This window comes from Stegostoma tigrinum, chromosome 26, assembly GCF_030684315.1.
Source record: "Stegostoma tigrinum isolate sSteTig4 chromosome 26, sSteTig4.hap1, whole genome shotgun sequence".
In the NCBI taxonomy this organism is placed as follows: domain Eukaryota; kingdom Metazoa; phylum Chordata; class Chondrichthyes; order Orectolobiformes; family Stegostomatidae; genus Stegostoma; species Stegostoma tigrinum.
The window spans coordinates 6,479,584-6,551,672 of record NC_081379.1 but is presented as its reverse complement, the minus strand read 5'-3'; the positions used below and the strand labels follow the sequence as shown (position 1 = coordinate 6,551,672).

The window sequence follows — 72,089 nt, the reverse complement described above, 5'->3', positions numbered from 1 at the left end:
GATATATACAGAGGAGCAGATACCTCCGATGTCTACGATTGTTTACAACCAGGGTGTATAATTGGCAACCATTGTGTTATCCAATGAGTTAGATGTGGGTCAGGATTTTTGGCAGGACTGTGGGAGGAAACCCACGCAGACACAGGAAGAATGTGCAAACTCCACACAGATAGCCACCCAAGGCTAGAATCTAACCCGAGTCCCTGTTGCTGTGAAGCAGAATGCCAACCACTGTGACACCCCGGATGAATTCCATTCCAAAACATAATTAATTAATTTTATCATGAGAAGATTTGTTGTTGGTATCGAGGGCTATTGCAGGCGCCAGCGAGACATTGACAGAATGCAGAGCTGGGCTGAGAAATGGCAGATGGAGTTCAACCTGGATAAATGCAAAGTGCTGGATTTTGGAAGGTCGAACTTAAATGCTGAATATAGGATTAAAGGCAGGATTCTCGGCAGTGTGGAGGAACAGCGAGATCTTGGTGTTCAAGTGCATAGTTCCCTCAAAGTTGCGACCCAAGTGGATAAGGTTGTTAAGAAAGCATATGGTGTTTTGGCTTTCATTAACAGGGGGATCGAGTTTAAGAGCCGCGAGGTTATGCTGTAGCTGTACAAAACTCTGGTGAGACCACACTTTGAATATTGTGTCAGTTCTGGTCACTCTATTATAGGAAAGATGTGGAGGCTTTGGAGAGGGTGCAAAGGAGGTTTACCAGGATGCTGCCTGGACTGGAGGGCTTGTCTTACGATGAGAGGTTGACTGAGCTCAGACTTTTCTCTATGGAGAGAAGGAGGAAGAGAGGTGACCTGATCGAGGTGTACAAGGTAATGAGAGGCATGGATAAAGTCGATAGCCAGAGACTTTTCCCCAGGGCAGGATTGGCTGCCACGAGGGGTCGTAGTTTTAAGGTGTTAGGAGGAAGGTATAGAGGAGACGTCAGAGGGAGGTTCTTCACCCAGAGAGTTGTGAGTGCATGGAATAGTTTACCAGTGGTAGTCGTGGAAGCGGAGTCATTAGTGACATTTAAGTGACTGCTGGACATGCACTTGGACAGCAGTGAATTGAGCGGAATGTAGGTTAGGTCATTTTATTTTTGGATTAGGATTAATCCACGGCACAACATCGTGGGCCGAAGGGCCTGTACTGTGCTGTACTTTTCTATGTTCTGTGTTCTATGATTTGAGAGGAGCAAAATCACTGGCGCACAGCTGTTGAGTCAAATCGTAAACATTTTGTGCTTTGTAATCTGTGCAATCTTATATATATTCACACCTTCAGAGTTAGTGCAAACTGAGTGAACTGGGACAGAAGGGTCAAAGGTACCTCTGACAGGGAGTGGTACTGGTGATTGACCCTGGGACCTGGTCAAGTGCTTCAGGTTGCATTTACACATAAGGGCAGCAGTGGTTCCCAAACGTAAACAGTTTCTCACCAAGAAGGGCAAACACAGCTCAAAATGCTCAGTCCATCACTATCATCATTGAACTCCAATAATAAATCATTGTTGACATGCACCTGGGCCTCGACTCGATAGCTCAAGTTTTTATCAAAGAATTACCATTTCTACCCTCGCTTCCCTTTATTGACTTCCCAATTTACCTCAAATGATTCTCAGCACTTCCTCGCTCATTATGTTTTCGTAAATCTCTGCCCACATCTGTTGGTAATATTAAAAGCATTCGATTTATCACAGAATAGGCGGAAACCCCATTAAACGCCTGTTCTATAGCACTGGGCCGGACTCAGGGATGGGAAGCTGTCAGGGACTCTCAAGGTCGAAGCAGCAGAGCGGGGTAACTTTTATGATTTTTTCCACGACTGGCCCGCTCCTAATTTCCAACAAAAAAATAGTACTTTGTAGCCCATCAGTCGCGCCTTTGATTTCCTTTCCTTTCCTGTGTGTTGCCAATTACTGTACAACAGATGCAACTGGGAAAGAGGAGACGGACAGACATATGGCTGAAGGCACGCAAATCAACAGGACAACAAAGGATACCAGTAATATTCATCTGGGAAACAAGGTTGGTGCTGAAACAAGAATCAGTCCAGTAATACTGTTAGCCTACCCCATAGGAACACGACAGTCGCTGCTCTTCAAAGTGATTCTCTGCGTGCCAAGTTCCAGGGGGATCTGAGGCAGCAGCGTCTCCCTACTATCAGTAAATCCAACAGCAACACGGTCCCGGTTACTGTCAAACCAGAACGGTTGTTAGTTACTGGCTGTCTGTCACATTTTTATGCACAGACTGTTGATATTCTCCTTTATTTACACCAAGTGTTTCGTGCAAATAGATTTTTTTAAAAACAATGTATTCACCAGATAGACAAATATTTTGAATAAGCCAGATGGCTATTTTTCCATCTGATTTATCCACAGCTTTCTGGTCACGGGTAATTACTAGACTGAAGACTTTAATGCAAAACTTCAGCATCCTTCTTCCCAGCCGGAGGCTGAGCTGGATTCCCTTCAGGAGTAAAATCGTGCGATACAGAATGAGGCCATTCTGCCCTTTGTGCCTGTTCTGGATTTTTGAAACAGCTACTATCCCCGGCTCTGCAAACCTCTACTGATTTATAGCTCACACTACCACGTCCAATTTTAAGCAAGAAGAGGTAGGCGGGTGGCATTGAGAACATAGAGGATCATGCAATCAGAGAGGGAATTATAACATCTCCATTCACGGCCCTGGGTGTGCGGTGGTAGCGTCCCTCTCTCTGGACCAAGATTCCCGGTTCAAGCTCGAGAGAGCTGTGATAATATCCCTGAACAGGGCGATGAGAATATATGTAAGTCTCCATTCAGAGACATTTGTAGATACGTACAGAACAATGTATCAGATAACAGGGTAGCAGGAACAGCGAAACAGGTTGGTGAGTGTAGGAATATAATTATCAGGAGTGTGTGTTGAAATGGAATGAATGACCATAACCATTGAACAATCTGTTGCTGCTCAGACAGTTCAAATAGAACTTCACCAGTTTGCATTCCACAGAACAGATTCACAGAATGTTTAAAATACAGAATGAGAGGATTTCCCTGCCCCCACCCCGCCCAATGGGAGAGTCTAGGATCAGAGAGAGTAAACGAGTGTAAATTTAAGACTGAAATGAGGAAGAATTTCTTCATTCAGAGTGTTGAGGTTTTGGAATTCCTTGCCACAGAGAGTTGTGGGGACAGAATCATTGAGTATATTAAAACTGAGACAGTTAGGAGGCTTACTGGAAATGGACAGGAAAGTGGGCATGAGGAGCACTGGATCAACCATGATCCTTTTGAATTGCTGAGCAAGATCAAGCGGCTGAATGGCCTGTTCTGCTCCTATTTCTTACGGCTGTTACTGGGCCTTTCATCCACTTCAGCCAGTGCCAGGTGTCTGCAAGAGTAAGTTAGCTCAACACATTGCCCTGCCCTTTCCCCTTAGCCATTCATTAGTATTCCCTTCGGGTGCCTAAAGGTCATTGAGCTGCGATATTAACTTTGTTTCTGTCTACAGATGCTCTCAGACCTGCTGAGCATTTCGACATCTTCAAGTTTTCATTCCTACTTAATTTCCCTTGTGTGCTGTCTGAAAGAATCCATTTCTGCTTTCACATCTACCTCATCAATATTCAACTTAAAGCAATGTTTAAATACTAATTTGAAATATTGCGCAGCCATCTCTGAAATTTCAAGAGTAAATGTTCCACAATTAGGTACAACCCACACTGCGAAATAAACACCTTCATTTATAAAGTATTTTCCACATTATTTGTGAAATGTAGCAGTCAATTTATGCACAGCAAGTTCCATAAAGAGCAATGTGAAAATGATCAGGTTTTGATGATAGTGCTTGAGAAATAAATGTCAGCCATCTCATCTGGGAGAACTCAAAGCTTTATTTGGAAGATTTCCTTGGGACCTTTTACAGTGCAAGAGGACAAAGAAATCCTTGGTTAAACACATCATCTGAGGGATCGCATGCCAACACACTTGCTCTGTTGACATTTGCCAAAATGTGTCCTTGTGTTGAGAACAGTACTTGAATGCACAATCTTCAGATTCTGAGGCAACAAGTGCTATGCAGTGAGCCAAAATAACACTACGTATATACTCATGATTTAATACACAACTACAAATTGGATTCAAGTGAATTTCTTGACAATTTCATGATTGATTGTGATTAAAAATCTTGCTGAATATATATGTTTATTTGGGATCTAAGACTGCAGAAAATTGCAGAATTCTGGATATAAACTATCTTAGTGCAACTTATCCATGCTGTTTCTTGGGAATAGGGTAGCAGTCCCTCTGGAATAAAGAAACTAGCTCAGATGGACACAAACTACAAAAAGCAAACACTTCAGTTGCTGGAAACCTGCATAAAAATAGTCTGTATTCAACATTGATATTACTGAATAAGCCTTTCCTGACTGTGCAAACAGAATTATGAAATTCAAGGTGCAAAATACAATCCCACTAAAGCAGGTCTAATGAAACATGCCTACACTTGGAGAACTTACATAACTTGATATAAATCACTGAAAGACAACATTTCTATTTTAAATAGTGAGAATACATTCTAAACACACTTCAAAAGCTTTTATTTTGCCCTAAAATGCTTTAGAACAACTTGAGGTCCTGAAAAAGTGACAAATCAGAGTCTGTGTTTTGCATTTGCTGTGGGTGAATGTAAACTGTTTCCAGTGGAATACATTGTGTATGCATTGCCAAGACTGCAGAGATCGCTCCATGCATGCACAGTGGTTCAGGCATGCATGCAGTGAATTTTAACGTCATCCCAAAGCATACCGGGTAGAAAACTGGCAGTGATAGTTTTCACATCATTATGCACAGAATGAAGTCAGCTGGAGAGTCTCAGTGTCTGTCCAGGGATTATTAAAAAGTGTCACCTTTTGGCTTGGTTTATGGTCTTGAGCGTTGGTACAGTATCTCACTGTTTGGTCTCAAGGAGGTATGTTATCCTGGGGCCTGTAGGGATCACTGGAAAATTGAACTGGAGAAGGTCTAATGGAGAACAAAGAAATGTTGGATGAACTGAACAGGTACTTTGCATCAGTTTTCACAGTGGAAGATAACAGTAACATACTAGGGCTTCAAGAGAGTCGGGGGCAGAGGTGAGTGTAGTGGCCATCACTAAGGTGCTGGGAAAGCTGAAAGGTCCAAAAGATGAATAAACCGCCCAGACCAGATAGACTACGCCCTAAATTTCTGAAGCAGATAGCTGTGGAGTTGTAGAGGTATGAATGGTGATTTTTCAGGTATCACTGGACTCAGAGAGGATCCCAGAAGACCAGAAAATGACTGATGTAATACCCTTGTTTAGCAAGGTAAGGAGGCCAAAGACAGGAAACTGTAAGCAGGTTAGCTGACCTGTCATTAGCAAAATTTGAGAGCCCATTATTAAGAAGGAAATTGCAGAATACTAGGAAGAATGTGGTAAAACAGGGCTGAGTCAGCATGACATCATCAAGGGAAGCCATGCCTGACAAATGCTTTAGAATTCTTTGAGGAGGTAATGAACAACTTAGACAAAGGAAAGCCAGTGGATGTGACCCACTGGATTTCCAAAAGGCTTTGCCGCACAGGAAGCTGCTAAATAAGATAACTACCCATGGTGTTAGAGGCAAGGTACAGGTATGGACAGAGGATTGGCTGACTGGCAGAAGGAATAAAGGGGCCTTTTTCAGGAATGGCAGCTGGTGACTAATAGAGTTCCACAGGGGCCTGTGCTAGGACCACGACTGTTCACAACATTGACGATCTGGACAAAGGAACCGAGAGCACTGTTGCTAAGTTTGCAGATGACACAATGATAGGTGGAGGGCCAAGTAATATTAAGGAAGCAGGGTGGCTGCAGAAGAACTTGAACAGGCTAGCAAAGTGGGCAAGTAAGTGGCAGATGCAATACAATGTGGAGAAGAGTCAGGTTGTGCACTTAGGTAAGATGAATGTAGGCACAGACCATTTCCTAAGTCAGGAAAAGCTTCAGAAATCTGAAACTCAAACAGACTTGGAGTCCGAATTCACATCCGGATTCTCTTCATATTAAAACATAGGTTCATGTGGCAGTTAGGAAGTCAAATGCAATGTCAGCATTCATTTCAAAAGGGCTAGAATACAACAGCACAGATGTATTGCTGAGGGTGTATAAGGCTTTGGTTAGAGTACATTTGGAATATTGTGAGCAGTTGTGGGCCCTTTATCTGAGGAATGAATTGCTGGTGTAGAAGGGGGTCCAGAAGAGGTTTATGTGAATGATCCTGGGATGAAGGGTTTGTTGTATGAGAAGCAGTTAAGGACTCTGGGTGTTTACTCAATGGAGTGTAGAAAGATGAAGGGATATCTGATTAAAAGTTAGAGAATACTAAGAGCCTGGATACAGTGGATGTGGAAAAAATGCTTCCACTAGTAGGACAGTCTGGAACCCAAGTATGCACAGTCTACTCAGAGTGAAGTGATGGCCATTTAGAACTGAGATGAGGAGGAATTTCTTCAGCCAGAGGGTGGTTGATCTGTGGAACTCATTGCTTCAAAGGGCTGTGAAGGCCAAGTCATTGAGTGTATTTAAGACAGGTTCTTGATTGGCAATGATTACAAGGCGAAGGCGGGAGAATGGGATTGAGAAACATGTCAGCCATGATCAAATGATGGCACAGACTCAAATCGGCCAAATGGTCTTATGGTGTACAAATTTTGTTCCTTTGTCACAATTCCATCCCTCTCCTGGGCAAATGAACATTCACAATCCTTAATCTTTTATTTAATCCCAGGTTATGCTTCTTACCCAACATTCATAGCTATTGCTATATCTGCCTAATAGTACCCAAAACCACTTTCCAGTTGAAAAGCTCATCCATTCCTTTGTTATCTCTAGTTTTGACTACTGCACTGCAGTTCTGTCAGACTCCCACATTCTAGTCCCTATGAATCTGAGGTTAACCAAAGCTCTGCTGCCTGTGTCCTACTTACACCACTGCTCTTTAACTTAGTAGCCCTGTGGTCACTAACCTACACTGGCTCCTCTTTAGATTGAGAGATAATAGGAACTGGTGATGCTGAGGAATCTGAGATAACAAGGTGTAGAGCTGTATGAACACAGCAGCCAAGCAGCATTAGAGGAGCAGGAAAGCTGATGTTTCAGGCCTGGAATCCCATTTCTGAAGAAGGGTCCAGACCCGAAACGTCAGCTTTCCTGCTCCTCGGATGCTGCTTGGCCTGCTGTGTTCAGCCAGCTCTACACCTTGTTATCTCCTCTTCAGATTGCTTTGATTTTAAAATTGACCTCTTTGGCCAATCTTTTGGTCATTTGATCAAACATTTCCTTAGATAGTTCAGTGTCGTAATTTGTTTAAATAGACAAGTCTGACTCAAAGTATCTTTGGACATTTTATTATTCTAAAAAGCATCAAATCAACACAAGTAGTTGTTGTACATAAATGCAAGACTTTAATTTAGAAACAGAAATTCAAGTTGCCTAGCTATTTCAAGAAATACGTGTTGTCAGATATAGCTTTTTGCCCTGGTTCTTTTTATAAATCCCCTGATGCTGGGGAGAGGATTGGGAAGGGGGAGAGTTGGTGAGATTGGAGAGAGGTTTGCAAGAGTGGGGAGGGGATTGGGGAGAGAGTTTGATGAAAGCGGGGATTGGGTTTGGTGAGAATGGGAATGGGATTGGGGAGGGCAAGCAGTTGGTGAGAGTGGGAAGGGGATTGATGGGCGGGGTGGAGGTTTGGTGAGAATGGGGAGGAGGATTGGGTGGATTGGAAGGGGGTTTGGGAGCGTGAGATAGGTTGAAGTGAGTGGGGTAGTGGTTTGGTGAGTGGGGGCAGGATTTGGTGAGAGTGGGAGGATTTGGGGAGATTACGGGGGGGATGAGGCTTACTGAGTGGAGTGAGTTAGGATGGAGATCTCAAGTCAGTAATGACTTTTCTAAAAAAAAGCACTGACTCACCTAAAAGCATCCGTTCAAATATTCTGGAGAATGATTCCATTTGTCCATTTTGCAACCCAAGAATCTAGGCCCAAAACGTTAGCTTTCCTGCTCCTCTGATGCTGCTTGGCCTGCTGTGTTCATCCCAGCTGTACACCTTGTTATCTCAGAAACTAGTGACAGTTCAGTTTGCTGAACTGAATATACAGATTTGAACAGTGCCAGTCTTTACTGAGACAAACTTACCATGAAAATAGATGGTTCAGGTGAGAGGAGGCGGTGAACTTTTAAGAATATTCACTTGGAGGGTCTCGAAGGCGAATTTTAAGACCAGCTTGAGCTATTATACCAGCACTGACCTAAAAAAGGAAGATTGCTAACGCAGGCATCAGAATTTAACACAGGAGATGTCTTTCGCAAAAAAAATATTCGGAAAGAATTAGAGGAACCGTCTGTACCAGTGACTCATTCCCTGCTGAGCCCTTTTAATAAACAGGATGATCGCAATTTTCACCGTCCAGCCTGTGGCTTGGATGATAAGGGGGAATGTCAATTAGACCAAGCCCTGCTCCAGATTCTGTCCGGACAAATGCTCAAATGACTTGGACATGAAATGGTTAATCAACTGGCTGATGGCTCCTATTTTCATTTTGCAGACTGGATTCCTCTCTTGACTTGTTGTGCTACGGTTGCTAGGTAACCGCTTCATACAAATACAGGTGTGTAAAACAAGCCATGTTACTGACGATCAATCACTCAGTCAGGGGCACAATCTGTCAGACAGGTATTCCAAACGGCGGCTCATACAGCAAGCGCCCAATCCCTTAGAAATGTATCATACTGTAAGTGTGCCTCGTTCAATTGTTCTGTCCTTCACTGGGAAACCTTCATTTCCAACCCTTTCTGAGTAATGTCATCTTTTAGGAAAAACCTAGCTGCGTTTTCACACCAATATCAGGTGAGTACTTAGGATCTGGAATGTACTGAATGAAAGTGTGTTGGAAGGCTGGTTCAATCGAGGCTTTTAGAAGAGGACGATAAGGGGGAATGTCAATTAGACCAAGCCCTGCTCCACATTCCGTCCGGACAAATGCTCAAATGACTTGGACATGAAATGGTTAATCAACTGCCTCCTATCTTCAGTTTGCAGACTGGATTCCACTCTTGACTGTTCCTTTTCTAAATAACAATGTGCAGGCTTACCGGGAGAATGGCAGCAGCACATCTTGGAAATGCAGCGCACTACTCTCACAGTGCCAGGAGTAAAGGGTGTGAATGTTGAGGTGGTGGATGGGGTGCCAGCCAGACAGGCTGCTTTGACTTGTCTGCTGTTGAGTTTGTCGGAGCTGCACCCCATCAGGCAATCGGGAAATATTCCAACATACTCTTGCCTTGGGACTTATCCAGAGGTGAATTACTCTAGAACTGATGGCTGCCTATCTGCTTATTTCAAGGGCCTGTGCAGCGAGGATAGGTGAATGGTCTCTTTCTTCTGTCACAATTCTTTGGATATGTCATAATCAAATGTTGTGGAACCGAACATAAATCATGAAATCCTCTATAAAAGTCCAGGTACTGATGATGGAACCACAGAAAATTAAGAAACAGAGTAAATTTCCTTACAATAGATCAATTCTTTTTCTTCTGGGCCCAATCAATGTCATTATTCTACATTCAAGTCTCATGATGGTGATTCTGTATTATATAGAAATGCAGCCTAGGCAGGTCCAAAACAAAGGAGATGAATAGCTCATCTCTTTTAGTGATTTTAATGCAATACCGTTCTCTCAATAGAAATTGTACTGTTTAGTTAAAACATAGAAGATAGAACATAGAAAAGTATAGCACAGTACAGGCCCTTCGGCCCACGATGTTGTGCCGTGGAATAATCCTAATCCAAAAGTAAAATAACCTAACCTACATTCCACTCGATTTACTGCTGTCCATGTGCATGTCCAGCAGTTGCTTAAATGTCACTAATGACTCCACTTCCACGACTTCGACTGGTAAACTATTCCATGCACTCACAACTCTCTGGGTGAAGAACCTCACTCTGACGTCTCCTCTATACCTTCCTCCTAACACTTTAAAACTATGACCCCTCGTGGCAGTCAATCCTGCCCTGGGGAAAGGTCTCTGGCTATCGACTCCATCTATGCCTCTCATTACCTTGTACACCTCGATCAGGTCACCTCTCTTCCTCCTTCTCTCCAGAGAGAAAAGTCTGAGCTCAGTCAACCTCTCCTTGTAAGACAAGCCCTCCAATCCAGGCAGCATCCTGGTAAACCTCCTTTGTACCCTCTCCAAAGCCTCCACATCTTTCCTATAATAGGGCGACCAGAACTGGACATAATATTCCAAGTGTGGTCTCACCAGGGTTTTATAGAGCTGCAGCGTAACCTCGCGGTTCTTAAACTCAATCCCCCTGTTAATGAAAGCCAAAACACCATAAGCTTTCTTAACAATCTTATCCACCTGGATGGCAACTTTGAGGGAGCTATGCACCTGAACACCAAGATCCCGCTGTTCCTCCACACTGCCGAGAATCCTGCCTGTAACCCTATATTCAGCATTTAAGTTCAACCTTCCAAAATGTATCACTTCACATTTATCCAGGTTGAACTCCATTTGCCATTTCTCAGCCCAGCTCTGCATTCTGTCAATGTCTCGCTGAAGCCTGCAATAGCCCTCGATACTATCAACGGCACCTCCAACCTTTGTGTCATCAGCAAACATACTAACCCACCCTGCAACCTCCGCATCCAAGTCATTTATAAAAACTACAAACAGCAGAGGCCCAAGGGACACCACTCAGCACTGACCTCCAGGCAGAATACTTACCATCTACAACCACTCTCTGCCTCCTGTCAGCCAACCAATTCTGAATCTAGACAGCCAAATCACCTTGTATCCCATACCTCCTGACTTTATGAATGAGCCTGCCATGGGGAACCTTATCAAATGCCTTACTGCCCATTTGAAATCACTGAGATTATCACCCTGAATAACAGTAATAGCTTTTTAAAACAAAATGGATTTGAAAGCTAGGCTCAGTAAAGGTGACCATGAAACTATAATTGTTCATTATGAAAACATATCCAGTTCATTACAAACTTCAGGAGAAGGAAATATGTCATCATTACTTGGTCTGCTCTATGTGTGTCTCCAAAACAAGAGCAATACCGCTGAAATGTCCTAGCAAGTAAATAAGACACAAATAAGGAGGGAAGAATGTAAGAAAAATGGAGACCAGATGAATTTCAGAATTGAGATCTTGAGGCTGTAAAGTGCCTAAGCTGAAAAATGAAGTGTTGTTCCTTGAGCTTGTATTCTGCTTTTCTCTCTCCACAGATGCTGCCAGACCTGCTGAGTTTCTCCCACATTCTTTGTTTCAGATTTCCAGATCCACAGTATTATGCTTTCATATAAGAAAGTTTCAAGTGTGTGTGCAAAAGTCATATTAATATCATAGATCTACATACAAATACAAAAACAAATTCAAATCATGCACGTGTGTGTCACTAAGATACAAAACAAAAGCAACAATGAACTAATAGACAAATAGTCAAACAAGTGGATGTGAGTTTGCTCGCTGAGCTGGAAGGTTAGTTTTCAGATGTTTCATCACCATTCTAGGTAACATCATCAGTGAGCCTCCGACAAAGCGCTGGTGTTCTGTCCCGCTTTCTATTTATCTGTTTAGGTTTCCTTGGGTGGGTGATGTCATTTCCTGCGTTGGTGATATCATTTCCTGTTCTTTTTCTCAGAGGTTGGTAGATTGGCTCCAAATCAATGTGTTTGTTGATGGAGTTCCGGTTGGAACGCCATGCTTCTAGGAATTCTCGTGCGTGTCTCTGTTTGGCTTGTCCTAGGATGGATGCGTTGTCCCAATCAAAGTGGTCTTCTTCCTCATCTGTATGTAAGGATACGAGTGATAGTGGGTCATGTCTTTTTGTGGCTGGTTGATGTTCATGTATCCTGGTGGCTAGCTTTCTGCCAGTTTGTCCAATGTCGTGTTTGTCACAGTTCTTGCAAGGTACTTTTAACGAACGTCATCTACAAAATACCTTGCAAGAACTGTGACAAACACTACATTGGACAAACAGGCAGAAAGCTGGCCACCAGGATACATGAACTTCAACTAGCCACAAAAAGGCATGACCCACTATCACTAGTATTCTTACATACAGCTGAGGAAGAAGACCACTTTGATTGGGACAACACATCCATCTTAGGACAAGCCAAACAGAGACACGCACGAGAATTCCTAGAAGCATGGCATTCCAACTGGAACTCCATCAACAAACACATTGGCTCCAAATCAATCTACCATCCTCTGAAAAAAAAGAACAGGAAATGATATCACCAACGCAGGAAATGACATCACCAACCCAAGGAAACCTAAACAGATAAATAGAAAGCAGGACATCACACCAGCGCTTCACTAGAGCTTCATTGATGATGTTACCTAGAATGGTGATGAAACGTCTGAAAACTAACCTTCCAGCTCAGCGAGCAAACTCACATCCAGAAACTCAACCTGAGCTACAAATCTTCTCAAAACTCGCTAGTCAAACAAGTACTACAAGGCTCATTCTAAGCTTTAGGAAAAATAGTAAAGCACGAAATGCCAGCCTGTGATAAAGGAGTTGGGCAAGTTGGCACAACATCAGAAACTCAAAGCTCAGAAGGGAGCCTCTCAGTCCATTTTGCTAATTCCAGGTCTTTGAAAAGTTTTGGCTGCAGAAGATAATGATGGTGACATTTTTGGCTAATCAATTTCTTTTAAAAATAAATTAAAATTTAGAGCAAGAAGACAAAAATGTAACTGGAACACACTATAAACAGAATTACAAAAGGACTAGGATGAATTTGTTTCTTTTATTTGTGAAATAGCACTTTGAGATATTGTAAGATGTACGAGAGCTTTTACACAGAATTTACAACACAGGAACAGGCCAATATTCTAATAATAAAACCAAAAGAGCTGGAGAAACTCAGCAGGTCTGTCAGCATCCATGGTGAGAGAAACACAATAGAAGCAGATGTTGCCAAATCTGATGAATTTCTCCAGCACTTCCTATTTTTATTTCAGATTTTCAGCATCCGCACTACCTTGCTTTTATTTCATTTCAACTATACTTAACTGGTGTTTGTACTCCATACATTATTTGATTCCAAAGTTATTTGAAGCAAAGCTAGAAAATAAATTTCTTTCATTGATGAAAATTTATTATAGTGCTTTTTAAAAGAATTTGTTCATTTTGAATGAACGTAAAGTTTGAGTCAATCCGATTACATAGTGTCCACAACCCAGTCATATACTTTCCGCACAGTGGAGATTTGACTGACATAATCAAAATGATGACAGGAGGGGCAGTAAAGAGTAGAAATAGATTTGCTAGAAGTGGCAAAAATTACAGGGGAGTGGATGAGAATTTATAACAAGTGACTTATTGTGATCTGGAATGTCATACCTGAGGGGTCAGTTGAAGCAAATAAATAGTGACATTCAAAAGGGCAGTACGTAAAAAGGAAACACAAATAGCAGAGGACTAGTACCAACGAGATAGTTCTTTCAAAAGAGTCCCCACTAGTACGATGTCCACAACCTGCTTTCTTCTATGCTGTAAAATTCTGTGATAACATAAACTTCGGGTAAACTACTAGATGCTACATTGAGAGTTAGGATGGTAGAGGGTCAAGCTTTGGGTATCTTTCTAATTCTTTGACAATTCTCATGCTTCCAGTACAGCACTGGATCAAAATAAGATTTTATTATTTTTAAAATTTTGTAAGTGTGTTTTACCCTTCTGTGTACCTTTAGGGAAATGGATTGGAACACCAGCAAGAAATCAAAGAATTACCGGAAAAATGCAGGCAAAAACCAAATTTTGCATTGGACAGGAAAAGTCTGATCCGGAAACAACTTCTGCCAAATCAGTTAGAATAATAAAAGGGTGGGAACTAATTCAGATGCCAAACAATTAGAAAAATAAATGGTTTACAAACATTAATAAGCTACCTTAATGGTCAGGTCTGAGAAATAATTGGAAATGAGTAACGTTAAAAGCAAAATTTACACCTTTTTTTAAAGTAAATGTTGGTAAAAGACTAATTAAAATCATGGCCCATGTACAATTTCTGAAGACACCAATCACAGACAAATCAACGATAGTAACCACAGCCCAACATGATTGGCTTGGCTTACATGACTTCATTGTCTATTTCCTTGCTGCTGAAGAAAAAGGAGTAAGCAAAGAGTTACATGAAGAGGTGTTGCGAATATATGTTAAAAATTAAATTAAAACAGACATTTAGATTAGCATGGGTTTAATGTTGGAAAACAAAATCAAGTGTTTTTGCCTCCCATTCACGGAAAGTACTGTGTTAAACACAATGAAGTCTCATGAGGTCTTAAGGTTAAATTAATCCTTAAAATTTACCTCATACCAACAAGTTACCGTGGAATTTAGAGTTGTAGCAATGAGTTGCAAATAGCTAATATGTTGCAGAAATTTTATTTTTTAATTAAAACCAGAAATAATAACTCATGGCACCACTCAATGTATTGCCGGCAGTTCTTATGATGTTGTAACAAACATTTATCCCTCCTTTTCACTCCAAAGGATTACTCATCTCATTGCTATCTGTGGAAAATTGCTGCCCAGAAATTAGCTGCTGTACTTACCAACCAACAGCAATTTTAATTTAAAAGTAAACGTTTCCAGGATGTCATGAAAATATGAAAGCTGCTATATAAACATAGGCTCTTTGTTTTATTTTCTTTAAATATCAATTCAATAAGAGACAGCCCATGAAGAAAATAATAAGATTACAACCACAATAAAATTTCAGTACAAAATGCACACAAGCTGACTCACATCATCCATCATCAATCAAGCAATACTGCTCAATCTTCAGTTTAGTCAGAATATTACTGAAACTTCCATATAAAATTAACTCTTTCACGGCTCATTGTAGAAAGACCACAAACTTATGCGTTGGTCTTTAGATCCTGCAGCCATTAATCTTTCACTTGGAACAACATGGTCTGAGAATGTCACACAGTGTACACTGGCTGTGTGGTAGGGCAGAACTGCCAGGGGTTTTAGCTTCTTCCAGCCAAAGATACGGATCCGATGATCCCAACCTGCAGTGGCTAATATCTTCTTGTCTTGGCGAATGCATGTATCAGCTATTCCAGCATTCACCAATGTCACAGTGTTCTGCAACTAACAATAAGGTTGGAAATAATAATTACATGTTTTGTAAAATATTCAATATCTACTTTCTACAAAAGATTTCCATTTTGTTTCACCTTTAATTCTTTAAACTACTTTTATGCTAGATTTTAAAATAAAATTTTAATTTCAATAGCTGGAAATTTCAGTATCTTTGCAAATCTTGATGTGAGTGCAGTTTTAGTCTCCACATCTAAGAAAGGGTATATCTGCCTTAGAGATACAATGCAGCAAAGGAACAGTCTTCTCAGCCCAAAGAGCCTGCACCAATTCCTGGTCCTTATTTAGATCCACTACCTGCTGCCCATACGCAGTATCTATCCCTTTGTTCACCTCCTGTTCATGTGTCTATCAAGATACGCCTTAAATGTTGCTAATGTGCCTGCTTCCACCACCAGTAGCAGTGTGTTCCAGGCATCCACCTCCTGCTGTGTGAAAAACGTGCCCTGGATTTTTTCCCTAAACTTTCCCCCTTTCACCTTGAACCAGTGCCTGCTCTTAGTTGACCTTTCCATCCCGGGAAAAAGCCTCCAACTATTTACCCGATCTATGCCTCTCAATTTTGTAAACCTCCATTGGATCACCCCTCAGCCTGTCTTTCCAGTGAAAACAATCTGAGTTTATCCAACCTCTCCTCATTACTAAAATCCTCCAGACCACGCAACATTCTGGGAAACCTTCTCTGCAGCTTTTCCAAAGCATCCATGTCCTTCTGGTAGTGCAGCAACCACAACTGCATGCAACATTTCAAATGTGGCCTAACTAAAATTTTAATACAGTTGTAATGTATGTTGCCAACTTCTATATTTGATGCCCTGGTCAATGAAGGCAAGTGTGCTGTATGCCTTCTTGACCATCTTGTCCACCCATGTTGCCACCTTCACGGATCTGTGGACCTTTATGCCCAGATCCCTGTATGTATCAATGCTGCTAAGAGTTCTCCCATTTATCATATAAATTGCACCTGGATTTGATCTTCCAAAGTGCATCACCTTGCATTTGTCCAGATGAAACTCCATCTGCCATTACTCTGCCCAAATCTGCAATCCATCAATATCCTACTGCATCCTTTGACAATCCTCCTCAATATGTGCAACTCTGCCAATTTTGGTATCATCCACAAACTTACTAATTGGATCACCTACATTTTCCTCCAGATCATTTGTATATTACAAACAACAAAGGTCCCTGCACTGATCCCTGCAGAGCACCACTAGTTATGATCTTCATTCCGAAAAGCACCCTCCACTGCTACTCTTTGTCTTCTATGACCAAGCTACTTTTGTATCCATCTAGCCAGCTCACCCCGGATCCTGTGAGACTCAACCTTCCCTACCAGCCTGCTATGAGGTACCTTATCAAATGCATTAGTTAATTAAAGAGATCGTACAAACAAAATCTCACAACTGGTTCCTAGAATGAGAAGATTTATCCTATGACCAGAGGCTCAGTAAACTGGGCTTATACTTTCTACAGTTTGAAAGAATTTGAGGTGGTCTAATTCAAACAAGCATTCAGGGGATTCAACAGTCCAGATGTTGAGGTTATTTCCTCTCTATGGGAAATATAGAAAATGGGCACAATATCAGGATAGGGGATTGATCATTTAGGACCGAGAGGAGGAGAAATTTCTTTACCTAGTGTGTTGTGAATCTTTGGATTCTGTGCCCCCAAAGGATTGTAGATGTTTTGTTGTTGAAAAGAGACAAAATGTTTGATCTCTCAAAGAATCAAGGGATACAGTGTGCAGACATAAAAGTGCAGTTAAGGCCAGCCATAATCATATGGAGATGTACAGAAAATGTCTTCACCCAGAGAGTGGCAAGCCTGTGGAATCCTCTGCCTCAAAACACAGTTCAGGCCAAAACATTGAATGTTTTCAAGAGGAGTTAGATATAGCGCTTGGGGTTAAAAAGGGATCAACACATATGGGGCGAAAGCAGAAACAAGGTATTGAATTGGATGATCAGCCATGATCATACTGAATGGAGAAGCAGGCTTGAAGGGCCTACTCCTGCTCCTATTTCCTATGCTTCTACTGGACTAGGCTTCAGGGGACATATGATGCAGTTACGTTTCTATTTCTAATGTTCTTCTGATACACACAATACACTTGAATAATGACTAAAATTTAAAAAAATTAAGTTTCATATGAAATAATTAATTCAACTACAATAATAAATATGGCTGTGACTCTAATTTTTAAACTATTGTTCATTTAAGTACAACATGAACACACAGTACAGGTACAGCCAGAACACTTAAAATCTTGGAAATAAAATAATTCGCAGTATGAATGCACACACTCAAATCTTCAGAAATGAGACACTGAAAAATCAGAGTTGATAATATTTAACAATAAACATGAATATCATGACAATCAAATGGTTTTCAATTGCAAAGAATAGTGAAGCAGATTTTAAATACGTTATTTGTTTAATGATTGCCAGCTTGCTTTGTTTTCTAGGCAGACCTAATAACAGAGTGTGCAGATAAACTCAGGCCAAAATACAAAATGCTTGCAGGAGGTAATTCACAACTCTAGCGTTCTTTTGAACCTTTAGCAGATGGAGCCTACTATGCAAATTGTGTACATATATTTTGGCAATAGAGACAAAAAGTGAACAACAAAGATTTATAAACGATTAATTTTCCAAACCTAAAACAAACATTTAATATTGCAATAACTTAAAATAGTAACTTCAAAAAGGTGTACCATAAACAAAAATCATTAACTTCAATGCCTGATGAGATGACAATACAGATAACACACTCTGCACCCAAATATTGTAACTGTTAAGTGATTAATCAGCTTGGACTCTGCAACAACTCCCTTTCATGACTAAATGTTTTTCAAGCATATCAGAATGTTGGTGTAACACTGAATAAATGACGCACAGGTCATTGTTACTAACCTTAAGATTCTGTTGGTTGTCAATTCCCCAGGAGCTGAGAAGTTTCTCGGAGGAGCCAGAGATACCCTTGGCCTTCTCAGGGTCAAAGTCAAGACACATGACTGGTTCACTGTGGCAGGCAAGACGGCTCAAAATTTTCTTTTCTGATAGGTCCCAGAGGATCAAAGACCCATCCTCATATCCAACCAGTAACAAAGGCCGAGAACCAGAAGGAGGCTAGTCAGAAAGACAGAGAAAGGAATAGTAATGTAGCATGTAATAGGCTGTGAGAAACTCAGATTGCTACTGCAGACCAAAAATCAGATTTAATGCAAGTCTTTTTGATGGCAACTAAACAACTTTTTAAAAAAACTTACAGTTCTCCCAGTGTTGCTAAAGAAAATGTCTCAATAAAGAATAAAATCTTATCCAGAGATGTGTTCCAGAATTTTCAGTGTTGGAACAGGCTTAAGGTGCTGGGTGGCCTATTCCTTTTGCTATGTCCTAGTTAATTCAAGTTTTCGTTGTGGGTAAGCATTAGTCCTCCATTCTTGATAGGGCTGTATTACGAGGATTGATTTTCTCATATGTATATTTATAGATCCAGATTCTTAACAGTTCTGAAAACCAATTTTTTTCTCTTCTTCCTTTCAGTTTCTCACCCATTTTCTTCTTACCCTTTAACTTCCCCATTCCTATCTTTAACATTTCTTCTGACGTATTTCATTTCTTCCTCAACTCTGCCATTCTGAGCTATTTACGTTACTACTTTTTGTTTGGCTTTTGACCCTTAATTTCACACATGACCAGTATCCCCTTCTATAATTCTTCGGTGCACAGGTCATAATCAAGAATCTCTTGATAAAACAAATTATTTACACATTGCAGTTATTCATTAATTTGTGGTAAAAGGTGAATTTTTTTAGCTTGTATTCCAAATAAAATTGCAAAATTCTTGGCAGTAAAATTTTTAAACCTCCCCAACAGCCTCCAAGTGCATCCAAGTTTTGTACACCAACAAAATTACTAAGTAAAAGTAAGTTCCTTGCTAAGTGTACATTTTTTTAGACAAATGTTGCTGGCATCCTCATGGCAAAGGAAAGTGTTCTGGATTATTTGTTAATGTACATTTAAGCAAAAGGGATAAGCAAAACAAACGGATAAAGACCATAGGCAGGTAAATGGAGGTAAGCCACAGTCCAGTCATGATCTCACTGAATAGTGGTACAAGCATAGGGGCTGAATGGAACATAAGAACAGGAGTAAGCCCAATGAAAATCCAACATAACAGGTGTGAAGCATTGAGACCAAGCCAAAGAATATGAAAAGCAGTTGGGATAAATGGAAAAAATTTCAAAGCCACATCAGGAGGGTCAGTGACACTTCATCAAACTCCAATGGACACTGCTTTGAAATAAAACCTAATGAGATATGTACCAATTCTCTGTCCTCCTGCTACCTGTCAATAGTTGCTTCAAAGATTTAATCATAAAGAAAGACGGTGCAGGCATTTACAGTAACTATCACAATGTGAATATTTAGCAATGTCCAAAAGCATTAAAACAATGGCTGAGTCAAGGTGCTAATTTCAGAAATATAACTATTTGACTCCAGTATACCAATATTCCAGGGCCACAGCTGACTAAAAATGTTCTCAGTTTTCAGTGAAACATTGAAGTGTATTTCAAGTTATCACAGAAGGTACATAACCAGTAGCTTTTGTAATCAAGTATCTTTTTTTGAAGGAGTGCCTTCTTAATCCCAAAATAGTCTAAAGCCAATATTATCATTTCCTGCTCGTGACATTGACAAGATGCCAAACATTGCAGCCAACAACCCAGCCCCCACCCCACACACACACATGAAATAAACAGTGCCTGCTGCTCAACTGTCTACTAAGTGCATCTGTGCTCTGGAAAATTATAGTTTTCTAGATGAATTGGAGACAAGCTAAACAGAAAACAAAAAGAGCACCTGATCAAAACATGAATCACATGCTGAAGGCAAAATGAGTCAGTCAGTGTTCAGGTTTCCGCAGCACATTTAGGTATGTGTTACCTGCCACAATTTCAGACACATTGGCATGCCCAATTTAGCTTCGGCTGGCGGCTTTAGGATCCAGACTGGCGTCTTCTTAGGTAAGGCTACGATCTTCACCTATGTTGTAAAAGGGAAAAAAAAACACCATCAACTATGCACTGTGCCAGGCCTAAATTTTGTTGCATCCTACATTAAAAGCCATGGGCAATAATTAAGAAAGCACATAGCTGGTCTACATTATTTTATTGCACAGCAAAAATAACTTTGTTACTAATTAAGAAATGGTTTGTCTCCATCCAAATGATTAGCCTGGTTCAATACATTCATTGTTCTCTGAATGTAAACAATCACACTACTTCTGTGTACTGTTCCAAATGCTGTAAATGGGATACCTGGAGGCAATGTTTTAAAGAAAGAAGAAATGGGAACCAGAAATGTTCTCTGACAAAGCTAGCACACATAATACTTGACGTATAATAACAGGATGAAAAAAATCACAAGAGTTTATTGAAAGCATAACAATCAGAAAGGTAGTAATCTAAAATAAAAAGCTGTCAGTTTGGCAACCCAATAATGCAACCTTGCAGAAATAATACTTTCACTGTATGCTTTAATTAATCACTTTTTGACTGTTCTATTCAAGCTGCCACACAATCTTGCAATGTAAGTGCTCTATTTAGTTACAATAGATATGCACACAAAGCCAATTACCTTCATTCCAAAAATACAATATTTAATTCTAATGGTAATTGTGTTGCCATAAGGATGATGGATTCAGATTCCATGGTTAACATTAACTTTTTGTATGCATGTTTCATATTGAAGGCCTTTGTCAAGCAAAACTCAACATTTTGATGACTGGTCCTTATCTCTTGTCAAATGCTGACAACACTTGATTCAAGTATATTCCTGCTTATATGTGTGATACAACAACTCTTTCCATGCCCCACATGTATGCTGGTAAACAAGGCTGAGACAATGTTAAAAAGCGGTACTGGGCACTCAATCATAATATTCATGAGAGCCTATCAGAACAGACGATGAATGAGGGCACCTCACATCTGAGTAAAAACCGAAAGAACTGCAGATGCTGTAAATCAGGAACAAAAACAAAGTTGCCGGAAAAGCTCAGCAGGTCTGGCTGCATTTGTGAAGGAAAAAGGAGAGTTAACGTTTCCATTCCAGTGTCCCTTCCTCAGAACTGAGTTCACTGGACCCAAAACGTTAACTCTGTTTTTTCCTTCACAGATGCTGCTAGACCTGCTGAGCTTTTCCAGCAACTTTCTTTTTATTCCCATTTGGGTACGTTGATTATTACAGGGACATGGTAAGTTATATAATTACCTCTGATGGGGTGCCGCCTGGGGAAGCGAGAAGGTAATGGCCAACACCTTCTTGCATTACAGAGCACTGGCAGAACCCATAACTATCCAAAGGAATGGAGTCTGTCACTGCAATGCGCCCTTCTGACAGGTCCCAAGTGGAGACTGCTGCATCACGACCTTGACTGTAATGAAAACATGGAACACATCAAAGCAAAGTAAAATCATGGCTACATTTCACATAGAAATATAGAAGATAGGAGCGGGGTGAGGTCATTCGGCCCTTCAAGCCTGCTCTGGCATTCAACATGATCATGGCCAATCGTCCAACTCAACTGCCAAATCCCACTTTCTCCTCAGAACTTTTGATCCCATTTGCCACAAGTGCTATATCCAGCTGCCTCTTGAATACATTCAATGCTTTGGCATCAACTACGTCCTGTGGTAATAAATTCCACTGGCTTACTACTCTTTGAGTGAAGAAATGTCTCCTCATCTCCATCCTAAAATGGTCTACCCGAATCCAGAGACTGTGACCCCGGTTCCGGACACACCCATCATCGGCAACATCCTCCCTGCATCCACCCAGTCCAGTCCTGTTACAATTTTATAAGTCTTTAAGAGATCTCCCCTCACTCATCTGAACTCCAGCAAAAACAATCCTAACCTAGTCAATCTATCCTCATACGTTAATCCCACCATCCCTGGAATCAGCCTAGTAAACCTTCGCTGCACTCCTTCGAGAGCACACATTCATAATTAAGCTTTCCGTGTTTGCAGTGACTTTAATACTATAGCAATTAAGTGATAACAAAGTGTAGAGCTGGATGAACACAGCAGGCCAAGCAGCATCTTAGGAGCAGGAAAGCTGACGTTTCAGGCCTGGACCCCTCATCAGAAAATAATTAAGTGAGATTGGTTTAAACATTTGAGATTTTTCTTTTAAACAACTCAGTCATAAAAGTATCCTATGGTTTGGAATAATATTTGTCTCTTCTCTCCAAAACCAATAATTCAAGTTATGTTTGATTCCATGGATGCCAATGATTGAGTGTTCCAAGAGAACATTTCCACATGTAAACTTAAACCCCACTGTATATTAAATCAAGAACCACAACATAAGTTTTACTGTACACCCACTCTCAAGGGTACTGTGACACAATGCAAAGTCAGATGGCACCAAGACCTGTATCTGCAATTCCTTACTCTGTGCAAGCTTCTGATTTCAGTCATGGTAGTTCTCAAGTATTTCTGAACATTTCAACCACAAGGATGAGGGAAAAATACTAAAAGATCCAAAAGCTTTGTGCTGGACAGTAAGAATAGCATAGAGAATGGTAGTCAACCAGGAGGTTGATCAGTGTGCCAGAGCTAAGCAGAGGAGAATAAAGGAGTCAAGGCAGTCAGATCAAAGTACTTGCTCAATACAACTGAACCTAATTCTATCCCTTAACGCATGTACGCTTTCTCCAATACAAGTACACAGAGTTCAGGCAGGATTTGACAATGAAATGGAGCAGAAATATCATTGCAAATTTTCCATCCTCGATCAATTAAATTGAATAACAATGCTTATGCTTTTACAGGAGATCAGTTAACATTTATATAAATCACAAAACTACTTGGGTCTATGAAAGACAGTGTATAACAGATATCCGAGAAAGGTAACATCCTTATGTCATTTAGTTTATACTGCAAAAGTAAAACTTTGTTAGATTTAGAGATTTTCACTGAATATTTAAAAGGGAGAAACACAATAACATGTTAAAACCTATTTATCTCTCACTTACCTAATTTAGCTCTCTTATCAAATTAATGTCTTTTCTCCTGTTAATCTTTTAAAAAGTCTCCCTGGGATTCAAGCATTACTAACAAGATCAGCATGTGTTTCCCATTCCAAGTTGCCCTTGAACAGAATGACTTGCTTGGCCATTCATAAGGTTAAGAGTCAAATATATTGCTGTTGGTCTGGAGTCACAGGTAGGCCAGATCTTATAAGGATAATATCCCTAAAGGACACTGATGAACCATATGGGCTTTCGCAACAATTGTTAACAGCTTGCACAGTCACAATCACTATCAGTACAACTAGCTTTACATTCCAGGCTAATTTAACCAGCTGTTGAGGTTGGGTTTGAACTCACATCTCCAAAGCATTAGCCTATGCCTCTCGTTAACAAGCCCAATGAAATAACCACTATGTCATCATCTCTAAGTGTTGTGACTGGTCATTTGATAACTCAGTGAGTTTATTCATTATACCAGGTAAATCCCAAATTTGATTCCACACTTTGCGGAGTTAGCTTATCTCAGTTACAGTAGCAACAGAAGCTTAGTCCACCTCAAATGCACTGGATGAGCGAGTGTTATTTTGAGCCAACCTTGATCAAACTCACTCTGCCTTAGAGGAGGCACAGCTTCTTGTTGTCAAGAGTTTCAACCATCCCAGAAAGCTGGTTTCTACATTTGTACACCTGTCTTTCACTGAGAAGGATCAGTTTCCAATAAAACCTACCTGATGAGACAATTCCTCCCTTGCAGAGTATGAATCCATAAAACAGACTGTTTCTTGTGACTTTCCAACACTTTATCTGCTCTGTGGGTCGTTAAGTTCCAAATGTGTATTAGTCCATTGGCTGAACTGTTGGAAGAAAAAAAGTGAACTAATTGAGTTTTATAACCTTATGGTGAATGGAAAGAGTCACAGAGTCCTACAGCACAGAGACAGGCCCTTTGGCCCAAACTGGTCCATGCCAGCCAAAATGTCTGTCCACACCAACGCCATTTCCTTGCATTTGGCCCATATTCTTCTAAACCTTTCCTATCCATGTATTTGCCCAAATGCCTTTTAAATGCTGTTAATGTACCCACCTCAATGCCTTCCATATGCATACCACCCACTATGTAAAAATTTTGCCCCTCAAGTTCTCATTAAACTTACCTTAAATTGATGCCCTATCATCCTCGATTCCCCAACCCTGGGTAAAAGACTGAGTGCATTTACCCTATACATAGCTCTCATGATCTAACACACTTCTATAAGATACCCCCTCAGTCTCCTATGCTCTAAAGAAAAAAAGTCCTAGGTAAAAAACCTCTCCCTATTACTCAGTCTCTTGAGTCCTGGCAGCATCCTTGCAAATTTCTTCTGCACTCTTTCTAGTTTAATAACATCCTTCCTATAGGAAGGTGACCAAAACTGAACACAATATTCCAAGTGCGGCTTCACCAACGTCCTGTACAACCACAACATAACTTCCTAACTTCTGTACTCTATAAAAGCTTATCAATAATTCATCTACCTCTGCAAACAAAGCTCGGGTAATATTTGTTGACAGAAAATCTGCTGTAAATGAACAGAGCGTTGATTGCAACATGTGCAATAGCTGAATACAATGTTAAGAAAGATTTCCAAGAGCCAATTTATGCTCTATTCTGGTGTATGCTCACCAAAATTCAGTACAAACACTTCAAGACAAAGCATAACAGTCAGTGATAGTGCACCAGAATTATGTGAGGCATTATCAGAGTAATAAGTTGCAAACTCACACCCACAATCTCCCATTGGCAAAGCTCCTAATTTCAAAGCTGCTGAGGAGAAGCACTGAATTTGTGTCTACAATTTTGTGTCCAGTTTTGGGCCCCACACCTCAGGAAGGACATACTGGCCCTGGAGTCTGTCCAGCGGAGATTCACACGGATGATCCCTGGAATGGTAGGTTTAGCGTATGATGAACGGCTAAGGATCCTGGAATTGTACTCATTAGAGTTTAGAAGGTTGAGGGGAGATCTAATAGAAACTTACAAGATAATGTATGGTTTAGAAGGGGTGGACGCTAGGAAGTTGTTTCCGTTAGGTGGGGAGACTAGGACCCGTGGGTACAGCCTTAAAATTAGAGGGGGTAAATTTAAAACTGAAATGAGACGACATTTCTTCAGCCAGAAAGTGGTGGGCTTGTGGAATTCATTGCCGCAGAGTGCAGTGGAGGCCGGGACGTTGGATGCCTTCAAAGCAGAGATCAACAAATTCTTGATCTCAAAAGGAATCAAGGGCTACGGGGAGAGCGCAGGGAAGTGGTGTTGAAATGCCCATCAGCCATGATTTAAATGGCGGAGTGGGCATGATGGGCCGAATGGCCTTACTTCCACTCCTATGTGTTATGGTCTTACTATACCCCACAAAAGAACAGAAACAAGAATCAGCAGCTATCTTAGATCAATGACATGCCACTTGATTGTATCTGCAGAGCCTTTCAGATAGAAACGCCAAAGAGCTGGATACAAGAAATCCAAGAAACTGTAAGTAAATACAGTATTTTAAAGTGTGTTACGACCTAGAAGAACCAGGGCAGAACATGCATGAAAATATCTCCAGCTGCAAGTTTTCCAAGTTACATATCATACTGACTTGAAACTATATTGCCATTCATTTCTGTGTCAAATTTTCTGGAACTCTCTTCTTAATTGCATCATTGCTACCTGTCCCCATGGTCTGCAACAGTTCAAGAACCTAGCTCACAACACCTTTCTAAGGTGTAATTATGGATGGACAATAAATACGCTAGTCAGTGACACTCATATCTGTGAAAGAATACAAAAATTAGGCTTTGACGCATACTAAAAGAAATTGGAAACTGTATTTTGCAGTTCATTAGATAGAGATTCAAACCACTACATGTTAGTATTTTGTATATTTCACATTCACATTCCTGCTATTCTATTCCTGAGATTACTTTGACAACCCTCCTTTCCCAACCAATCCCTGCGCTCTCCAAATTATGGGTTTCTTTATTTCCTAGCTATCATCAATATCCTCAATTTAAAAGTCCTGAGCTTCTATTGCATGTAACCGAATCCAAGAATATTCCTCTCAATCCTTCTCCCATTCAAGAATTTTTGAAACTAAAACTGAACTTTAAGCTTGATCTGAAGGTCAATCATAGAGTCATAAAGTCACCATTCAGATTCAAGGAGCTTTCTTTTTAAATTTACTCTTGGGACGCGAGCATTGCTGGCTGGCCAGCATTTATTGCCCATCCCTAGTCGCCTTTGAAGGTGGAGGTGAGCTGCCCTCTTGAACTGCTGCAGGCCAAATGCTGTAAGTTGACCCACAATGCCCTTAGAGGAAGGAATTCCAGGTTCTTGACCCATCATCAGTAAAGACTCTGTGACATCTTTCCAAGTCAGGATGGTGAATGGGGAACTCACAAGTGGTGATGGTCCCATGTATCTGCTGCCCTTGTCCTTCAAGGTGGAAGTGGTCATGGGTTTAGAAGGTGCTGCCTCAGGACCTTTGTTGAATTTCTGTAGCACATCTTGTGGATAGTACATACTTGCTGCTACTGAGAATCAGTGGTGGAAGGAGTGGGTGCCTTGGACAGGTCTGGGGAGTTAGGTTACTTCCACAGTACTCCTAGCTTGTAGCCAGTTTGTTTAAGTGGTGAGTCCGGTTGAGTTTCTCGTCAATGGTTACCCCCATGGATGTTGATAGTTGGAGCTTCAGAGACAATCATTGCCTGGCATTTGTGTTATGAGAATGTTGCTTCCACTTGGCAGTCCAAACCTGGATAATGTCCAGATCTTGCTGTATTTGAATATGGACTGCTTCAGTATCTGAGGTGTTGCAAATGGTGCTGAACATTGTGCAATCATTGATGAATATTCTGACCTAATAATGGAGAGAAGGTCATTGATGAAGTAGTTGATGATGGTTGAGCCTAGGGCACTACCCTGAGGAACTCCGGCAGAGATGCTCTGGAACTGATGTGACTGACTTCCTACATGCAGGTCCAACTCCAACCAGAAAACAGTTAGCTGAATCCCACTGATTTCAGCTTTTCTGGGGCTCCTTGATGCCACATTCGGTCGAATGTAGCCTTGATGTCAAAGACTGTCACTCTCCCCTCACTCTGGAATTTAGCTCTTTTATCCATGTTTGAGCCAGGGCTCTAATGAGGTCAGGAGCCGAGCAGCCCTGGCGGAACTCAAACTGGGCGTCGCTGAGCAGTGCTACCTGATAGCACTGTTGATGACACCTTCCATCACTTTACTATGATCAAGAGTAGACTGATGGCATGGTAATTGGCCAGATTGGATTTGTCCTCCCTTACGTGTACAGGATGTACCTGGGCAATTTTCCACATTGTCTGGTAGGTGTCAGTGTTTTAATTGTACTGGAACAGCTCAGCTGGGGAGCAAGTTAGTTCTGGAGCACATCTTCTATTGCAGGAATGTTGTCAGGGTCTGTAGTCTATGCAGTATCCAAGGCCTCCAACTGTTTCTTGATATCATGTGGAGTGAATCAAATTGGATGAAGACTGGTATCTAATGCCAGGGATCATCCAGTCAGCACTTCTGGCTGAAGACTGCTGCAAACGTTCCAGCCTAATCTTTTACACTTCTGTGTTGGGTTCTTTCATCGAGGATGGGGATATTTGGGGAGCCTCCTCCTCCAGTGAGTTGCTTAATTGTCCACAACCATTCATGAGTGGATGTAGCAGGATCTGTCTATTATTGCTGTTTATGCTGTTTGGAATGCAAGTCGTCCTGTTTGGTAGCTATACTTGTATCATTTTCAGGTATGCCTATGATCTTAGCATACCATCCTGCAATCTCATTTGGACCAGGTTTGATCCTCTGGTTTGATAGCAATGGTTGAGTGGAGGATATGCTGTGCCACGAGGTTAAAGATTGTGCTGGAGTACAATTCTGCTGCTGCTACTGATGGCCCGTAGTGCCTCATGGATGTCCAGTCTTGAGATGGCAGATCAAAGCCTGTCCCATTTAGCATGGTGATAGTGTCACAAAACACAGCAGAGAGTATTCTCAATGTGAAGGAGGTGGTGGCTTCATCTCCACAAGTGTCACTCTTACCAATGCTGCTGTGGACTGATGCATTTACAGCAGATAAAGTAGTTTTTCCCTCTTGCTGGTTCCCTCACCACTTGTCACAGACTCAGTCTAGTGGCTATGTCCTTTAGGACCTGACCAGCTCAATCAATACTGCTAATGCTGATTACTCAGAGTACATTTTGTGCCCATGCCATCCTCAGTGCTTCCTCCAAGTGTTTTTCAAAATGGAGGAGTACTGATTCATCAGCCGAAGGAGGACAGTCCATGGTAACCATTAGAACATTTCCTCGCTCCTGTTTAACCCGAAGGCATGAGACTTCATGAGGCCCAGAGTCAATGTTGAGGACTCGCAGGGCAGCTCTCTTCTGACTGTATACCACTGGGATGGTGATGTTGGTGTCTAGGTCATTTTGTTTGTAAGGTATGATTCCATGAGCATGACCATGTCAGGCTGTTGCTTAACTATTCTGTGAGACAGCTCTCCACATTTTGGCCATTAGTCCCTAGCTGTTAATAACGAGGACTCTGAAGGGGCAGCAGGGCTGTCTGCAGTTATCTTTTCTTGTGCCCAGGTCAATGCCAGTCCAGTTTCATTTCTTTGTTGAGACTTCAATGTGATTGATATAACTGAGTGGTTTGCTAGGCCATTTCAAAGGGCAGTTGAGAGTCAATCACACTGCTGTGTCTCTGAAGTCACATGTAGGCCAGATCAGGTGAGGACGGCAGATTTCCTTCCTTGAAGGGGACTTAGTGAGCCAGATGGGTTTTTCTGACAATCCACATTAGTTTCATGGTCATCATTAGATTCTAAATTTCAAATTTTTTTATGAATTCAAGTTCCACCATCTGCTGTGGCAGGAGTCAAATCTGGATTCCCAGAACATTCACTGGGTTTCTGTACTAATAGTTTAGCGATAATAACATTTGACCATCCCTAAGAAAACAACTTGCACAACTGTTGAGCATTTCAAATACAATACAATCGCAGGCATCAATAATAAGCTATCAGTTAATAGCTTTAAAAATTGGACACATACAAGCCATTAAAATAGCTGCCACAAATCATGTGGTCTTTGGCATCTCAAGTGAATATCTAATCAACTAGGGGCATTCAAACTATCTGAGGAATTCATCTTTGTTTGGACGGGTCAACACAAAAGGACTGCATTACTTCCAGACTGACTACCTCCTTGCTTCATGCTGTATAAAGGGAAGATCACAATGTAACTTATGTCTCTTGAAAAAAAATGAATCTGATCAACCATTGACTGCATTTCCATTGGTTCCCCAATCCAAACTAAAGTATTTGAATAAAGTAAAAGCTTTAAACTACGACAAAGGTTGTGGGATAAACATGAATACCAGTCCTCCACTGGGAACAGACTTTGTACTTGTACAAGAAGTCACATAATGAGGCAGCCACATTTTCACAATTTACTTAAAAGGGAATAGCTAGAAGCCATTGAAACACCAAAACCATCAATTAAACCAGTCTGAAAATCAGAGTTGGAAACAAGTTGTGTGATATCAAGCAAACACTGTATATAGAGATAATGGGAACTGCAGATGCTGGAGAATCCAAGAGAACAAAGTGTGGGGCTGGATGAACACAGCAGGCCAAGCAGCGTCTCAGGAGCAGAAAAGCTGACGTTTCGGGCCTAGACCCTTCATCAGAGAGGGGGATGGGGAGAGGGTTCTGGAATAAATAGGGAGAGAGGGGGAGGCGGACCGAAGATGGAGAGAAAAGAAGATAGGTGGAGAGGCGAGCAGTTTCAAGGCTGAAGAGATTGCAAGAGAGTTGCAGTGGGAGAGAGATGACACTGTATATAATCTGTTCTAGTTAAGTTCACTTCAATTAACCTCATGGAAATTCAACTGTAAGAATCTTCACAGCCTACCGAGATACCTTTGTTTTACAAAACCCTCACTTTGACTTTAAATATTTAAATTAATTCAAGAACACGAGGCCTGCTACATGGCAGACCAGAGGTAGTAACATAAGGACCGATAATTATATTATGTAAAACTGCATTATCTTTATCTGCTCTGTGTGAGAGAGAGCATGTCTCATTTAAATTCGGACTAGGTGCGTGAGAATATGTGACTGTCTCTTCTTTAAAGCTTGCAAAGGCCTACTGTTAAATATGTAAATTGGGATTCACATTCAGAAGCTAAGAAAAGACACACCTCTTATATTCAAAACATAATGGTCATGGGCAGTAAAAGGGAACAAATACATTCTGCCCTGACAAACACAAGTGATTTTAACAAAAACATCAAAAGAAATATTTTCAAAACAAAATTATTTTTGACAGCAAGTCACAAAAGAAGATTATCTAGATCAGCATTCCAAAGACCAAGTGTGCGCATATGAAATCTTGTAGGACTACCTGTCACTCGAGAAAGAAGGAGATAATGGGAACTGCAGATGCTGGAGAATTCCAAGATAATAAAATGTGAGGCTGGATGAACACAGCAGGCCAAGCAGCATCTCAGGAGCACAAAAGCTGACGTTTCGGGCCTAGACCCTTCATCAGAGAGCAAGGAGCATGCTTTACCAACAATTTCTTCTAAACCAGAACCTACCAAATAGAACATTAAAATAAACAATTTAAAGCTGGAAACTAGAAAAACGTACAATCAAAAAAAATTTTTTTCCAAATTCTGTGTGCTATTAGAGTCCCGAATATCCCTGTAGAAACTATTACTGCAGAAATAAGCTAAGTCTTAAAGCCTTGAAAAACGCCAGGTATTTGGAACAAAAAAATGGTTTAGAGATTTAAGTTTTTTTAAAATCAGCAATACTAAAGTCAAGAACAAATCTTTTCCTTCCAACTAACAGATAAGAAATTTGGAAAAATTCCAAATGATCTGTTTTCTAGTTTCAAAATATAACCTTATAATAATGGCATGAAGCAACACTGGAAATCACCTGAGACCTGGCATGCTCAAACTCAATAATTGTTGAAGAGCTCCATTAGCCCAAGTTCTACATCAATCTCAATGCCCTGTCACAATACCAGACAGTAGCAATTATAAATTTAGCTTGTTTAGTAGCAATTATTTTTAGTTATCGCTTTGGAGCCAGAAGATCACAAGGAATTATTCTTCGGGGCATTTGTACAAAAGGTCAATTACAATAAAGTGAAATTATGCAGTAATTTGCAATCAGCTTAACGCTCAAAACAATTTGATGATTGCCTTGTCCTAGCACGCAGAGGCAAAACATGTAATTTGATGAGAAGTTCATGACTGCATCCACAGGAGGTGGAGGCTCGGTAAAGGTCCCACTTGGATTTTTGGTATTCAGAACCATTTTTGATATTCAGATCAGTTCCAGTCATGAGTTGGAATGAAATTTGTTTTCAACTCCACCTTACCTGCATTTTACCTAAACACTAAAAAAGAGTAAAATGCACACAACAGCCAGTACTGGTTCAGAAGAACATTAGAAATAAGAGTAAATACAGCCCCTTCAGGCTATTCAATACAATTGCAGCTAGCTCTCAGCCTCAAACCACTTTGCTGAGGCTATCCGTATTTTTGAATTCCCAAGATAAACCAAAAGTATGGCTATACCATAGCCTTAAATATATCCAATGTTGCAGCGGCTCAGTGGTTAGCACTGCTGCCATAGAGCACCAGGGCCCGGGTTCAATTCCAGCCTCAGGCAACTGTCTGTGTGGAGTTCTCCCTGTGTCTGCATAGGTTTCCTCCGGGTGCACTGGTTTCCTCCTACAGCCCAAAGGTGTGCAGGCTAGGAGGATTGGCCAAGCTAAATTGCCCATGCTGTTCAGGGGTGTGCAGATTATGTGGCTTGTAGGGGGATAGGTTTGAGTGGGATACCTTTCCAACAGTCACTTGATTATACTATAAAGCCTCTTCTACTAAAAACATTGCATCACACTCCTTGTACAATGGCAGCAGGAAGAACAGGCTATTCCATCCCTCAAGCCTGTTCTGTCACTTATTAGGTTGTGGCTAATTTCCCTCCATTTATCTAGCTTTGATTTTGTTCTGTAATCCATGTCAAGTATTTACTACTACAAGAAAATCAAACTTACACATGCCTGACAAGTTAACCTTTGATCTTGATTGGGAGGATCTACTACAAAGACAGTTGCATCTGATTTTTCTGTAAAAGTTCATTCCTTCAGAGCTTTTCTGAGCTTGCAATAACCGTACTTGGTGGAGAATATTGAAAACTTATGATGCCACTGTTTATGATAGGTTTTGTTCCCAGAATTTGCTTTTGACAGTATTATATATTTTAATTAAGGCATCTTTGAAGTATTGGTGCTTCTGCTGAAGCTATCATCTACCCTCCTCCAATTAAACAGTCTAGCTATCCAAACTCACTTTCAAGTAGAGCTGAAGTGACCAGAATACAGAAATTGCTACAGTCTAGCATGAGTGCAATGGGCTGAATAGCCACCTCCTATGCAATAAATCTCTGTTCACAGATTCAAAGACATTGCCAGAATTTGTTCATTTACTTAAAATGGGACAGGAGTTGAAAGAACAGAACACTGACACCTTTGCAAAAATTATTGACTGGAATTTATCTGTCTTGACCAATTATTTACATAAGGCTAAGGTGCGCTGCATGCAGCACCTCTGTCCAGCACTAATCAAATGAGATTCCAATTTTTCCAGCGATCCTTGAAATGACCTCCTTCTCAAGGACAACCAATAATGCCCAAGAAATGCTGGCCTTATCCCATGATCAAGTGAAAGAATGGTTTAAAAATACCTGAAGGCTGCTGAACAAAGAAGGCCCAGTGTCTATACGCATGAACAGCTCTATTTGTGGCCTCGATGGCATTGGCTGCAGTGCAGCTTATTAGTTGGTGGTGACCCAGCAATAAATACATGTTTATAAAAAACTTACTATATTGTGAAATAGGCAGGATCAGCAGCACCAAGGGGAGCCGCTGCAGTTACTGACTGGATGGAGGAGCACTCCTGAGGATCTACTAGACTATTCCAGTTCTTATGCTCCTGCAAACACCACAGCTAATTCAAGAAGTGCAATCAATTTTATCAAAAGGTTTGAAGCTTAAGGCACTAACTGATGACTTTCCTTATTATTAAACAGCAGCATCAAGAATTAAACTATTGACCAGGAGAGGGCAGGCCAATCATCAAGGACATGTCAGTGGCCAGTAAGTGCTCATTAGCAACACTGCTGTCAAACATAGCAAAAAGCCTGCACCATGTTTTTCCTTCATAGTGAATTGTTGCTGTACTTAAATATGATACCATGTTCCTCCTCCCAGCAAATACCTTTTTAGAAAATTATTTACACACTGGCATACCCAGCATCTGTTTGTCACTATATACTACATTTATTCATATAAAAGTCTAATTTTTGAGGCCAATCTTCACAGACCAGAAGTCACGAGATTGACTTTTACACGAGTAACATTTTTGAGAGGCACCAAATCTAAGAGACTGACACAACAGAATAAAGCACAAACCATCAATAAAGAATTCATATTAAGCTATCAGATATTTGTTTAATTCTAAAAGATTATAGACAATGGACCCTTTAACCATATTAAAAGCCTAGCATCTATTCATTTATTCAGTGGCACTCCTTTTCAGTAATGTTTATGCAGTTTCAACAAAATCAAATCAGTAACACCTCCAGGATTACATTTTAGTTCTGAAAATTTTTGACATTGATCCCGTAAAAGCTAGTCAAATATTACATGGGGTACACGAAAAGTTTATTTTTGTCAAGACCACAGGGTTGACTTTTACATAAGTATATACAGTGCATTGGGTGGGTATTGTAAATTTTAAAAGTCAAGAATGTTGCAAAAAAGACTGATGCCTAATGGCATTATTGCAATGGAATTTTCCGGAAATATCATAATAAACAGTTGCTGGTACGTTTGTTCAAAGATCTTCCTGCATATGGCAGCACACCACAGAGATCCAGCACTGGTAGGAGAATTATTTCACTCTAATAACAAGGGGAAATAGACCATAGTATTAGTTATGTAAGTAGTACAACTCTCTCATTAGATAGAGAGAGATGGCTGGTAGTGATTAAACCGGAGGGTTACCACACCTCAGGTGAGGGGCGATATTGAGAAGGAGAGTCCTTCATGGTAACCTCAGCCAGTGCAGGAAGTGGCTTGGGGACCACTTTGCGGAACACCTACACTCGGTTCACAATAAACAACTGCACCTCCCAGTCGCGAACCATTTCGATGGCCCCTCCCATTCCACAGATGACATGTCCATCCTGGGCCTCCTGCAGTGCCACAACGATGCCACCCGAAGGTTGCAGGAACAGCAACTCATTTTCCGCTTGGGAACCCTGCAGCCCAATGGTATCAATGTGGATTTCACAAGATTCAAAATCTCCCCTCCCCCTAACACATCCCAAAACCAGCCCATCTTGTCCCCGCCTCTCTAACTTGTTCTTCATCTCACCTATCCACTCCTCCCATTTCAAACCACACCCCCATTTCCTACCTACTAACCTCATCCCACCCCCTTGACCTGTCCATCCTCCCTGGACTAACCTATCTCCTCCCTACCTACACTCACCTTTACTGGCTCCATCTCCACCTCTTTAACTTCTGTGCCTCCTCTCCAACTATCTTCTCCTCTGTCCATCTTCGATCCACCTCCCCCCCCCTCCCTATTTATTTCAGAACCCTCTTCCCCTCCCCCATTTATGATGAAGGGTCTAGGCCTGAAACATCAACTTTCCTGCTCCTAAGATGTTGCTTGACCTGCTGAGTTCATCCAGCTCCACACCTCGTTATCTCTCATTTAATCCACCCTGCTGGCTTTAGTCTGCATCACAAACCACGACGACTCTGTGCAGCACAAGAGATGTATCTCACCCCGAGAAGAGTATTGGATCACAGTCCTCCTGATCACTGCAGCAGAAATGCAGAGTATTTACTGAAGCTCCAGTTCCTCGAAGCACAAACTTTGGATCAGGGGGTGGTAAGGCCATAGAGTTACCAGAGAAATCTGCAGAGACACCATACAATGAGCAATAAAACAACAGTTTTAAAATGGATCCAGTATTTCCTAATTCAAAAGGATTAGCTATGTCAATTGATGAACAAGTGCATATTCTTGAATTTTAGAGGATTTAATGAAATAGCATGTGGACCGCAAGAAAACAGACAAATGCATTTTATCAGTATATTCACTGGGGAGTAACGCACTTCCTGATTCTCCAAAGCCTGTACCTCAACTACAAAGCACAAGTCAGGAGTGTAATAAAATACTCTCCATTTTCATTGATGTATACAGCTCAAATAAACATTAGAACCTCATTGTCATCTCGGACAAAACACCAATTTCAACATTTACTCACTTCAGCACCTGATGCTCAGTGGTAGTTGTGTTTACCATCTACAAGATACACTACAGTAACTTACCAAGGCTCTTTCAACAACACCTTCCATCATCTAGGCAGACAAAGGCAGCAAATGCATAGGAATGCAACAAACTGCTAGCTCTATTCCAAGCCACACACCATTTTGACTTGGAAATATACCACTGTTTCTTCACAGTGTCTGAATGAAAAGACTAGAACTTTCGAACAGCACTGTGGGTGACCGTACACTCAAAAAACTGCAGCAGTTCATGAAGGTAGCTCACTACCGCCTTTGAGCGCAGTTAGGGAGTGGCAGAAAACACTGCTCTAACAGCATCCATATCCAGTGATCAAAGCAGATTCTGCTGGGACAACACACATTTATACAATCAGTAAAGTCACCCTCTTGTCCTCTGCAATTGAATAGTCAAATACAATTTCACATTGACAACTTGTCATTTCGTGAATTTCTGATTTTCTCCAAGCAATTAAGGAGAATTGCCAAAAGAAGGCAAGATACTTTCCTTTCATGGCTGTATTGAAGGGGGAATGTATTCCCATATTTGTTAAAGATGAGCATGCACAGACCAGGTTACATCCTAACTTCTTATCTTCTCTTATCTCTCCATATAAAATTTGATCAAATAAACATCTATACATTTTACCTGTAAATATCCAAAAGTAATCTGCAGTCATGTTTCACAGTTGACCATGTCTCTGATTTAGGGTTATGTTGCTCATTTTGATATTATGTTCCATTACACACATTTAAGAATTCAAATGGGACACATTCTCAGATTTTCATAGTTACCGTACTTGCACATAATGTACCTAACATAATGTACCTAACATAATGTTATGTGCAATGCATCAAAATCAAATGTTACATAATAGCCCAAACTGTAGCTTTAAACAAATCCCCATAGGGGAAAAATGGCAAGACACAAGTCATTACTCCCTGAAAAATGGATGGACAAATCCAATACTGATAACTGCAAACACAGCCAATAGTGCAAAATGGGAGGGTTCAAAAGTAAAGTACAAACTGTAAGTCTCAGAAGGGAAGAATGAACTACAGCAATTTAAAATATTTGTAAGACATCAGTGGCCCAGTAATGGCACGGACACCTTTTAAAACAAAAGTTATCCAAAGAAGTACAACTACGGGAGGACACTCCCTCAGCACTAGGTAAATCTTTACCCCAACTCCCACCTCCCTAAAATGTTGAGAAAAATTGTAGAATCACACAGTAGAGAAGAAGCCCTTTGGCCCATCAAGTCTGCACCAACAAAATAAAACTATTCCAAATCTACATTAGGTCCACCCTACAGCACTCAACCCCATAACCTTCAACAATACGACATTTCAAGTACTCATCCAGGCGCTTTTTAAAGTTTGCAAAGCTTCTCGCCTCAACCACCCTCCCAGTCACAGCATTCCAGATTCCCACTACTCACGGGATGAAATCTTTCCTCAAATCCCCTCCAAACCTTCTGCCTTTCACATTAAAATAGTACCCCCTTATTACTGATCCTTAACTAAGGGAAACAACCGCTTTCAATTCATCCTGTCCATGCCCCACATAATCGTACACACCTCAAACAGGTCTCTTCTCAGCCTATGTTCTCATGAAAACCCAAGTTTATCCAGCCTTTTCTTCACAGCTAAACTGATTCAAATATTTTGCAGATGGCCACCTCAGCCAATCCTGTTTTCAATAAAGGTGGGTGTTTCTTATGTCTGGATCTCCTAGCACACAGGTAGGGGTACTACCACTGTGCCTTAAGATCCCATCCTCTTCAGCCCATACTCTGGCCCCACTTGCACGATTTGATGTAAATTTGCTACTTGCTTACTAGCATGGCATGTTTCAGACTATTTAATCATGATTGCTCCTAATTTTACCAAACACAATTCTGCCAATCGGGGAAAGTGTGACACATGTTTAGCAACATTACCGCCAGATGAAGCAATGGACATCCATGCACAGGTTCACAGTACGTTATTTGATTATCGATTTAATTCAGTTTTGCTCCAAACAAATAACTTGCTACAAAACAGTACACAATAGTGTCCAAGCCTAGCTCCATGCAGTATGTACAAGGAATTTGTAGAGGGAAAATTGACAGACTGGCCTATCCAAGTTTGTTCTCATTCCCAGGCATGAAGATCAGCAAAATTATGACTGAGCAAAATTTTAGTTCGCTTAATTTCACATTCTCGTCATCTGATATAAATCAGTAAAAGAAATCAAACCATTTTCCTCTTAATTTAGAGTTTGGCCATTTTGACAGAAATAAAGCAACAAGTTCCAACCAGAAGAATTATGTGTTTGAGTTGCATTGCAACTGCATCCATACATGCAGAGATACATCATGGTGCTCCTTTAGGAACACATATGACTTAACACATCATGTCAGATGTGCGTGTCACATACTAGCCTATCTTCTGAGTGGGTTATTTAAGGTCTTCAGGTCAAGGGTGTAAAAACTGCACATCAACATTTGTTTATTTCTAAACAAGAAATCTCATGATATTTTTCAAACCTTCATGTGAGTTCATTTCTGTGTGTAGTGTCAACAATGTCTAGAAGAACTGGATATCCTGTCTTGATTAGAAAAGTGCTTGGTTAAGGAGCCCTAGCTTAATTGTACATTGCTAATCTGTCAGCCATGCAGATTTGTCGGCCCAGCCTCCCTAATTAAGGCCAGCGCCATGGAATGCTTCCTAAGTAAATGTTGAGCGATTAGGATAGCTGTTCTCACAGCCATTCACTCTTAAATGTTAGGAAGTATATCTTGTGCTAGTTTACTTCTCTTTTCAGGAGAGTTTTTGTTAAAAGGCTTTCACTTATCAGCATTTGACTAACACAAAACATACTATTTTAGTGTTGCACAAAGCAATTAATTTCATATTGTTGACATGGCTAAAGAGTAAGTGCCATTAAATGATTCATATTATATTGTTAGAAGCTGTTAATATTCATTGTTATTAGATTTAAAAATAGTATTGAAACTTATTATGTTGATTGACGTTCAACTGCTGTAACTTTGCATATTTTGCCAGTATAGGAGACAGGCTATATACAGACTGCAATATATTGCCTTAATTTGAAAATAAAAACATTAACTTTTTAGTTGTAGGTTTACTCAGTGGTGAAGACAGAAGTCAATCAGAACACAGCACTTGTATTTTTAGTAATGTGTATTGAGGGCCTACAGGTTGCAAAAAGGCAAGGAAAGTAGATATTTAAAAAAAACAATGAAAGCGACAAAGTCCACCATATTCGCAAAAGACAATAAGCAGCTTCAGACTAAATGAGTAATCAATTGAGCACAGATTTTTATTCATTGCATTTCCAAGGCTGAAACTGGATCACTTCAGTACCTTAAACTTTAAGACAGTGATAGTTTAAGATGGGGGAGGGGTGAGACGGGGGGGCGAGTGGAAAGAAGAGGAGGAGGAATTAATTTAGTTGGAATGAATAAAAAGAGATTTTCTTTTTCAATATTCTCATCCCAATCCCGTATATTGTGGGATCCCATTCTTCTTTGAAGTAACCAAGAATCAGCCTTGTAGTCAGCCGAAGCAGATAACACAGGAACTGTAATCTGACTCTAAGCCTTGGATAAAGAAAGTTTGTTTCCTTGTGACCATATGATGGCTTGTCCATCAACACATTCTTACTAATTAGGCCTAATTATCAGCCAAAGCTCGTTTCCCCTTTATGTTATTAAATCAGAAATAATCACATGCCCAGGCTTCTGTCAGCACCAGAGAGACTGGAGACCCCAATTCAATTGAAACCACTATCAAACCCAGTCTTTGGAAGAGCTTGCTTGGCAATTTTTCCAGGCTTCAAAGATCCAGGTCCCATAGCCGCATACCAGCAATGCATTCTCAGGAGTGGATGCAACCATATGACTGACAGTGACTTCCTTGACCCCTGCATTATTTCACAAATTACCGCTGTAGAAGGATACTGATTAGCTATTGTACGTTAAAATTGAGTAAATGGTACACCAAATCTTTAAAACACATTCATAACAAAACACGGCACAAGGACAGAGCAAAAGAAAAATGATCACTGTCAGGAGAACGGACTCTGTGCAAATCCCACATTTTGACAAAGGCAGGATAGATGGATAAGAATCAAAAAGCTACAACTGTGTTACACATTAGTATTTTTGCAGGAGTCTGTAATCTGGGGATTTACATAAAGTTTGAAAACAGATTCTGGTGAAACTTGATGAAGTTTTTGAATTCAACACAAATATTTTGCCCATTGTACTTCCCATTCATAAAGTTTTTGTCAAGAAGTTGTGAGGTTTTCAAACACTGATCGATGTCACTTATCTTTATTACATAATTGCAAATAGCTAATTTAGAGAAGCTTCATTACTGGTTCTAATTTATAAACTTTGACAACCAGCAGTGAATGAGACAACAGTACACAAGAAATTACAAAACCCATAGGAAATAATGGACACACTTGAAAAATAACTAATCATTAATCCCTCAACACATACTCTGAGACCAAAAGCCATAAACCATTGAATTGTGAGCAGAAACTGGTGGAAAACAACACCTCTCAGTTACAATTAAGAACATAAAACAACTTGTGTACACAACCTAGAAGGCAGACCTGAAAACATATCCATTCTACTTCCAGCTTCCAGCATCTGGAGTCCTTACTATCTCCATTCTACCAATGTTTAGTAATGCTCAAATTACATGTCGATCTCAGCAGAATATGGTCACACTTGCTCACAAACAAGTGTAATTCAGATAAAATAAATCAAGTTCAAGGGAAGCATAAAATTCACTGTATATTCCTTGAAAACACAAGTTTCAACACAGTCAACAGCTTTTCATGCATAGCAAAAATACCATTTAGTCACTGAAATAACATTATCATCAGACAAAATAATGTTAAATAGAATTAGAGTTCTGATTTCTAGGTACCTCACTAGTTGGAAGAGAAAAAAAATCACTAGCAGTGGAATTCTCTAAACTGCTCACAAATCCTGCATTCGCTAGCCCACATGCATCTGGCTAAATCATAGCTGATGGCATACAAAGAATGGACAAAGGGAAAAATAAAAGTTACTTCCGAAATTAAATAGAATAGGTTCATTCAAAAAGTCTTCCAAAATCCCTTTTCCGATGTCTGACAACAGTGTGCTGCAAATTATAGTAACCTGCCACGTATTTTACATAGTCAATCACTCACAAAATCCTTTTTTTACAAAAAGATGTACGAGGCAATATATCCTGGCATCAAAAAAAATGCAACTTCTTCCTCCACCTATCATTAGGAATTCTTTGTGAAACAAGGTGAGGTCTAAAAGTATTTCAAAACAAGCACAGAATAGCTGACCATAAACACGAGGGCCTTACCAGAAATGCCTGAAAAACAGGATGAAACTACAGGTAAGTGGGAATGTACAGTTACAGTTCTATCAGCCCATTCACATTTAATACAGTAACACCTACTGAAAATGAACTTCCAAACATAAACTGCCATATTGGTACTGCAATATCAATAAATTTACTACTGATGACATGAAATTAAAGCTCATTGTGTAGTTTTAAAAAAAGGCCTTACTGTCTAATGCCCAAAGGCAACAAAATGCAATGTAGATCTGCATTTGATCTGCAGTCTCTGGTACAACAAGCAACTGAGCTGAAGAACTAAACAGCAAGTCCAAAGACAAAATGTCACAAGGTCCTCAATGATTAATGGGATTGTTACAAGTCAATTGAACACCAAATATATTTTCTGGCGCCCAATGCAGGGAACACTTTCAAAATGAAGACTGAACATCCTGTGAGCTGAAATGTGGCCTTTTACAATCACATCTTTCTGCTAAATTACATATTGCCATTGACAGATCTTAGCATGATAAATAAACTCCTGATTTCTGAGTGATGGACAAACTCTTTCAGATTGTTTATGCCACATCAAAATTACAAGTTCTGTTTTATAATCAATAAAATGAAGAGACGTTAAATGCAGCAGAGAGAGATAAGCCAGCCTTGTTCAAATAACGCAAGAAAAAATTCCAATAAAACTGTTCAGGGTTTTGTCAGCTCAGATCAGCAGGAGGACCAACATGAAACAGGACAGTGATAGAATTTTCCACTATTTCTAGCTCACAACTGTTAAGTAGGAATTCTCTAAAGATTCTTTGACATGGGATCATAATTATATCCCCTCTTTAACTTTATGTCCAAATAATAAAATGTAGCCCTTTACAAGATACCAGCAAAATATTAGTTTTATTTGCTAATGTGAGAGCGTACATTGTACTTATAGTAATTTGCCTACCTAACAAGTGATAGCAATTCAAAAGTAATTCATGAGGATGTGATAGTCAAACATAGCTGTCATATCATTACAGCTTCATAACTATTCCTCTAGACTCAAGTCAGGCAACTCTTACTGCATAAAACATACTACTCCTTTAAGTAAAACATCTAAACATCTATTAATTCAGTTACGCATTCCCAGTTTTTTCTCACTCCAGCAGGTTAATTATGCTTATATGATGGCATTCAGTTATGAAGTGGCAAAGCATGCACTTTTAAAACTCCTAGAAAAAAAAGGCTTCAGTTAGTCATCTACACCAACTGGCACAGATATTCAACAGTACAATGCAACTGCATCCAGTTCATGCAAATATATATCAGAAAAATGAACAAATGTGGATTTTTCAATTCGTTAACAGGATGTGGGTGTTAATTGCTGTTGAGAAGGTGGTGGTGAGCTGCTTTCTTGAACTGCTCAGTCCATGCATCATTGGTAGAACCACAATGAAGTTAAGGGGGGAGTTTTAGGATTTTGATCCAGCAACACTGAAAAAACTGTGATATATATACTCAAGTAATGACGGTGGGTGGCTTGGAGGGCAACTTAGAGACAGGGATATATGGCACAGAAACGGACTCTTTGGTCAACTCAGCAATGCCACCCAGATACCCTACATAAATCTATTCCCATCTGCCAGCATTTGACCTATATCCCTCTAAACTCCTCCTATTTATCTACCCATCCAGATGCCTTTTAAATGTTATAATTGTACCCGACTCCACCACTTCCTCTGGCAGCTCATTCCACACACGGACCACTCTCTGTGGAAAAAGCTGCCCCTTAGAACCATTTTATACCTTTCCCCTCTACCTTAAACCTGTTCCCAATGGTTTTGGATTCCCCCTCTTCAGGGAAAAGACCTTGCCTATTTACCCTAACCATGTCCCTCATAACTTTATAAAGCTCTTTAAGGTCATGTCTCAGCCTCCGATTTTCCAGGGAACACAGCCTCAGCCCATTCAGTCTCTCCCTTTGGCTCAAACCTTCCAATCCTGGCAACAATTTGCAGGCAATATGGTTCCTATGTATCTGTCATCCCTTGTTCTTCTGGATGGAAGTGGTCACGGGTTTGAAAATGTTGTCTAAGGATCCAAGGTGAATTTCTCAATGCACTGTGTGGATTGTACACACTGCTGCTACTCAGTGTCAGTTGTAGAGGGACTGGGTGTAGTACGGCAACTGTTATGCCCAGGACTGTAAGAAAGTTGTGAGCACAGCCCAGACCATCACGCAATCCACTGACTCCATCCACACTTCTCAATGCCTCGGAAAGGCAGTTAACATTATCAAAGACCCTTTCCACCAGGTTATAATCAATTCCAACCTCTTCCATCAGGCAGAAGACGAAAAGGCTTAAATACACACACCAACAGATTCAAAAATAGCTTCTTCCCCACTGTTTTTAGACTTCTGAAAGGACCTCTCAAATTTCAAATCTGATGCTGCTCTTTCTTTTTGCGCATCTTCTTTGCAGTTGTAACTTTGTATTCCTCACTCTGTTCAATCACCCTATGATCTTTGTACGTTATTGTCTGCCTGTACAGTACACCAAACAAAACTTTTACTGTACCTAGGTATGTGTGACAATAATAAACCAAATCAAAATGTTAAAACAACTCCATACTAAATTGATAAATTGCTCAGGTGATCTCTTCAGCATTTTTGTAAACATGTCATACGCGACAGCATTTATAGTCTATACTTACAACATCCAGGCAATGAGATCACAGTCCATTGCTAAAAGCTCGCTGATCACCAGTCATAGGATTTGATTCCTGTGTCACACTGCAACTTTTGCATTGATGGACACCCAAAAACACCTCACAGTGGGATAGAATTATCTGTATAACTGCAGTCTTGGTTTCACATTGCAAGAGGAAAAACTTTACTGCATATACTCTGAATCACAGTCAAGAGTGAAATTTGGAGAAACAACAAAGGTAGCAGAAGTTTGGAATTCTGCTGCGCAAAGGGAAATTCATGAAAATATCAAATGTCATTTTAAAAGTGCCCCTAGTCTCGATATTTCCCCCTCCCAGGCAAAAAACAACAATCATTTCTGATGAAGGGTCTCGGCCCGAAACGTCAGCTTTTGTGCTCCACAGCTTGGCCTGCTGTGTCCATCCAGCTCCACACTTTGTTAATCATTAACCCTATCTATACATAGAACATAGAACATTAGAGCACAGTACAGGCCCTTCGGCCCTCGGTGTTGTGCCGACCTGTCATACCGATCTGAAGCCCATCTAACCTACACTGTTATATACCCTCACTATATATACCCTCAATATTTTATTAACTTCTATAAGGTCTCCACTCAATCTCCTAGGCTCCAGTGTAAAAAGTCCCAGTCTATCCAGCCTTGTTTAAAAATTAACTCAAGCCTTCTATACCTCATTATATTTAATCCCCTCATCAAAATACGTAAATAGCTGGGGCCCAAGCACAGATCCCTGCTATATGCCACTTGTCAGTGCCTTTCACTCCAAAATTACCTATTTATTCCAGTCTCAGTTAACATTCTCGTAAAACTTCTTTACACCCTTTCCAGTTTAATAATGTCTTTTAATAACAGGGTGGCCAGAATTGTATGCAGTACTCTAAACGTGGCCTTACCAATGTCTTCTGCAACTGTAATATGCTGTCCCAACTCCTCTACTCAATGCTCTGACTGATGAAGGCAAGCATACCAAACGCCTTCTTTACCATCCTATCTACCTGTGATTCCACTTTCAAGGAATGATGACAACATTTCCCCAGGGGCCCCACCATTAATTGTGTAAGTCCTGCCACAGCTTGTCATACCAAAATGAAACACCTCACATTTATCTGAATTCAACTCCATCTGCCATTCCTCAGCCCACTGCACCAATTGATCAAGATCCCATTCTGCTCTCAGATAACCTTTTCCACTATCCACTATAACATCAATTTTGGAGTCATCTGCAAATTTACTGACGAGTCTCATCCAAATCATTTATATAAATGATGGCATGGCAGCTCAGTGGTTAGCACTGCAGCCTCACAGCACCAGGAACCTGGGTTTGATTCCATCCTCAGGGAACTGTCGGTGTGGAGTTTGCACATTCTCCCACTGGCTATGTGGTTTCCTCCGAAGGCTGGGGTTTCCTCCCACAGTCCAAAGATGTGCAAGTTAGGTGGATTGGCCACGCTAAATTGCACAGAGTGTCCAGGGATGTGTAGATTGGGAGAGATTTAGAGGGGTGGGTCTAGGTGGGATGTTCTGAGGGTCAGTGTGGACTTATTGGGCCTAAAGGGCCTGTTTCTGCACTGTAGGGATTCTATGATCTATGAACAACAGTGGGCCCAGCAGCGACCCTTGCAGCACACTGCTGGTCACAGGTCTCTAGTCTGAAAAACAACCCTTTATCACTACCATGTGTCTCCATCCTTTAAGCCAATTTTGTATCCAATTGGCAGGCAATTGTTGGATCCCATGTGATCTAACCTTGCTAACCATTCTACCATGTGGAACCTTGTTCAAGTCCAATTCGACAACATTACTGCATTGCTCTCATCTGTCTTTTTGGTCACGTTTTCAAAAATATCAGTCAGATTTAACAGACATGATTTCCCACACACAAAGCAATGCTGACTATCCCTAATCAGTCCTTGGCTTTCCAAATGTGTGTAGATCCTGTCTCTCAAGAATTTCCTTCAACAACTCAACACTTACATTATGCTAGAGATAATGGGAACTGCAGATGCTGGAGAATCCAAGACAACAAAATGTGAGGCTGGATGAACACAGCAGGCCAAGCAGCATCTCAGGAGCACAAAAGCTGACATTTCGGGCCTAGACCCTTCATCAGAGATGGGGATGGGGTGAGGGTTCTGGAATAAATAGGGAGAGAGGGGGAGACGGACCGAAGATGGAGAGAAAAGAAGATAGGTGGAGAGGAGAGTATAGGTGGGGAGGTAGGAGGGGATAGGTCAGTCCAGGGAAGACGGACAGGTCAAGGAGGTGGGATGAGGTTAGTAGGTAGATGGGGGTGCGGCTTGGGGTGGGAGGAAGGGATGGGTGAGAGGAAGAACAGGTTAGGGAGGCAGAGACAGGTTGGACTGGTTTTGGGATGCAGTGGGTGGAGGGGAAGAGCTGGGCTGGTTGTGTGGTGCAGTGGGGGAGGGGACGAACTCGGCTGGTTTAGGGATGCAGTTGGGGAAGGGGAGATTTTGAAACTGGTGAAGTCCACATTGATACCATTAGGCTGCAGGGTTCCCACTTACATTATGCTCACAGGTCTGTGGATCCCAGACTTTTCCTCGCAGCCTTTCTTAAATACTGGTGCAACATTAGCGACCCTCTAGTCTTCCCTCTTCTCTGCACCCCAATCCTACACCCCCTCCCTCCCAATCCCGCGCTCGCTCCTACCAATCCCTTGTGCCCCCCTCCCCCAAACCCCACTCTCATTCCTCACTCCCCCCACCAACCCCATGCTTGCTCCCCCCTCCCCCCAATCCCGCGCTCGCTCCCCCTTCCCCCCCAATCCCGCGCTCGCTCCCCCCTCTCCCCCAATCCTGCGCTCGCTACCCCCCAGTCCCACGCTCGCTCCCCCCCAATCCCGCGCTCGCTCCCCCTTCCCCCCACCAATCCCGCGCTCGCTCCCCCCTTTGCCCCACCAATCCCACGCTCGCTCCCCCTTCCCCCTCAACCCCGCGCTCGCTCCCCCCACTAATCCCGCGCTCGCTCCCCCCTTTCCCCCACCAATCCCGCGCTCGCTCCCCCTTCCCCCCACCAATCCCGCGGTCGCCCCCCCCTCCCCCTCAATCCCGCGCGCGCTCCCCCCAATCCCGCGCTCGCTCCCCCCCCCCCCAGCCCATCCTAGCCCTGCCCCCACCTCTCAATCCGGGCCGTTCCTGCGATGGGATCCGCTGCCTGCGGCCTACCGTGTGCACGTTGTCAGGGTAACCGGGACCCCCCCGGACAATCCTCACTTTGGGTTTCTCTCTTTCAACGATTCATTGTCGGGAAAGTGAGTCAATCCTGCACAACTCCCATTAATCGTCTTTCGGAGCAGCTTCCGGTCGTTGCCGTGCGCTCTGGGCAATCTAGTCAGTGTCAGTGTCTGAATAATTTTATTCCTGAAGCATAAAACCTCAAATTGCTGCAGAAACTCAGCAGGTCTGTCAACTTCTTTGGGAAGAGAGAGAAACAGAGTCAACATTTCGAATCCAGTGTGCCTTCCCAGGACTTTTCATATTTAATTTTGTTCGAAGCATTGTTTTGTCATAAATTATTCCTGTAACCTTCATCAAAATTTGTTTATCCATAGTTTTATTTGCATTAGTTTGATCCTATCACAACTGGCATAATTTATTTTGTTGCAATGTTATATACAGAACTGAAGTAGGCCATTCAGCCCCCTGAACCCTTGTACTGTTTGTGTTTCATATTCCACGTTCCCATCTCCCCCAATTCCCTTGACTTGCAAGAGTGTATCAGTCTGTGTTTTAAAATGACACCCACCTCCACTACTCACCATGAAGAGTCGCCAAACTCAAAACTCTGCTTTCTCCCCAAGGATGCTGCTAGACCTGTTGAGTTTCGCCAGCAATTTCTGTACTTGTATCGCTATCCCTTTATCTGACTTTAAACTCAGTATCAGTTGCATTATAATTTCTCCATGTCAATGCCATTTCTTTGTAAATCAAACACCTGAAAGAATTTGTTAACCAACTCAAGTTTAAATCCCACCTGCTTCAGAGTTGTGAAATAACATCTCTGAACAGGTTGATTAGAAGAATAGGTTAAAACAAAATAAGAAGTGACTTGAGACAAACAAGGTGATTTGTTCCATTACATCTAATTCCTGAAATCGCTTGTTGAATTTCTGTACTAATTTCCTCAGATCTGCAGTGAAGTTTTCTCGAGCATTCTACGATTTTTCTCCCAATTTGGGAAATGTTGCAGCATCTTTTTAATTGGGAGAACCGCAGACAGTTTTATTTTGCATGCATTCATGTGCTGACCATATATGGATAAATGTCATGTTATCCATTTTGGTCAGAGGAATAGAAAGACTACTTACTATCTAAATGGAGATCAGAGTGCTTCGGGGCAGAGGGATCTGGGTATCCCTCATGCATGAATTGCAGAAGACTAGTAAGAGGTAAAAGCATGAAATTTATTGCTAATGGAATAGAGTATAAAAGTAGGGAAGTGTTGCTGCAAGCATACAAGGCATTGGTGAGACTGAAAACAAAAAATGCTGGAAATCCCATCTGGCCAGACAGCATCCATGGAGAGAGAGCAAGCTAATGTTTCAAGTCTAGATGACTCTGATGAAGAATCATCTGGACTCGAAACGTTAGCTTGCTCTCTCTCCATAGATTCTGACTGACCCACAGTGATTTCCAGCATTTCTTTTTTGTTTTCAGTACAGATTCCAGCATCTGCAGTAATTTACTCCCCTATTAATGAGACTGAACCTGGAGTATTGTATATAATTTTGGTCCCCTTACTTGAGGAAGAATGTAGGAGGCAGACCAGAGGAAATTCACTGGATTAATTCCAGAGATGATAGGCCTGTTTCATGAGGAGAGATTGACAGTTTAGGCTTATATTCTCTGGAGTTTAGAAGAATGAGAGAAGATCTAATTGAGGTGTACAAGATACTAAAGGGGATTGACAAAGTAGATGTAAAAAGGATGTCTTTTCACATGGGCCAATCTAAGACAAGAGATCATAGTTTTAGGTTAAGGCTTAAGCAGATTTAAAAGAGAAATGAGAAGAAATCACTTCTCTCAAAGTGTCATGAATCTGTGGAATTCATTACTCCAGTCTGTGGTGGATCCTGGAACATTGAGTAATTGTAAGGAGGAGATAGACAGAATTTTAATTAGTAGTGAGTTGAAGGGTTATGGGGAGCAGGCAAGAAAGTGGGGCTGAGGTTGAGCTGAGTTCAGCCATGGCCTTATCAATTGGCTCTTGGTTCTTACATTCTTATATATGCTAAACCTCTTCTTTTCCTGCAGTTCATGTTATGTATCAAGGAATCCAAATTCGAACAACCATGCATTGTCTGACAGCTTACTGTGCATTTCATTCCTTGAGTTAAGAAAAGTGATGTTTTAGGCATCAAATCTGTGTGCCTCTTCTTCAGAAAATGAAGAAGGGCCTAGGCCCGAAACGTCAGCTTTCCTGCTCCTGTGATGCTGCTTGGCCTGATGTGTTCATCCAGCTCTACACCTTGTTATACTGAAAGAGTGTTGCCCGAATCGAGTTGACAATCTTAACAGCAACTTTCACTATATGAGAAAACTCCATAACTTTACTTGCTATTGTTTTGCTGGTGGATTATACAGTATTAATTGACAAAAGACATCATTTCTGTAAACTGCAACAAAGCCTGCATTTATGCCAAGCAAATCTGGTGCACCAAGTAGATGTGAAAGAAACCAATTTCTTGATTGGAATAGAACAGTACAGCATAGTACAGGCCCTTCAGCCTATGATGTTGTGACAACCTATTGTCCTACGAAGATCAAACTATCCTGCATACTCTACATTTTACTATCCTCCATGTGCCCATCCAAGAGTCATTTAAAAGTCTCTCAAGTATCTGATTCCACTACCACTGCTGGCAGCGCATTCCAAATGCCCACCACTCTGTGTAAACATCTACCTCTGACATCTCCCCTATACCTTCCTCCAATCACCTTAAAATTATGCCCCTTCATACTACTCATTTCTGCCCTGGGAAAAAGCCTCTGACGATCCACGTTATCTCTGCCGCTCATCATCTGGTACACCTACATCAAGTCACCTCTCATCCCTCTTCACTTCAATGAAAAAAGTCCTAGTTTTCTCAACCTTTCTTCATAAGACCTGCCCTCCAATCTAAGCAGCACCCTCGTAAGTCTCCTCTGCACCCTCTCTAAAGCTTCCACATCCTTTCTATAATGAGGTGACCAGAACTGAATACAGTATTCCAAGTATGATCTAACCAGAGTTTTATAGAGCTGTAGCATAACCTCATGGCTCTTAAACTCAATTGCGCTGCCAATGAAAGTCAACAAACTACGCCTTCTTTTCACCTCAATCAACTTGGGTAGCAACTTTGAGGGATCTATGGACGTAGTCCTCAAGATCCCTCTATTCCTCCATACTGCCAAGAATCCTGCCATTAACCCTGTATTCTGCATTCAAATTCGACCTTCCAAAATTAATCACTTCATACTTTTCAAGGTTGAATTCCATCTGCCTCTTCTTTACCCAGCTCTGAATCCTGTCAATGTCCCATTGCAACCTGTAACAGCCCTCCAAGCTGTCCCCAACTCCACCAACCTTCGTGGCATCGGCAAATTTACTAATCCACCCTTCCACTTCCTCGTCCAAGTCATTTATAAAGACCACAAAGAGCAGAGGTCCCAGAAGAGATCTTTGCGGCACACCAGTGGTCACAGAGCTCTAGGCTGAATACTTTCCATCTACTACCACCCTCTGCCTTCTGTTGGACAGCCAGTTTTGTATCCAGACAGCCGAATTTCCCTGAATTCCATGCGTCCTTACTTTCAGAATGAGCCTACCAAGTGGAACCTTATCAAATGCCTTGCTAAAATCCATATACACCACACCCATGGGTCTGCCTTCATCAATATGTTTTGTCACATCCTCAAAGAATTCATTAATGCTTGTGAGGTGTGACCTGCCCCTCACAAAGCCGTACTGACTATTTCTAATCAAACTGTGCTTTTCCAAATATTCATAAATATTATCTCTTAGAATCCTGTCCAATAATTTGCCCACCACAGAAGTAAGATTGACTGGTCCATAATTCTCAGGATTAACCCTATTCCCTTTCTTGAACAAGGGAATGGCATTTGCCACCCTCCAATCATCCGGTGCTGCTCCTGTGGACAGTGAGGACGCAAAGATCATTCCAAAGGGGTAGCAGTCTCTTCCATTGCAAAATATTTTTCACCCAGCTCTCCAGTAATTCCTCTCACAAATGAAGCAAGAAACCTAGGCTTGACTGGGAGTCGAACTTCGGACCTCTCACATGTCTCTACTATACAGTACCCTAAGCGAGAAGCATATCCCTAGACCAATGAGCCATGCCCATCAGAATGTATTTTTCAAGCATATATCTTTTGAATCCATTGTAGATATCCTCACGTCTTGTTCTCTCTTTCAAGGGCAAAAGGGTGATAAGGACTTTTTTAGTTGTAATGTCTTTAAACAATGCTCAAAAAGAGATCAGCTGAGCTGCGTCGCTCATGCCAATCGATTAATTGAAACGCAATAAATTGCATTCACTGCTCTTCAGGTCCTGCTGTAATTGCTGAAGGATGTCTTTAGACAAAAATTCCACTACTATTACAACTGTGGAAGCATCAAATGATGTGCTGTGGATTTCTGTTATTGTTTCTTCTTTGTTCGGATGTTCAGTGTGTGTTCTGATTCCCTGAGGACTTCAGCGATTCAAGAAGGCAGGGCAATGCTCATCAACATCTTCTCAAGGGTAATATAAGTGAGCAATAATTGTTGGTCTAGCCAATGACACCCACATCTCACAACAAATAAGTAAGATGCTATCAAAATCTTTTTGATAGTTTCTATTTTTATGACAAGAAAGTAGGGTGTGGTTTTCTTTGTAAAAGCATAAGGACTAATGTGTTGCCCTATATCAAAACAGAAGTGCCTCTTTTTAATTAAAAAATGACAAACTATAACACAAAGGTAATTTAAATTAAATTACAATATTATTGAATGTATATATTTTCTACATACTCCTGCCCCTGCAGACCCCACCAGCCATGAAAGATGTCAGACTTGTGTCAAGTGTGCCGACGGGTGCATGCCCTGTACAAGTTGGATGCTAGATTTCCTAAATTACAATAATAGCTGCATTTTGACTGTATTCATCAGCTAAAAAGTGCTTTGTAATATTCCAAGGACTTGAACAGTGCTAGGATATTCTGAAAGGCACTATTATAAATGTGAATTTTTCTTTTTCTTTAAAGGGTTAAGTGAATGGAAGAGCACTCAACCCACACAGCGAATAAAGCAAGTCAAAACCTGTTGCATTTATTCTGAGTAAACAACTGAAACAATATATGAATCAAAATACTTTGTTATGTACACATGGAACTGCAGAAAACTGATAGAGTATCACTGCCTGCAGCATACAACTCAAAATTCTGGAAAAATCAAAAAGAAGGAATATGTAGCAGCATGTCGGCTGTGTTGATGTAAGCCCATGGCCTCCCGTTTATGCAGATGAAGGTTAATTTAGTGGATAGTTTTGTCAGTGTTTTGTGAGAAACCTACTTCTATGCCTTGCATGGCTTGATTATGTACATTCTATACTATAAACTATATTACCTGTACATCAATCTGAAAGCAACTCCTGTCCAAATTTCTACCTTCACATCTCAATTACAGCAGTTGGCAAATTTTAAACATCTTTCATGAATCTCATAAGTTAGGTAAATTAGTTAGAAGGGATAGAAATGGATGAATGTAAGGCAAATTATGTTGAAGAGGTGAGTTGGAGAATCTTCTAATGCCCTTTTTTTTGTGCCTGGATCTTGCACTCTTCCTCTGAATGGCTGTGCTAAAAAGTTTGCCTTATGGGAGAAATTAGTCAGATATGTATCATTACACATATATTATCCCTGTATAACACCTCTATCCATCAGGCTGCCTTTTCTTTCTGTTGAAAAAAAGCAAGTGAGGCCTGATGTTGAATGAGTAGAATTATTGAATATGTTTCTATTAAATCTTAAAACTATTCAAGTGTTCATCAATGGTTGGAGGGTTGATAACCAGAGAGTGCAGATTTAGGATGATTGACAAAAGGAATCAAGGAAATTTGAGAAAAAAATATCTTAATGCAACACATTTAGAAACTGGAAAACTTTGTCTGATAGCATGATGAATACAGATTCACTGCTGGGCGTCAGGTGGGATTTTCCGAAATACTTGTTGGAAAGAAGATTGCAATCCTTGGGAAAAGAGTGGAGAAATGGGACTAACAGGATTGAGTTTCAAGCTACTGGTACAGACATAGTGGACTGAATTTCCCCAGCCCCTGAACAATGTGAACAATGAACGGTCAGTCAGGAAAATATGACGAGTTCGGAAAAATGAGATTCACAATGTTGAGAAAGAAATGGCCCAAATTTGCAACTAGGTTTCGAATAGCAAGATGAGAATTTTTCTAGTGAACAGTGAGACACTGATGTTTACTCATTAGGATACTATTAGTACCTAATTTCATTTCATTTATATGCAATGCCCTATTCTCCTACATGCCAGATGAAAAATGGACAGCAGCAATTCCCGACATGAAATACGGAGTGGATACTTAGCAGCACCAGCCCACCTCTTACTCCTGTAGGTCACCTTCTTGGTTAGCAGTTCCCAACACTTTAGGGTACATTACATGAATAACGACTATCCGAAACCTGTACGGAGATCACTTTGGAGCACAGTGACAACTTTCATTGTAATAGTGCTGCCAGGATATTTAGCATGCTGGGATCAGCACTCATCACATGGACTGGACCAAGGAATATCTCAGGAATTCTTGTTTGCTGTTTTAGCACTTTGCACTGACTCGGATCTTACAGCATCACTGCACAAAGGATGGATAATTATGTCACTTGATTCTTCTGGCTGCATTTACAAGAATGAAGTTACAATAAATTAGACTGTAAAATAGCAATAAATTTAAATATGTAACCTTGTATTTGCACTGAGGTGTCACCCTGCCACTTCAGTGTCCTCAGAAGATTTATATTCCGTTCCCATTATGTGTACTGTGAAGGGCAACTCCAGACTGGCAGCAATTAACCTCACACATGGGCTGGTCTTTAAAGATTGTGGTAGGAATCTGGGAAGGTCCTAAAACTGGCAAGTAATTCCACCATTGCTGAGTGCATGTTAGTGTGAGTGGGGGCATATATAACAGGGTGAGCTGCAGGGAATTACCTGAGAAAACACAGCAAAGTTCATGGAGAGAAACCCCACCCCCCACTTAAAATGCTTGAAATTAACACTCAGCCAGTCTTTGGAAAATTCAGCCCATTGGGTTAAATGGCCTCCTGTATGTTGTATGATCTGTGATTCTACTTAAGCAATAAATTTCACAAAAATGAACTCTTATTTAACTAATTTCTTTTAATCCTTATTGTTTCTCACTTTTTCTTCAAGATACAGGTGGCTCAGTGGTTAGCAGTGGTAATTGTACCCACCTCCACCACTTTCTCTGGCAGCTCATGCCATATGTGCACCACCCTCTGTGTGAAAAAGTTGCCCCTCAGGTCCCTTTTTAAAACTTTCCTCTCTCACTTTAAACCCATGCCCTCTAGTTTTGGACTTCCCGACCCTGGGATAAAGACCTTGGCTATTCACCCTATCTATGCCCCTCCTGATTTTACAAGCCTCTCATTGGATCAGCCATTAGCCTCCTACACTCCAGGGGAAAAATGTCCCCTCCTTGTAACTGAAACATAGCTCGTCTTCTTCCATCCATGACATTCTTTCAAATGATGGGTTTCACATAATTAATTTAGTGCACAAGGGAAAGTTCCATTAAGTTTTTTTCTGTTCCCAAACTTACTTTAGCAAACTCCACAAAGTTATACTGTACTTTGACCACCATCATTTAAGATCACCTTTTGTCTTTGACAGGTGCCCCTTTCTATGGTCAGAGCAACAGGAAAGCTAATGTGTATTGTGGGCTTTGTGTGACTGTACTAATAGTTCTTTTGGATGGGCAGAAAAGTTCTCCAATTAAAAATTGGAAATGTTGAAGTCATTGTTTTAGTTTCTGGCAACAAAATCCATTTCCTCACCACCCACTCCACTCATTTCTGTTCTCACAGTTGGAGGCTGAACCAGAACGTTTGCATCCTTGCCATCCCACTTGACCCTGAACTAAGCTTCTGACCCCAGACCCTCTCTGGTACCAAGACTGTTTACTTCCACCTCAGCCATAGATCCTCTCCATTGCTCCCATAGCTTATTTGCTTTTGAATCCACGAATTCTTTGTTACTTCTCGATCCAACTATTCCATTGTTTTCCTAGCAAACTATAATCACCAGGCACTGTCCTTCATCTTGAGCACATCCAAAGTTCTGATATCCAAATCATAACTTATAGCAAGTCCTTGTCTTTTTTTAAATTTTGTCTCCCACCTTCAATCTTAAAATTCTCATCCTCATTTTCAAATTCCTCCATGATCTTACCCCTACATATCTCTGTATATTCCACCAGCCCTGAAGCCATTTAAAATCTCCACGTTCGTCCTTATATGCATACCTGATTTTCATTGTTGTACCATTGGTAGCTGTGCCTTCAGCTGTCAGGCGCTAAATTCTGGTATTCACTCTCTGAAAATTTGCACCTCCCTAAAACTCTGCTCCATTAAAATACTCCTTAAAACCTATCTCTTTGTTCAACCTAATGATCTTCTGCCATAATAATGGCTCATGTGTTTTGGTGTCAAATAATGTTCCCATGAAATGCTTTGGAGCTTTTTACAACTTTAAGCCATTATGTAAATATAAGTTGCTGTTTTGCATGCCTGGCCAAAATGGCTATCAATTTCACTTGCACCCCAGCACCTTACAATGTGAAAATCATGTGCTCCCCACTGTTAGAATGATAGCCTAGCAACAGCACCAATCATTGAAAATAACTATACTGCTCACTGTGAGTATAACTTGAAGAACAAAGTATACTGAAAGAGATAATAAACACAGTTCTGATGGTGGCATTAATTTTACCCATCAGTAATTTACCCATCAATAGAGGCCTTGTGTAATTTCTGGATGTGCATTTGTACCACAAAGATTCCACATATTAACCTCTTCCTTTTTTTTAAACCACCAAATAGCCAGTTCGTGCTAAAATAGTTACCTTTTCAAAACAGATACAAAGAGGTGTGTAACCGAGATAGGGAGATTACCCTCCCCCAGTGAGCAAACATCATCTTTATAAAATAGTTTGCGTTTTCCTGGAGAAAAATAAGCATGTATGCTTTCAGCACCTTTTAGCCGTCACTCCCAGGAATCTGGTCCTTTCAAAGATGTGTCATCCACCGCACTTATTCCTCACCCATCCCCCTACAAGAATTGCTGAACAGATGAGTAGGACCTACTTGCTTTACAGGCAGCCGTGCAAAATTTATTTAGTAACCGTTACATTTTTTTCTTCAATTTTCTGTCTTTTGGCCGGTCTTCTCCCTTCTCTGTAGAGTAAGAGTAATTATATTTTTACTGTAAGTATCTGTCACAATGATGTCATCAAGTGCAGTTGGAGCCTATAAAAAAATCATAGAATTAGGCAGTGTGAACACAGGAAGGATGTTCATGATGACTGAGGAGCCCAGAGCCAGGAGTCATAGATTAGCGATAGAGAGTAGGCCATTTAGGACTGAGATGAGGAGAAATTTCTTCACCCAGAGAGTGGTGATCTTATGAAATTCTCTGCCACAGAAAGCAGTTGAAACCAAAACATTGATTGTTTTCAAGAAAGAGATAAATATAGTTCTTAAGACTAACAGGATCAAAGTGTATAGGGAGAAAGCTGGATCACGGGTACTGAGTTGGATAATCAGTGTGTGTTTGTACCAGAGACATTCCCCATGTTAACCTCTTACCTTTTTTTAACCACCAAGTATTCAGTTCGTGCTAAGATTGTTACTCTTTTGAACGGTGGAGGAAGCTCAAAGGACCAAATGGCCTATTCCTGCTGCTTTGCTTTGTTTCCATGGGTTTGTAGAGCTGCTTTCTCCTATCATCCTCAGTAATATAGCTATGTTCAATAAAATCAATTTCTGTTCACTCACAAGACAATAGTCCTTGTATTACTATACTCCTTCCTGGCATACTCCAAGGCATTATTTTGTATGAGGGAAGAATTCTGCAGGCACTGGACACACTCTAGTACCTCACGTATTGTTTGTGCAAGAACACTGAAGGTAGGCATCTACCAACTTATTCAGCCAAAACATAGCAGAGCTTATGCCTATCTTCACATGCATATCTCAAGCATTTCCAGCAGAAAGCTACTCAATAATAATCAGGTTTGGGACAAATATTCCACTCCTAATCTTGCAACCTGTTGTACCCTTGTTGCTGGGCTCCACCAGCTCAGCTTTCACTTAAGCAGAATTTTTTTATCCTTTGTCAAGTTTCCTTTTAACAATTTTTTTCACTTCTCTTTTTTACACACCTCATTTTCCCCATCACCTTGTCCCTCAAATCCAACTGAAAGGCAATCATATGCTGGACGGGGTGCCCTGATACTTTAGAGCATTATTACGATAAACAAATCACTTTCCATGCTCACTCTCAGCAACCTGGTGCTTAGGTTTGCTCACTTCTCAGTGTTTTGTTGGCTCCTGACATTTTCAAGTCACTGTGCATACTTTAGACTATATACGTACGTTGCTTTTCAAACTCCTGGACATCTACAACATCAACAGCAACACTTGTGTCAGAGAGACCTGTGTCATTCATTTCTTGTTGACAGACAAGAAGTGAAACACCTAGGCCTGAATTTTGCTCTCAAGCAAGGAGTTGGGAAATTTTCAGACTCTACAAAATTGATCGGGGAGAAAATGGTCCTGCTGCTCTAATTTTGGTACAAGTGTGGGACGAATGGAGCTAGGTGCTATGAGGAGTCAGGCCCAGAGATATTGTGGAGGCAGACACAATGGGTGTTATATACCAAGGCAGTTGGTGTGAAAGGTTCATTTTAATGATTTAAAAATTTGACCCAGAAAAACAGGTCACTAATGAAAAAAGGCCCTACAGCTCTCAATCCTCACTTTCCCCCATGCTCTCTACAGCTACTATATACTCTATGCCAATGTATGTGCCTCTACATTTCCATCGCCCACAACATCCTCTGTGTCAATTGATTGTCATACCACTCTGCACCAAATTTTGACCATACACACTCCATGCCAACTCACCAAGTATCCACCAAGGGCACACTTCTGGGCCCACTCTGATATTAATTATAAAAAGCTCTAAATATTTATTGATGAATTCAATATTCAAAAAAAATTCTCATTGATTAAACAATCCATTAGGTTTAACTTTCTTCAACTAATTAACACATTATAATAGCAAGTGTTTTTATTCATAGTCCTACACCATTAATCAAACTATGAACTGAGAGGCATCCCACTGTGATAATTATAGGTGGAACTCTGCTAGGCAGCCAAATGTCATAATGATACCTTTTAATCTTGTGTCAACAAACAGTGAGATAGAAAGCTCTGATTTCCTTTAAACTGCAAAGAGTTTTTATTTTTAAGATGGTGGAATGTCAAAACTCAGAAGATTAAGAAACTTAAACAACTTAACAGTATTTTAATTCATGCAAAGGATGAGGGCATAACTATCAAGGCCAGCATTTGTTGCCCATCCAAGTGGGCAGTTAAGAGTCAACCACATTACTGGTTTGAATGAGTTTAACAGTTCCAGTGAGCTTATGCAGTTTTAATATGCTTTCATATCTATTTTTACCTTGCCCAGACAACACTTGATCTTTCCCAAAGGAAACCTTATCCAAATAACATCTTACTTTCCTAAAGGGTCGCTTTGGTCAATCCAAAAGAGTAGCTCACGTTTCAAAAAGGATGCCCAACACAGGAAAAATTTAGACCTTCTCCTAAAAAGCATAATATCCACAAAGCTCAAGGCAAAGATTTGATGTGATTGAAGGAAATTTCACTTTTACACATGCAGTTGCCTCCATGATCTCAGATTTACAAATACAATTTCCCCCCATTTTTCCCCCAGAAAATAGCCAGAGACTATTTCCCAGGGCAGAAATGGCTAGCATGAGGGGTCATAGTTTTAAGCTGGTTGGTGGAAAGTATAGAGGGGATGTCAGAGGCAGGTTCTTTACGCAGAGAGTTGTGAGAGCATGGAATGCATTGCCAGCAGCAGCTGTGGAAGCAAGGTCATTGGGGTCATTTAAGAGACTGCTGGACTTGTATATGGTCACAGAAATTTGAGGGTGCATACATGAGGATCAATGGTCGGCACAACATTGTGGGCTGAAGGGCCTGTTCTGTGCTGTACTGTTCTATGTTCTATGTTCTAAAAAGTAATGGTGGCAGGACTTTAGGACTCCTGGCTCTGGTGCAGTTTTTGCTAAGCCAGAAACTGTCTCAGTTGTTCTGAAAATTCAGGACCTACTCTGAAATGAGCTTTGATGGGAAATGAAAACCAAAGTGCCAGAGAAACATAGCAGGTCTGCCAGCATCTGTACAGAAAGAAACAGAGTTCGTGTTTCAAGTCCAATGACTCTTCTTTGGAAAGTTCCTGAGATTCTCCACACTTCCTGTTTTTATTTCAGATCTTGAGCATCTGTAGTATTTTGCTTTTGTATGGAGTTGATTGGTATTTTCTTTTAGATTTGCAATTGTGGTAGTGAAAGGGTTGATGGCAATCGTCTTTATGGAACAGTTTGCTCTGTCCCTATTCCCAGCTGACAAGGGTCTATATACCATTTATTATAAATACACTTTTAATTATAAAGGAGGCCGTAGAAGAACTGATAAGAGGCTTGCCTTCAATTTCCTGTTTTGTGGGAGGATTTCTTCAAATGATTTGCCGTGCAAGCAGCTGCCAAACATAAATTTGCTTTCCTTGTTCTAAGATTTAATTTAAATTCTTGCTTTATTTTCTTTCATGGCTGTTTTACTTGCACTGAACTGTTCTAGTCTTACAGAAATGTTTCTTAATCAAATGAAAATAATCATCTCTGAAAACATGCCTTAGATTCAGGTGCTTTCATTTGTTGTGCAATATTGATTTCAGATTTTGCCAGTTTGTTATTAGCACCTTTCTATAAATCTGACAGTCGCCAAAAGAGTTTAGTGTTAAAAAAATGATTTTATACAAGTATTAGTTAACCCAGAGTGCTCCTGCGATAATATTCATAATTCAAAACCTAAACAAGGATTATACAGGACAGAGTCTGATATTTTTTCACCTCTAAACAGGGAGCTGTGAGACTACCTGAGTAATGTTAGAACAATAATTATTGTTCACAATGGAACAAAGCTACAACCATAATGTACTTCCCCTGCAGAGTGAGGTACTTTTCTTTTGAGGTAGGCTTATTGTCAGTAAAAGGTCTGAGGACCACTGGAGGAGGCTAAGATGGATCATTACACAGCACTTCTGGCTGCAAATGCTTCAGCCTGATGTGCTGGGCTCTTCTATTGATGAGGATGCGGATATTTGTGTTGCCACCTCCTCCAGTGAGTTGTTTAATTATCCACCACCATTCACACCTGAATGTGGCAGGACTGCAGAGCTTAGATCTGACCTGTTGATTGTGGGATTGTTTAGGTGTGTCTATCATTTGCTGCTGATGGTGTTTGACACACAAGCAGTTTAGTAGCTTCACCAGGTTGACACTTCAATTTTAGCTATGTCTGTGCTATTCCTGGCATGCAGTCCTGCAGTATCCACAGAAGCAGGGTTGATCCCCTGGCTTGATGATAATGATTAAGCAGTGGATTTGCTGCGTCATGATGTTGTTGATTGTGTTGGAGTACAATTTTGTTCCTGTCGATGGTCCACAACACTTCAAGGATTCCCAGTCTTGAGTTGCTAGATCTGATCAAAGTCCGTCCCATTTAGAACAATAAGATTTCTACACAATAAGATGCAGGGCATTTTCAATGTGAAGGTGGTACTTCATCACCACAAGGACTGTAAAGTGTTCACTCTTACTGATTCTATGATGGTCAGATGTATCTGCAGCGAGCAGATTAGTAAGGATGAAATCAAGTATATTTTGCCATTTTGTTGGTTCCCTCACTACCTGCTATAGACCCATTCTAGCAGCTGTGTCAACCAGTTCAGTCAGTAATGCTGCTGCTGAACCACTCTGGTGGTCGACATTGAAATCTCCCAACTAATGTACACTTTGCACCCTTGCCAGCCTCACTGCATTCTCCAAGTGTTGTTCAACATGTAAGGGCACTAATTCATCAGCCGAGGGAGGACAGTACATGATAGCCAACAGGAGATTCCCTAGCCCATGTTTAATCTCAAGCCATGAACCTTCAGGCATCTGGAGCCAATGTCAAGGATTCCCAAGGCAATTCCCTTCTGACTGTATATCACTGTGCTGCCACCTCTGCTGGGTCTGTCCTGCCTGTGGGACAGCACATATCCAGGGTTGGTGATGGTGGTGTCTGGGATAATGTCTATATGGTATCATTCCACGAGTATGACTATGTCAGGCTGCTTCTTGACTAATCCAAGAGACAACTCTCCCAATTTTGGCGCAAATCCCTGTAGTAGGAAGACCTTTGCATGGTTGACAGACCTATTTTTGCCGTTGTCGCCTCCAGTGCTTAGACCAATGCCCGGTGGTCTGTCTGGTTTTATTTCTTTGTTGAGATGTTAGAGAACTGATACAACTGAGTGGCTAGCTAGGCCATTTCAGAGGGCAGTTGACATTGCTGTGGGTCTGGAGTCACATGTAGGCCAGACCAGGTGAGGATGGCAGATTTCCTTGCCCTAAGGACATTAGCTTGAGAGGATTACTCAGCATCTACCAACATTCGGTTTGTCCATTGAAATATAAAACTGTTCTGAGCAACCACTAAATGTATCAGATAATTATAAACTCCAACCAAACTCTCAATTGTCAAGGTACTTCCCACACACTGGAGAACATGTAGGTAGTTTTTAAAAAATTCCAAAAAAAATGAAATTGCTGGTGAAACTCAGCAGATCTGTTAGCATCTGTGGGGAGAAAACAGAGTTAATGTCCTGAGTCCAGTGAGCATTTTTAAGATGCTGCTGCACTTACTGAGTTTTTAATTTCAGATTTCCAGCATCTACAGTTCTTGGTTTTATACTAAATGGGGATAGTTAAAATTAACTAAGGAATTCTAATTTTTATTAATTAAGAGCCAATAATGGGCAGAAGGAGGCTTTGTGTTGTTTTGATTCATTCTTTCCATTCATAAAAATCTTACATATTTCAATCAATAAGACTATGTCAGAGATATTTATTTTTGTTTTGCAGGCCATAGAAGACAGCAGAGGTGATCAAAGCTGGAAAAGTGGTATTAAAATTTGCAGGTGCTGTTAACAGTATGTTGAGGCTTGTTGCTTTGTAATGCATGTTTACATAAATTAGCCCACCTACTAATCAAATTAAGAGACACTTGTTAAGATTTGTCAGGATAAAATCTGCAGCTAGTACAGTACGAAAGGAGTGCTATACTGTTAGCAGTTTCTTCTTTCATCTGATTTGTTAAACCGTAGGTGAATGCAAATGATCTGATGGCAAATAAGCGGTGGAGTTAGGGTAGGAAAACTGTAGAGAAAAGTCTGAAGAAAATAATTAATCTCCACTTGCAGAGGCAAAGTTTGATCAGGGATAGTCAGCATGGCTTTGTCAGAGGGAGGTCATGTGGGTCAAATTTGAAAGAATTTCAAAGGAGGAGTTGACCAGAATTGGAAATGAGGCTGGTGCAGTTCATGTAATTTATATGGACAATGACCCACATGGGACACTGATAAAGCAGGTAAAAACACTTGGGATCGAAAGTAAGATAACAAAATGTGGAGCTGGATGAACACAGCAGGCCAAGCAGCATCTCAGGAGCACAAAAGCTGACGTTTCGGGCCTAGACCCTTCATCAGAGAGAGGGATGGGGAGAGGGTTCTGGAATAAATAGGGAGAGGGGGGAGGCGGACCGAAGATGGAGAGAAAAGAAGATAGGTGGAGAGAAGAGTATAGGTGGGGGGGTAGGGAGGGGTTAGGTCAGTCCAGGGAAGACGGACAGGTCAAGGAGGTGGGATGAGGTTAGTAGGTAGGAAATAGAGGTGCGGGCTTGAGGTGGGAGGAAGGGATGGGTGAGAGGAAGAACAGGTTAGGGAGGCAGAGACAGGCTGGGCTGGTTTTGGGATGCAGTGGGGGAAGGGGATGAACTGGGCTGGTTGTGTGATGCAGTGGGGGAAGCGGAGATTTTGAAGCTGGTGAAGTCCACATTGATACCATTGGGCTGCAGGGTTTCCAAGCGGAATATGAGTTGCTGTTCCTGCAACCTTTGGGTGGCATCCTTGTGGCACTGCAGGAGGCCCATGATGGACATGTCGTCTGAAGAATGGGAGGGGGGAGTTAAAATGGTTCACGACTGGGAGGTGCAGTTGTTTATTGCGAACCGAGCAGAGGTGTTCTGCAAAGCGGTCCCCAAGCCTCCGCTTGGTTTCCCCAATGTAGAGGAAGCCACACCGGGTACAATGGATACAGTATACCACATTGGCAGATGTGCAGGTGAACCTCTGCTTAATGTGGAAAGTCATCTTGGGGCCTGGGACGGGGTGAGGGAGGAGGTGTGGGGGCAAGTGTAGCACTTCCTGTGGTTGCAGGGGAAGGTGCCGGGTGTGGTGGGGTTGGAGGGCAGTGTGGAGCGAACAAGGGAGTCACGGAGAGAGTGGTCTCTCTGGAAGGCAGACAAGGGGGGGTTGGAAAAATGTCTTGGGTGGTGGGTTCGGATTGTAGATGGCAGAAGTGTCGGAGGACGATGCGTTGTATCCGGAGGTTGGTGGGGTGGTGTGTGAGACGAGGGGGATCCTTTTAGGGCGGTTGTGGTAGGGGCGGGGTGTGAGGGATGTGTTGCAGGAAATGCGGGAGTTGCGGTCAAGGGCGTTCTCGACCACTGCGGGGGGAAAGTTGCGGTCCTTGAAGAACTTGGACATCTGGGATGTGCGGGAGTGGAATGCGTCATCCTGTGAGCAGATGCGGCGGAAGCGGAGGAGTTGGGAATAGGGGATGGAATTTTTGCAGGAGGGTGGGTGGGTGGGAGGAGGTATATTCTAGGTAGCTGTGGGAGTCAGTGGGCTTGAAATGGACATCAGTTACTAGCTGGTTGCCTGAGATGGAGACTGAGAGGTCCAGGCAGTAATGACAGCCAATTGGAATCTCACCACTGCCACCGAAGAATCTCCCCACACCGCTTGTGAAAAGCATAAAAGCTGGAGCAGGATGATCTCGATGTTGAGATGGGCCTCGTTGGATTTGCTATCCGATTCTGCCACACATTTCATGTGGGCCCCATATCACTCAGGATCTTATAAGCTTCCTCCCTACATTTCAGAAAAGTGTCTCATTGTTTATCTAAAGTGCTTTGTCCTAAGATGAAATTTGCTGGGGCAGCCTAAGTTCTTCCATTCCTTTATTAATGCAGCTGCAAACACAGATTGAATGAGCAATTACAGTTGAATATGCTGTGAGAAATTTATAGGTTTCCGCAGAGTTTTCATTCCTATCTGGTAGATTTAATACAGCAACACTCAACTGAGATAATTAAGCTGTGAATGTTAATGTTATTAGCTGTTCACTGATTTAACAAATCTGTCCTTTGAAAGAAACACATTTTCTTTAACTTAATTAAAATATATCCAAAGGAATTTTGTTTGAACTCCTTAACTTGTTTATGCTAGTAAGTGTAGTTCCTGCATTGCTGTGTAACTACTCTTCTCAAGTACTTAGTTGGCTATGAAGCACGCTGGAATGTCTAAAGGTTGTGAAAGGTGTTGTAGAACTGTTTGTCTTTCTTTTTACAATGCAATGTAACGACATCCCAATAATAGTGTTTTACAGCTCAGATGTACATTCGCAGCAATAATTTTATTCTTTTCTAATCTCTCATCTGTTGAAGTTAAATCTCTGTCTTCTAAATTAGTTTGGAAAAACCTCAAAAGTAAATAACATTTACAGTTAATGAGGACATCTTTTTATAATTGATTTATGAAAGTATAAAAAGGATTCAGTTTCCTGTTGTGGCACATTCTAATCCAACGTTAAACATCAGTTTGATAATTAGAAGGAAGGATGGAAGTTGAGTTGTACTTGCTGGGACCTGATTACGTATTAAGATTTGACAGAACGAGGTGAATTAAGTTCAAAATGAGGAAATATGATAGTGTTTATTGTGCAACCCTAACCAAAAGTGCTCACGGCAAATGCATGGCTCAGTATGTGCAAATTACTCATTTTCTCAAATAGGCTACTTGCTGTAAGATCATGCAGGGAATTAAAGCAATGGGGAATAAATAACGACATGGATTTGGCTGAACTGAATCAGAACCTCTTCAGAGGAAATATGTTAATCGCATTACACATTGTTCACTTCATCTTGATCATTCAAGAGCTAAAATCAACAGATCTCCTGTGGTGATCATAGGCCCTGAGATGTGATTTCTGATGATTCTATTCCAGCCTAAATGTGATATGAAATGGTCCCTGTGACACAATGTATTGACTGGAGCAATATTTCACCTGGTACTTTTACACTGAATCTGTCACATACCCTTACTGATACTCAGCACCATTTACTCACCCCTTACAAAATTTACTAAAGATACATCTGAATTCCTTCTTCTTTCCCTGAGGCCCCCATTTTTATCAATAAAATATTGTTAGGATTTCATAGGGCAAATAGCGAGCAGCTTTCAGCTCAACTTGCCCCTGCCAATTATTATGTTTGCTGCCATCGTTTCCCATCTAAAACTACCGTCCTGATCCTTCTCCTTCCAGCATTTGCCTGTCCCAGTCGCTTCTTAATTGGATCTGTTCTAGTTGTTTCAACCACTCCCAGTGATAGTGAGTTCCACATTTTCACCCCACTTTTGGTAAAGAATTTTCTCCTAAATGACTCTTTGTGAGAGCTTTCTGCGCAAGTTGATACCAAGTTTCCTTCCTTGCATTGGTGATTGTACTTTTAATTAATTAAAACAAATCCAAATTAATGTGGAGGTTGGAAATCTGAAATAAAAAGAAAAAATCCATGAAATACTCAGCATATCAGGCTGTGTCTGTGAGAGAGAAGTAGACCTACCTTTTCAAGCAGATTGCCTTCCGGATATGTTTGCTCGCTGAGCTGGAAGGTTCGTTTTCAAACATTTCGTCACCATTCTAGGTAACATCATCAGTGAGCCTCCGGTGAAGCGCTGGTGTTATGTCCCGCTTTCTATTTATCTGTTTAGGTTTCCTTGGGTTGGTAATGTCATTACCTGCGTTGGTGATGTCATTTCCTGTTCTTTTTCTCAGGGGATGGTAGATTGGCTCCAAATCAATGTGTCTGTTGATGGAGTCCCAGTTGGAATGCCATGCTTCTAGGAATTCTCGTGCGTGTCTCTGTTTGGCTTGTCCTAGGATGGATGTGTTGTCCCAATCAAAGTGGTGTCCTTCCTCATCTGTATGTAAGGATACTAGTGATAGTGGGTCATGTCTTTTTGTGGCTGGTTGCAAGAACTGTGACAAACACTACATTGGACAAACTGGCAGAAAGCTAGCAACCAGGATACACGAACATCAACTAGCCACAAAACGACATGACCCACTATCACTCGTATCCTTACCTACAGATGAGGAAGGACACCACTTTGATTGGGACAACGCATCCATCCTAGGACAGGCCAAACAGAGACACGCACGAGAATCCCTAGAAGCATGGCATTCCAACCGGAACTCCATCAACAAACACAATGATTTGGAGCCCATCTACCACCCTCTGAGAAAAATAACAGGAAATGACATCGCCAACACAGGTAATGACATCACCAACCCAAGGAAACCTAATCAGATAAATAGAAAGCGGGACATAGCAAGAGCACTTCACCGGAGGCTCACTGATGATGTTACCTCGAATGGTGACGAAACATCTGAAAATGAACCTTCCAGCTCAGCGAGGAAACTTACATCCAGAACCTCAACCTGAGCTACAAATCTTCTCAAAACTCGCTAGATTGCCTTCCATCAGAACTAACTTGAGGACTGTATTATGATCCTGACTAATGGTACTACCAGACCAGTCAGATCCTAGAATGAGACCTGGTTTGATAGATCATATTTTCGTTTCATTTTGCAATGTAGTTAACATGAGTGGTTAATCACTGAGATATTTACATGAAACTAGAGACTTTCTTTAACAACAAAACAGAATTTCACTCCAAAACAAGAAAAGAAATAACAAACCAAGCTATTTAAACATTGATGTCAATTAGCATTGTCTAAAACCTACAACAAAATAAAACTTCAACCCATATATCAACACGATCATTGAGATATTTATCCATTATACATGGCTTCTCAACTTTTTAGAATTCCATTTAGCTGACTCAAGACAGTTTCTAGGGGACAATCTGATGAGTTCTTCCCAAATCTGCCAAAATGAGGTTTTCTATAAATCTGAACTTAAATCTCAGTTCTAATAACCTGCAGGTATCTAATAAAATGTTCTCGGTTTGAAATTTTCACAAATAAAACCTGTCTGTTGAGGCAATTGGTCTCTGAACTGCCTTAAAACGCATAAAAAGTGAAATTAAACTGGCTTTTAAATGCTACACTGTGTCTTCTGACTTCTGAAATGAACATTTGACAAAAAAAAACTTACTCACCCGAGACTCTTCTAAATGGAAAACATAGTTTATAAAATTACTTCTTTACCTGTCATGAACTCAAACTGTATGAACATCTTACTATTAACGCCACAGGGATTTGCAGTTAAATATTGTCTGACAAATACTTTATCACTGTTCTAAAAGGATTTTCTAACCTTTCTTCTTTTAAAGAAAACCCTTCACAAAAGAAACCAACACCCATTTGTCAATATATTGAAATCTGAACAATATTAATCTGTATATAAGTTATACACTGCTCATCGCACCTCATCCCAAAGAAGAATGAAGGTCATCACAATTATGTGTATAAGGAAAGAAAATGGTAGGCGATAGTAGCTGGAGAAATTATTTAAACAGTTTGTTTTCATCAATTTTCTGGTTAATTGCTGATTGTTAATTGGCAATTTTACTGAAAGAAAATTGAGTGAGTGGATAGTTTGTAGTTGTATATGAGTAGCAACAAGCAAGTGTGACACTTAGGGAGCTCAGAGAGTTGTGGTCAACCCTGTCTTTTTGCAAGTTGTCTGAGATCATACAAAAGTCCAATGCTGAGGGATATAAGCCACAGACAATGGCAAAACTGCAGATTTCTGGTGGTAATGGCAGAAGAGATAAAACCTTGAGAGAGACCAGCTGCTTACAGGTGAAGGGACAATCTTTTGTAAAGAGAATTTTAAACCCACATGAAGAAGGCAACGGGAAGCCATCCCATGTATCCTTCTCCCATGTCATATCACTTACTGAAGTTGAAAATAAGAGGCTCATACAAACAACTATAGAGAAACGCACAGGACTGTGGGACATCAGGAAATGAACTGAGAACTTGTCCTTGAACAGATCAACACTGAAAAAGGGAAGTGCGTGAACTAACATTTGTTGTGTCTTACAGATGCATGATACTTTGGCATTGTGGTGCCAGATGTGTTACACTTCTGGGGTGTAACACTATTAGAAAACCCTCAATATTTCTCACTCCAAGGAACAAAGCAGCAATTCTTTGAGGTTTTCTTCATAACATTTGCAACATCATTTCAGTGAAGCTTTGGAATATCTTTTTTTCATGACTCTAATATCTCTGTGATATGGATTCATTATTCTTTGAGTTTGGTTTTATTTCTTATAGTGATGAAAGCCCCTTTCATCATGTGCCAAATAGGAAAATATCTGTATTATAGGTTCTTAAATGACTTTAGATAGGGCAAGTGTAATTTAAATGGAGACTGTGACTGAAAGATCTGCCTTGTTTCTTTGCCAGGGAAACATTCACATTTCAATATGAGGCAACCAAGCTTTGCTGTTACTACCACTGCCTCTCCTCAGATCGAATGTTTGCAGATTTACCCCTATCTCCTCCAGTTCCACAACCCTCAGATAACTATATTCTTCCAAATATGGCATCTTGCACAGACCTGATTATGATCATTATGCCATTGACACTCGTGTATTCAACCAGCAAGACTCTAAGATATGGAATTCCTTTCCTGAATCTCTCTGCCTTCCTAGTTCTCTTTGTACATTATCATAGGATAGTTTGAGATGATGAAGGTTCTGGATGTGAGTTTGCTCGCTGAGCTGGAAGGTTAGTTTTCAGAAGTTTCATCACCTTTTTTTTGTTTGAAAAAATATTCTTTATTCATAAGATATACAACAAAAAACATTTGTACACCCACCCAGTCATGCAAGCCGCTCCGGGTTACCCAGGGGGTACGTACACCAACTAATGGAAAAAAACAAACAAAGAAGAAAAAAAAACAAAGCGAAGAAAATACGCCGGCAGTCGTCACCCCGCGCAGTCCCAGTTGGCCCCCTGACCAGTTGGGGAAGGCGCCAGCTGAGCCCAGTTACCAGATAGGGCCCTTTTTTCTATTCTGGATGAGGGGTTTCATACCATGGTATTTCCCCACCGTGCCTTGGCGGTGGCTGCCCCAAGCTTTAGCACGTCCCTCAGCATGTAGTCCTGGACCTTGGAGTGCGCCAGTCTGCAACACTCGGTCGGGGTCAGTTCTTTCAGGTGGCAGACCAGCAAGTTGCGGGCAGACCAAAGAGTGTCTTTCACCGCATTGATGGTCCTCCAGGCACAGTTGATGTTGGTCTCGGTGTGCGTCCTAGGAAACAGCCCATAGAGCACAGAGTCCCGCGTCATGGAGCTGCTCGGGATGAACCTCGACAAATCCCACTGCATCCCCCTCCAGACCTCCTGCGCATAGGCACACTCCAGAAGGAGGTGATCGACAGTCTCGTCCCCCCCCGCCGCAGCCACCTCGAGGGCAGCGTGCAGTGACGCAGAGATTCCAGGCATGCATAAAGGATCTCACTGGCAGAGCCCTTCTCACCGCCAGCCAAGCAATGTCCTTGTGCTTGTTTGAAAGTCCTGGCAATGAGGCATTCTGCCAAACAACTTTGGCAGTCTGAGTGGGGAACCAAACGACGGGATCCACCATCTCCTTTTCCGAAGGGTCTTGAGGATACTACTTGCTGACCACTGCCTGACGGCCTTGTGGTCAAAGGTGTTTCCTTTCAAAAATTTCTCCACGAAGGACAGGTGGTACGGGACGGTCCAACTACTCGGAGTGTTCCGCGGCAACGAGGCCAGGCCCATCCTTCGCAACACCGGGGACAGGTAGAACCTCAGTAAGTAGTGACTCTTGGTGTTTGCGTACTGAGGATCTACACACAGCTTGATGCAGCCGCACACAAAGGTAGCCGTCAGGGCGAGGGTGGCGTTCGGTACGCCCTTTCCCCCATTTTCCAGGTCTTTGTACATGGTGTCCCTGCAGACCCGGTCCATCCTCGACCCCCAAATGAAGTAGAAGATGGCCCGGGTGACCGCAGGTCCAGGGAATAGGCCAGGCCTGCGCCACATACAACAGTACCAAAAGCCCCTCGCACCTCACAACCAGATTCTTACCCGCAATGGAGAGGGACCGGAGCGTCCACCTGCCCAGCTTCTGCTTCAGTTTGGTGATACGCTCCTCCCAAGTCTTAGTGCACGCCCCAGCTCCACCAAACCAAACACCCAGCACCTTCAGGTAGTCTGTCCTGACGGTGAAGGGGATGAAGGAGCAGTCGTCCCAGTTCCCAAAGAACATGACCTCGCTTTTACCCCTCTTGACTTTGGCACCCGAGGCCAGTTCAAACTGGCCACAGGTGTCCAATAGTCTACTCACCGACCGACGATCGGTGCAGAAGACAGCGACATCATCCATGTACAGGGAGGTCTTGACCTGAAGGCCTCCGCTGCCTGGGATAGTCACGCCCGTCAGGCTCACGTCCTTCCTGATGGATGCAGCGAAGGGCTCCACGCAGCACACGAACAAGGCAGGAGAGAGCGGGCAGCCCTGCCTGACTCCAGATCTGATGGGAAAACTGTCCGATTCCCACCCGTTGATTGAGACTGGGCTAACGATGTTGCTGTAGAGCAGCCAGATCCAATTGCGGATGCCCTCCCCGAACCCCAATTTGGAGAGGACGTCCCTCATGTAAGCATGAGAGACCCTGTCGAAGGCCTTCTCCTGGTCCAGGCTGACGAGGCAGGTGTCCACCCGCCTGTCCTGCACGTAGGCAATCGTATCCCTGATGAGCGCGAGGCTGTCAGCGATCTTCCTGCCCGGCACAGCACAGGTTTGGTCAGGGTGAATCACTGACTCCAGGACAGACCTGACCCGGTTGGCTATGACCTTGGCCAGGATTTTGTAGTCCACGTTCAATAGTGAAATGGGACGCCAATTCTTAATTTCTTCCCTCTCCCCCTTCCTCTTGTAAATGAGGGTGATGATGCCCTTCCTCATGGACTTGCACATTTCCCCTGCCCGAAGCGCACTATCGTACACCTCCAGCAGGTCCTGGCCGACCAGGTCCCACAGAGCAGAATACAGCTCGACTGGTAAGCCATCGCTCCCAGGAGTCCTATTCCTCTCCAGGGACTTGAGGGCTCCGGTCAACTCATCTAGGGATATCGGCCGGTCCAGCCACTCCCTCGTGCCGTCGTCTAAGACCTCCGTGATAGACGACAGGAACAACTCAGAGGCCGTGCTGTCCGTGGGCTCCGCGTCGTACAGTCCGGCATAGAAGGATCTGCTGATGCTTAAAATGTCAGGCCGAGACGACGTCACCGAGCCGTCGTCCTCCTTCAGCCGGCTAAGCACAGAGCTCTCTTTGTGCACCTTCTGAAAGAAGAAACGCGAGCACGTCACGTCCTGCTCCACGGAGCGGACCCTGGACCGGAAGATTATCCTGGAGGCCTCCGCAGCGAAGAGCGAGGCTTGCTGGCCCCTCACCTCATGGAGGTCCTCTGTGACATAGACCCCCATCAACTGCAGAAGGAGCAGGTTCTGCACCCTTTTCTGGAGTCGCGACCGCTTTCCCCGCCTCTGTCTCGCCTTCTGAACACCCTTGAGGACAAAGAACCTCTTGATGTTCTCCTTCACCGTCTCCCACCAGTCGCCCGAAGACTCAAAGAGGGGTTTCACGGTTCTCCAACCCTCGACGTTCTCTGGGGTCAACAGAGTCGTGTTGAGCTTCCACGTCCCCTTGCCGGCCTGCTGGTCGTCCTGTAAGTGACAGTCGGCCAGCAGGAGGCAGTGGTCAGAGAAGAACACCGGCTCGACGCCTGTAGACCTGACCGAGAACGCCCGTGACA

The 72,089-nt window shown here is 41.6% G+C and overlaps 1 protein-coding gene across 6 annotated transcripts; it reads right to left on the bottom strand.

Moving 5' to 3' along the window:
* Positions 1-12,802: 12,802 nt before the first annotated feature.
* Positions 12,803-47,123, bottom strand: gnb1l (guanine nucleotide binding protein (G protein), beta polypeptide 1-like). Of its 6 annotated transcripts, XM_059654931.1 has the most exons (8): positions 46,264-46,355; positions 43,722-43,871; positions 35,154-35,286; positions 23,951-24,076; positions 21,458-21,620; positions 20,132-20,230; positions 18,095-18,310; positions 12,803-15,170 (listed from the first exon to the last, which is right to left on the bottom strand). In XM_059654931.1, the coding sequence occupies exons 3-8, from the start codon at positions 35,267-35,269 to the stop codon at positions 14,904-14,906; spliced, it is 987 nt and encodes a 328-aa protein (XP_059510914.1). In that variant the 5' UTR covers positions 35,270-35,286; positions 43,722-43,871; positions 46,264-46,355; the 3' UTR covers positions 12,803-14,903. The 6 variants fall into 6 exon arrangements, with proteins under 6 accessions (XP_059510914.1, XP_048412600.1, XP_048412601.1 ...); XM_048556643.2 differs by lacking the exons at positions 43,722-43,871; positions 46,264-46,355 and adding an exon at positions 46,875-47,123; XM_048556644.2 differs by lacking the exons at positions 43,722-43,871; positions 46,264-46,355 and adding an exon at positions 46,924-47,123.
* Between the last annotated feature and the right edge of the window lie 24,966 nt (positions 47,124-72,089).

What these genes read in the sequence shown, in the direction of transcription:
- gnb1l (XM_048556643.2), bottom strand. Translation starts at nt 35,269, where the DNA reads ATGGCCTTACCACCCCCTGATCCAAAGTTTGTGCTTCGAGGAACTGGA. An exon ending in TGTGTCTGAAATTGTGGCAG is followed by an intron (nt 18,311 to 20,131) that starts GTAACACATACC and finishes CTTTCTGACTAG; the next exon opens with CCTCCTTCTGGTTCTCGGCC. An exon ending in ACAACCAACAGAATCTTAAG is followed by an intron (nt 15,171 to 18,094) that starts GTTAGTAACAAT and finishes CCTTATTGTTAG; the next exon opens with TTGCAGAACACTGTGACATT.